We start from the raw sequence: 72,089 nt of genomic DNA, 5'->3' as shown, positions 1-72,089 counted from the left end.
TAATAATCCATAAATAAGGAATTCACCACATAGTAGGTGTACTTATTTGTTTTGAAGTTCTGAAGACCATTGTTCTTCAGAACTATATACAATAACTATAAACAGTAGTCAAATATCAAGATGTCAGTTTCACTTGTGTGTATTGCATTTTGTACTCTAAATATTATTGGAAATCAGAGGAAAATAGATGATTTTTGTTTTTTGAGTCTGGCTTATTTCAATAAGCATAATCATCTCCAATTGCACCTATTTTTTGTGTGTGGAAAACAGCGTTCCTTTTTTATAGCTGAGTAGTATTCCGTCTTGTAAATATGTTGCTGAGGATTCGTTGCTGACAATTCTTGCCCAAAAAATTATTCAGGTTTGAGATAGTATAGTTCAGCATTATAGCAAAGCTTAATAATGAGAGATAATAAACAGAGAGCAGCTAACAGACATGGTGGGTATCTAACCAAAGAGCTGAGGCCCAGTCTGCATTCAGACTGGACTTCTTGTGTTGGGTGTAGGTCCTTCATGTGTCCTGGATATTGCTAGGTGCGAGGCTGTCTGGGTGTAGAATCTCTCTGAGAACTTCATAATTACTACTTTGTTGCAGGGCATAACAGAGTCCCCAAACTGACCCTAGGGAGAGGGGTGGGATCCACCCAAACAGGAAACTGAACAATGACAAGATTTTTGATATGTAAATATTGGTTTGGTGCAAAGTTCATCCTTCATTCAAGTGCACTGCAATTCCTCATTTTTCTTTTTTTTTTTTAAAGATTTATTTATTATTTTTTTTAAAGATTTATTTTTATTATTTTGTTATTGGAAAGGTGGATGTACAGAGAGGAGGAGAGACAGAGAGGAAGATCTTCCATCCGATGATTCACTCCCCAAGTGAGCGCAACGGGTCGATACTACGCCGATCCGAAGCCAGGAGCCTCTTCCAGGTCTCCCACGCGGGTGCAGGGTCCCAAAGCTTTGGGTCGTCCTCGACTGCTTTCCCGGGCCACAGGCAGGGAGCTGGAAGGGAAGCGGGGCTGCCGGGATTAGAACTGGCGCCCATATGGGATCCCGGGCGTGCAAAGCGAGGATCTTTAACCACTTGTGCCACCGCACCGGGCCCCAATTCCTCATTTTTCTTTAGGTACACACACACATGGTCATAGTTACTTAACCATCTTAATATTTCCTCCGTATGAGAAAGAGCCCATGATCTTATGGGAATAGCATGGACATCTGTAGTTTCTGCAGAGCTGACATGTGAGTGCAGAGCTTGTTATGTGTAGCCTTCTCCTGCCATTTGCCTTATGGTGTTCCAAGGTAGCCTGGGAAAGGACTGTCCTGCAGAGTTTACAGGACTGGTCATCGGCATTGCTGTTCATTCCTACCACACAGAAACTATCTTTTTACTTCAACTCCTCAATTACACAGAGGCTTATGTCTACCAAGCTTACCTTGACATACATATACATTTTCATTATCCAGTTGGTGGACCTCAGACTGATTGCATGTTATAACTTTTTTGAATTGAGCTGCTATAAACCTGGGTGTACAGATAACTCTATTGTATGTGCTGATTTCCTTCCCTGTGGGTAAATTCTAAGTAGTGGAATGGCTGGATCATGTGGTAGATCTATTCGTATATTCCTGAGGAACCTGTAATTGTCTTCCATAACAGTTGTACTAGCTTACAGTCCCACTAACAATGTATTTGAATACCTTTTCCTCCACATCCTCATGAGCATTTGTTAGTTTTAAATTTTTGGAAATAGCCACTCTAGCTGGGATGAGATCAGTCCTTACTGTGGATTTATTTACATTTTCCTGATGACTAGTGAACTAGTGATCCTGAGCATCTTTTTTTTTTTAAATATTTATCTTTATTGCAAAGTTAGATATACAGAGAGGAGGAGAGACAGAGAAAGATCTTCTGATGATTCACTCCCCAAGCGGCTGCAACAGCTGGAGCTACGCCAATCTCAAGCCAGGAGCCAGGAGCTTCTTCCAGGTTTCCCACACATGTGCAGGGTCCCAAGACTTTGGGCCATCCTTGACTACTTTCTTGAGTCAAAGGGAAGGAGCTGAATGGGAAGCGGGGCTGTCAGGATTAAAACGAGCATCCATATGGGATCCTGGTGTGTGCAAGGTGAGAAATGTAGCTGCTAGGCTACTGCACCGGGTCCTCCTGAGCATGTTTTCATGTCATTATTTCAATCATATCATCTTTCAGCTCTAGTTGTATTGAATACATATATTGTTTGATTGTGCAGAGATGAGGAATTATTTTATTGAGTTTTAAATTTTTAGCATGCAAATCTCGTACATGTTTATGAATTGTAATGTTTTGATAGATACCTGTGTACAAAATGCAACGTCCAATCAAGGTAAACATATTGATCTCCTCAAACACTTATTATTTATGGCTAAGACATTCTACATCCTCCTTTCTACATTTTGATAAATATACAATATCATTATCTGTAGTTATTTTACCATGCAATATGCAAGAGCTTCTTACCTTTGTGTAACAAAATCAAGTTATCTTTATACCAATTGCCCCATATTCTCCCAAGCCTCCAGGAACCCCCATTTCACTCTCATTTGCCTTTCTATGCTTGACTTATTTAACTTCATCTAATGCCCTCTAATTCCATCCATACTGTTGTGAATGCCATGATTTTATTCATTTTTTTAGTTGAATAGTATTCCAGTGTGTGTATGTATCACTTCTTTTTTTTTACCAATTTGCTGATTGATTTTATAATTTTTTCTATTATGAAAAGAGGTACAATAAACAAGGGAGTGCAGATGTCTCTTTGACAGCTTTAAATGCCTTTAGATATATGGCCAGCAGAGGGATTTCTGGGTCCTATGCTGGCTCTACTTCCGGTTGTTGCAGAATCTCCACACTGTTTTCCATACTTGTTGTGCTCCCTTGCATTCTTGCTAAGGGCATCCAAGGCTCCTGTTCTCCCCACAGTTCTACTCTGCACCAGTTAATATATCTCTCTTTCCTACTGTTGTCCCTTCCTTTGTTTCCTTACTGTTTCCAGTTGCCCAGCTGCTTGTTTTCATCTTGTTCAAGTTTTAATACTGCTATCCCTTTTCTTTTTAAATAAGTTATTTTTATTTAAAAGGTGTATTTACAGAGAAGGAGAGACAGAGAGTGAAAAAGATCTTGATCCACTACTTCACTCCTCCAGTGGCCACAATGGCTAGAGCTTAGCTGATTGGAAGCCAGGAGCCAACGATTCTTCCACGTCTCCCACAGGGGTGCAGGGTCCCAAGGTCTTGGCCTTTCCTTTACTGCTTTCCCAGGCCACAAGCAGGGAACTGGATGGGAAGCGGAGCAGCTGGGACAAAAACCAGTGCCCATATGGGATGCTGGTGCTTGCACATGGGGGATAAGACCATTGAGCCATCACGCTGGCCCTACTTCTATTCCTTTCCTTCTGAAGTTATGCAGAAGATTTTTCTAGCCCTACCAGACACATGCTTGTTTCATCCTGAGCTACAGTTTGAACACAAATTATAGACACCCTTCTCTTTCTGCTGCACTCCTATATGCCCTGGCCTGCTTCCATAGCTTAAAATCGTGAAACAGAAGAACGAGGTGTGTTCAGACAGTAATTTGACTTAATTAAAATTCCTCAGCTCATTATTCTGAGATTTTGTTAAATGTCTGTTAGCATGTGCCCCACCTATTTAGAAATAGTATGTGGCATTGCCTTAGCGGAACAAACCCGCCAAAGATAAATGAAATTGGACATTGATAAAGCAGTATTTGATTCAGTAACTGTTGACAGTATGGGAAAGAGATGAGCTGCTCGCTGATTTCTACTGGAATGACGAATATAACGATGGGGATCATGAGGTAGAGGTGCTCAAGTGGAGTCAGGGATGTGAAAGCTTACAAAGGATTGGTCAGCATGAACACAATTGGGTGGCTATGTGTGCAAATTGAGCAGTTATGGAAGATAGCATTCTATTTTCCTGCAGACCCTGAGAGACAGAAGCCCCATCCCTCATGATAGTTTCAAAGACATGGCTAACAGATCCTTGGAATGGATGCTCCTACATCCTATACAACTGAAATACATCTCATGGGAGTAATGATGCTCACAATGGTAAGCAAGCGTTTCTCATAAGTGCTTTAAGGAGTTCAAGGGCCAAGCTGCAAGTGTTTGCTAGAGCAAACAGCAAGTTGTTTTCATAACCTCAGCTTTTCCAGACAGGCACTTAAGAGAGGGATGGGACAACTCAGGGATTTGACCTTGGGCTCCTAGAAGCCCTGGCAGGGTTGATAAAGTCTCTTAGAGCAGGGGTTTTGATGAAATGTTCCTGCAGAGAGCTTTTATGGTACTCAAACCTCAGGATTCTAATTGTCCTAAATTTGGTTGCATCTAGAATCATCATTCCCATTAAAATGGATCAGCCTGTGTTACCCTTTCTCTCCCCAGGGGGCGGGCGGGGAGGGGCTTTTCTTTCTGAATCCACATTCAGAAGAGTGAAAATATAAGAAACCAGTTTCCTTATTTGCAAATTTGAGAATTGAGTGAGAATTTCCAGAGTAGTTTTCCGTGAATCCAGGAACAAGATCTGGAAAGGTGCAGTCAAATTGTGCCCCTCTGAGTATATTGAGAAACCTTTCCGCCTCTTTACACCTCCACTTTGAAAAACATTGATTAAGGAACTCCCAATCAGTGTGTGTTGCTCAAAATGACCACCTCAAATGGACAACCTACCTTGCATATTCCAAAAGAAGGTTTACCTCCACAACTCCTCTGTTTTATAAAACAAGGTTTTCTCCACATTTTTGAGAATTTTTTGCCTAATGTTCTCTCTGTTGCCATCACCGGAATAAATGGGTTTCTTCATGCCTTTTGTGCTTTACAGTCATGAACTTACATGTGGTCCTATGCAGGACTTTTTTTTTGTCTCTTAAAAAACATGTATTTTATTGCCAAGAGTTACATAGAGAGAAGGAGTGTTACAAAGAGAGGGATCTTCCATTTGCTGGATCATTCCCCTGAATGACTACCATAGCCAGGGTTAGTCCATGCAGAAACCAGGAATCCAGGAATTTCATATGGATCTCCCATGTGGGTACAGGAGCCGAAAGATTTGAGCCATCCTCTGATGCTTTCCCAGGAGTATTAGCAAGGAGTTGGATTCAAAGTGGGGGAGCCAAGACTCAAACTGGCACTCATATGGGATCTGGCACTGCATATCAAGGCTTTTATCACTACGTAATGTGCTGCACTGGCCTGTTTAATTTTCTGTTGTCATTGTTATTACTATTATGGCTTACTTGCTTGGGTATTGGGATACAACATATAAAATAAGGTGTTCTAGCTGCTTAAATTAAAAGCCCAACTTAAGCTTTTAAACCTTTATGATCTACTTTGGTAAAACAAAATTTAAAAATGAAATACAAATAGCTAGGTGTTAGGGATTGAACAGAACTCATGCAAACATTCGAATTCTGAAGTCTTAATGTTAAGAATTGAGAAATTAATGATAGGCACTTGATCTCATTATAGCCTCTGAGCCATTAGATTCCTCTGCTGGGGAATCTTTGGATTGCTGGAGACTTGTCCTCAGAAGGTGGTTTTTGCAAAAGAGTTGGTTATTCCAGCATAGTTTGTCTTTGCCTTTTCTCTCTGCTTCCTGTTTCATTGACCTGTTGCACCTGATACATCATGGTCAGCCTCCACCTGATGGCACCTGCCTGATCCTGAACTTCAGACCTCTAGTCTGTAAGTTGAAGTAAACCTTTCCCTTTCTAAGAATATCCTCCCAGTAATGGAAGTGTGACTAATATACCTAAATATTGGCAGGATGACTAAAACACTAAGGAAGACAAACTGTGAACCTGAAATATACTAATCTTAAGCCACATAAATGATGAGCCACCCTGACATTCAGTTGTTATGAGACAAAAATGTTATGGTTTACTCCAAGGAATCTCAAAGATGAAGTGAGAGGAAGACTTGGAGGGAGAGTAACAAATATTACTATAGAATTTATTTTCACATGTTAGGGAAAACATGATTTCCACTCATCTACTCAGGTCTTCTCCCAGTTTATATTGCCCTTAACTATAATCCCACATAAAAGACTTGGAATTTTCTGTTCCCACTCATAAGATATTCTTATTCTTCCCCAGGATATCTAGATAGCTTCCTCTCTCCTAATTTTGTAGTTAGAAATTACCACTTTCAAAATGTGTTTCTTCCCAATGAAATATAAATTAGTGATATTGTTCACCATTGGAATCTCCATCTCATTTACCTTGCCTACAGGCAGGTGCATTACATGAACGTTTATTGAATGAATAAATACATCTTCTGGGGTGACCCTGTGTCCTTTCATCTCTAACAATCTTTTGTGAGTCCAAGATACCAATTGGACATTTAAATTGTAGTAGAATTTCTCTATCCCAAGAGCATAAACAATTGATATTTTATTGGGATTCATTAACAAACTCTCTTTTATAAGACTAATTAAGATACACACATATACTTCTAAAAGTAAATTTTTAGAATGTAAAATTATGTGTACTAAAGATCCATCTTCAATTATGATTTGTACCATACAGTCCAAGTTAATTTTAATCATACACAAATGTTATAAACAATGGGAAATCTGGACCAAAAAAAATGATAGATAATTCTATTTAGTTTGGCTTTCTCTATTCAATGTGTTCATTTTTCCCTCTGGAAATTATTGCTATTTTAAGAAGAGAATTTTTCCTAAAACTTGAGAAAAGAAAAACTAGGCTGCATATTTTTCTTTAAGATGAAAGATACGGTCACACATACTAAGCTTAATGCATCTGTAATTACAAGTTTTCTGGAAGTACAACACTTTTCCTCTTTATTTTTAAAGTCTATTTTTCACTTTGTAGTAAATTTTGCACATTTTATGGACAGAACAAACGCATCATTAAAGATTTACTAATATAATTTACTAAGCTAGAATTACCAGGCAGTTGCTTGTAATTTTCATGTTGAAATCAGAATTACTCCAAGTCCTGAATTATAAAAAAAAAAACAGATTTTGAAATAACTGTGTGTCTGTTTTTAAGAACACACTTTTATATTTCTCTGAACAAGGCTGTTGTAGGAATTAATGAAGACATTTGTAATGCAATTTGTTCTGTCTTGGAGAAGGTATTATCTCTTAAAGCAGCAAGAATGCGATGTAACTCTATTCATTAGATCCAATTCTCACAAAAGTTGTGATAACTCTCCAGACAAGGACTTACAGCAAGAACATTAACTGGATAAAGAATTTTGTATCTCAAGTGATTGAGGATATAATACAGACTATCATTATTGTCCCTTAATAGGACTTGTCATTCAGAGACATAAATTCTGTACAAATAAGAACTAACTAAAACCTTCAAACTACTTTATGAAATCCTAAAGTGCTTGGGCCTAAAGCTATGACTTTAGTGATCTTAAGGTAACAAAAAAGAAATCCGTGGCCACTTAATATATGGTTGCATAAATGTTCTTCACCATTTTAAATAGCTTTTTTTTTGAGCTACAGATTACATACTATAAAGTTCACCCATTTTATGTGCACAATGTCATAATTTTAGTGTATTAACAGTATCGCACACCTATCATCATAGTCTAATAGAACATTTCCGTAACTCCAAAAAGTCCCCTCCTTTGCAATTAATGCCTAGTTTTACCTGATTCCTTGTGTAGCCACTAACACGCTTGTTCTCTAAATCTGCCTTTAAAAAATTCTTTGATTTATACAGAGTGAACAAATTTCATGTATTTAATATATACAAATTTAGGAGCATAATGAAACTTCCAACCCTATGCTCTCTCCCAACTGTACTCCTACCCTTCCTCCTCCTCCCTTATTTTCTTCAGTTTAACAGTGACTTACACTTTGTTTTATACTCACACTTAACTCCCATTAAGTAAAGAATTCAACGTAAATATAAGTAGGAAAAAAAAAACACTGTTTCTCAAGACTATAGACAAGGGCTATATAAAATACTATGCAAAAATCATATCTCAGATGTCAATTTTCCTGATATAGATTACATTGTGCATCAGTTACCACAAATGAGGAAACACATGTGATATTTGTCTATTTGTGGCTGGCTTATTTCACTAAGCATAATGTTTTCCATTTTCAACCAGTTTGTAACAAAGGAAAAGATTTCTTTCTTTTCATGGTTGAGTAATATCCCATGATATATATATCACACTTCTATATCCAGTTATTTCTTTCCCAACTTTTGTACATCTGGGTTGATGTCATACCTTAGCTATTGTGTGAATTCAGTTGCTATAAACATGGGTGTATAGATAATGCTTTCATGTGTTTACTTCATTTCATTTGAGTAAATTCTCAGGAGTGAGATGGCTGAGTCGTGTGGTAGATCTATGCTCATGATTTTGAGGAACTACCATACTGTCTTCCATAATGATTGTGCTAATTTACTTTCCCTTCTGTATCTGTGGTATCACACAACACATAGTCTCTTATATTTGTTTTCTTTAATTTCAGTACATGTGGTTGAGGTTTGTTTATGTTGTGTAAGTATGAAATGTTTCTTTGAAATATTGAATAGTATTATATTACATGAATATACCACATTTTGTGTATCCATTCTCCAGTCAGTGGACATTTGAAATATTTCAAGTTTTTTCATATTTTTTTATTTTTATTGGAAAGGCAGAAATACAGAGAGGAGGAGAGACAGACAAGAAGATCTTCTGTGCAATAGTTCACTCCCCAAGTGGCCACATCAGCTGCAGCTGAGCCTATCCGAAGTCAGGAGCCAGGACTCTTCCAGGTCTCCCACATGGGTTCAGAATCCCAAGGCTTTGGGCCATCCTTGACTGGTTTCCCAGGCCACAAGCAGGGAGCTGTATAGGAAGTGGGGCTGCTGGGATTAGAACCAGTACCCATATGGAATCCTGGAGTGTTCAAGGCGAGGACTTTAACCACTATGCTATCATGCCAAGCCCTGAACTATTTCAAGTTCTTGAGTACAACTAATACTGCTATGATCAAGTGCTTATATATGTATGTATTGATGTATGTTTTCATTTTTCATTAATAGTCTTAAGAGTGTAATTCTCATAATATCTGATAAATATATGCTTAACTTTTGAGGACATTGTTGAACTTATTTCTATAAACTATAAATCAGTAATGAATGCGTGTTCTAGTCCCATTTTGGTTTTTTAAACATGAGAAATATTTTTGTCATTTTCAGTGTAGTCATCCTATACTTGATCTTAGCCAAAAGGCCAAGAAGTGATAGTGCAGTCATTCTAATATATGTGCAGTGAAGTGGTTTCTTATAGTTTTAATTTTTATTTTCCTGATGAGTAATGGTAGTAAAATCTTTGCCTTTGCCTCAAAGCTATTCATATATCTTCTTTAGTTAAATGCTCAAATTATCTACCCATTCTTAAAGTGGGTTGTCTTATTATTTGTTCTTTGCAGCATAAAATTTTAAATTTTATGAAGTCCAACTTACCAAGTTTGTCTTTTATGGATTATGTTTTCAAAGTTGTATCTGCCAAATGAAGGTTTCAACAATTTTTATGCCATATTTTCCCATTTTTGTGAGTTGTTTATTTGAAAGTCACAATTACATTGTATCTACATACATATCTATATATCTATAGATATATTGATATATCTTGTTTTGTCATCACCATCTATTGAACTATTCATCCCTACTCCACTTTGTGATTTGAGCACTCTTGTCAAAACTTGGTTGTTTCTATATGGATTAATTTCTGGACTCTATTCTATTCCATTGGTCTATGTGTCAATTTTTACGCCAGTACCATATTGTTTTAAAGCTTTGTAGTATGCTTTAAAGTCTGGTATTGTGATGTTTCCAGCTTGATTTTTCTTAGTATCAGTTTGATTATTCTGGTGTCTTTTGTGATTTCACATAAATTTTAGCATTGCTTTTCAAATTCTCTAAAGAATTTCATTGAATTTTTTTAAAGATTTTTTTTGAAAGATATACAGAGAGAAGGAGAGACAGACAAGAAGATCTTCTGTCCAATGGTTCACTCCCCACGTGACCGCAATGGCCAGAGCTGCACCAATCTGAAGCCGGGGGCCAGGAAACTGCTCCAGGCCTCCTATGCAGGTGCAGGGTCCCAAGGCTTTGAGCCGTCCTTGGCTGCTTTCCCAGGCCACAAGCAGGGAGCTGGATGGGAATGGGGCCCCTGGGATTAGACCAGCGTCCATTTGGGATTCTGGAGCATTCAAGGTGAGGACTTTAGCCACTAGGCCACCGCGCCTGGCCCTCATTGGTATTTTTATAGGGATTATATTGAATCTGTAGATTACTTAAGGTAGTATGAACAATTTAATAATGTTGATTCTTCTGATCCATGAAACAAGGACTATCTGTCAATTCTTTGTGTCCTTGAAAAAGTCTTCCATCAATGCATGATAATTTCAACTGTAAATATTTTAAAGAAATTTATTCCTAAATATTACATAGCATAATCTGTGAACATGGGTAATTTGACTTCCTCTTTTTCCAATTTTAGTGCTCTTCATTTATTTCTCCTGCTTAATTGCTGTCACAAAAGTTTGCAGTACTATGTTAAATAAGAGTGGCAAAAATGAACATTCCTGTCATATTCTAGATTGGGGGGAAATGCATTGAGCTTTTCCCTTTTATTCAGTATGATATTGACTGTCGTTGGTTTGCGATATATACATATATATGTATATAATTTTAATATATATAATATATATAATTTTAAGGAATGTCCCTTCTATATATAATCTGTAGAGGGTTTTATCAAATGAATTTTATCAAATGGTTTTTCTACATCTATTGAGATGAGCATATGGTATTTGTTCTAGATTCTGTTTATGTGTTTTTGATGATTATTGATTTGTGACTATTAAGCCACTCTTCATTTCTAGGACAAATCTGATTTAATCATGATGTATGATCATTCTAATGTATTTTTGGATTCAACTTGCTAGTTTTTTATTGAGAATCTTTGCATCTATATTCCTAGCTATAGGGATATAGGCTTATAGTTTTCACATCATGTATTTGGTTTTGGTTTTGCTATCAACATAATACTGCCTTAGAAGAAGAGTTTTTGCAGAGTTGCATTCTGTAGATCCATGAATCTTACCTCCACAAATCAATTCAAGATCTATCGAAGACCTAACCTTGTAAAACCTGTGCCTGTGAAGTTGTTTGGAGGAAAACATAAGGGCAGTATTCCAAGACATTGGTATAAATGTTGACTTCTTGGATAAGAACCCCAAAAGCACAGGTAACAAAAGTCAAAAAATTTTGAGTATATCAAATTCAGAAGCTTTTAACCATGAAAGCAAGTTATCAATAGAGTGGACAGCTATCCAACAGAACGGGGAAAAGGTGTTTTCATACCAGCTATTTGACAAGTGATTACTATCTTGATTTTGTCAGCAACTTAAAAGGCTCAACAATAAAAATATCAGTCCAGTTGAGAAAAGGGCAAAGTACTTCATCAAGCAGTTCTCAAAAGAATAAATACAAGTAGTCAACAGATACTTGGGGGAAAAAATGGCCATCATCACTAGCCATCAGGAAAATGTGAATCAAAACCACAATCACAGGGGTGATACCACCACCCCCTTCATCAGACAGGCTGAAATTCAAAAACACAAAGAGCACAAATACTGATGAGTATGTGAATGAAGAGGAACACCTACATAATGGTGTTGGGAATGAAAACTGGTGCATCCACTGTGAAGAACAGTGTTTTCTTAAGAAAAAAAATAGAAATACAATTGTCATATGATCTAGCAACCACACTACTGGATACATATCCAGAAAACCTGAACACAGTGCATCAAAGAGATAACTGCAAGCAGGGCGGAGAGGGCGAAATAACTCAGTTTCATAGGTAAGTACGTTGTGTCTTTCTCGCCCATTCATTGATCTGTATTTTTGGTAAAATAAGTGAACTCCTGACTTGATCAAGACATCATAGGCAGCTTTTGTTGCATGTTGTTAAACTTTGTCTTACAATAAGACATCAGATGTCCCTCAGTGGCTGTCTCCCTCCCCAGGGTTGACTGCAACTCTCAGCTATTGTACACTTCCAAAGAAATTTTATGAATTTGATTTCATTTTGTGCAAGTGGTATTTACATGAGGACTTCATCAGTTTCTTCAAGCGCTTGATGTGTTTTGAAGACACTGCAGTTCCTCTCAACAATGATTATTTGTTATTTATTTTCTATACATAACTTAAGAGGGGAAAATATTTAAGAAAGTCAATATTGATTTGGAATGTAAGCAATAAGGTTTTTCAATATGTTTTAATTTGAAACCAAATCCTAATGCAAAATTATTAAATTAGTTGAAAGCCTAGAAAGCTCCTTTCAAGATCACAATCATTGCAAGGCAGGGAAATTTCAATACTGACTCAATATTTTAAGAAAAATAAACTTTGGGGTCCCTGCGTGGTAGCCTAGTGGCTAAAGTCCTTGCCTTGAACGCACCAGGATCCCATGTGGGCGTTGGTTCTAGTCCTGGCAGCCCCACTTCCCATCCAGTCCCTGCTTGTGGCCTGGGAAAGTGGTCAAGGATGGCCCAAAGCCTTGGGATTCTGCACCCGTGTGGGAAACCTGGAAAAAGTTCCTGGCTCCTGACTTTGGATTGGTACAGCTCTGGCCACTGCGGTCACTTGGGGAGTGAATCAATGAATGAAAGTTCTTCCTCTCTGTCTCTCCTCCTCTCTGTATATCTGACTTTCCAATAAAAAAATAAGTCTAAAAAATTTTAAAAATAGATTTAAAAATATTATAATAACAAAGATTTCCATGAAAAGTATAGCTTGCCTCTAACTAAGCCTCCTACAGAGACCAACTACACAGGTTAAATACATAGGATAACGCAGGTAGCCATTTTAACATCACAGTTTAAGATACTGGCTGGGTTGTCCACATCCCGTGTTAAACTCCCTGGGCTCAAGTCCCAGGTATGCTCTCAGTTCCAGCTTCCTGCTGATGCATTTCCTGAGCTGCAGCAAGTGTATGCTCATGTCTTTAGGTTTTGGCCTGGCTCACCACAGTCCATTGCAGTATTCGGGGAGTGAAGCACTAAATAGGAGCTAGGAGCGTGCTCTCTTTGTCTCACTCACATTCTTACTTTTGTACTCAGTCACTATAAAGAAATAAATATTTAAAATACATGGAAAATAATTTTATGAGGATGCGGAAAGAAAAACAATCTAGGAAAGAAGAACCCTGAAGTGAGATGGGGTTTGCTGATTTTTTTCCTCTAGAGACATTTGCTCATCTTGACTGGATCTGAAGGTCCTATCCAAAGTGGAAGCCCAGAACTGGCAACAATCTCACTGGGATGGAGAGACACACACTGACATTCAGACATTCAGAGCTCTGAAGACAGCCAGCACTTTTGGTGCCAAGATCACGGATTTTGAGAGTATCACAGAACCCAGGCTTCTACATTCAGTTTTCCCTTTAGAAATGAGTTAAGTTGAAAAAAAGAAGAAAAAAGTTTTAAAAAAGCAACTTTTAAAAAGCTGTAATGCTAAACACATGTTTGTGCAGTCCTCTGCTCTAAAGAGTATTAAAGTTAGAGCCTGCCAAGGTAGACATCCTGAATGGCTGTGTCCCAAGCAAAACACAAACAAATATAAATCAATATAGCTTAGAACATAGCTTTGAATAATGTCAGCATATGATGAGACTGAGGTGCACATCCTTAACTCATGTAGTGAACACAATTATTTTCACCCATGCCTGGCATTACAATCGAGGTTGTAACTAATGTCAAGTAGTAAGGCAGGAGCTGGCACAGTTGCTCAACAGACTAATCCTCTGCCTTCCAGTGCTAGCATCCCAGATAGGCTTCAGGCTCCGGGCTTCTGATCGACTCCACTCTGGCCATTGCGGCCAGTTGGTGTGTGTTCCAGCAGATAGAGAATCTTTTCCTCTGTCACTCCTCTCTGTAAAATCTGATCTGCCTTTTAGATAAAAATAAATAAATAAACCTTTAAATAAAACCCTCTGCCAATACCCATGCCACCTGTTGGGGGAGTCAAAAGTCAAAGAAACAACATGATATGAATAATGCCGTGGAGGAGACAGTTTATTGAAATCCAAAGAGTATCACTCAATTGGAATTGAAGTCATGCTGCATTATTCCAAATACTCCAAAAATATTTTTGATGTCTATTTACTTACTTGAAAAACAGAATAGCAGAAATAATAGAGATGAAGATACCTTCCATCCTGTGTTTCACTCCCCAAATGCCTATAACAGCCAGGTGTGGGCCAGGCTGAAGACAGAATTCAGGAACCCTGAATGTTGAGCTGAGATTAATCGCAGACACTCCATTAAACAGGCCTCCACAATTCCAGCTTAACCCCTGTGCTGCAACCCCTATCCCTCAAAGTATTTTTAAAACACAAAAGGAGAGCATGTGTGGAAACCATGTCACATATTTTCTACAAGTTGTCCATGGGTTTTCCAGCTATGAGTTCATGCAAGTACTTAGTATATTTATAATCTGAATTGTACAGGAATGCTTAATTCTTCTTTCCCAATCTATCATGCTAAAAGGCATTTGAAGGTGAATGACTTGCATCATGAATAAGCTCAATTGTTCAGCAGACAGCTCTTTAATTATAAATCTTTAAATGTTTGGGAGGACTGCATTTTACTTGAATTCTTTTCATACAGTGACGAATTGTGCAAATATAACTTTTGTGTTCTATAATTAGGAGATGATATTACTAAAGAGGGTCAAATGACAAATTCTTTCTTGTAAGCTGTGCATAACGGTACATGTTTACATGTTGTCTTTTCCATAGCATTTGAAATCACACTTATGCAGTGAAGATGGCAAAGTGTCTGGCTATTAGCAAATATGTTCCTTCTGCAGTTCAGAACATTTTAACAAAGTAATGCTGGATATGTTTCAAGTCAGTAACTCTAATGGCATTCTTCAATTTCTCATATTACCAAACCCTCAGAACAAAGTGCTGCTAGCAATAGGTTGCAGATTTTCTCACTAACTCATTTTGATTTCCATTGAAACCTTTTTTCCATACTTACAGACTCAAAAAAAAAAAACCTCTTTAAGCTTTTTTTTTAAATATTGGATGTGAAGACTAAACCTAGAAGCTATTTATTTGGGAAATGAATTATCCTAATCTCTTGCAACCATTTCCACACTATAAAAATATAGGAATGAAATGTGGAATAACAACAAGAGGGATAAATGAATAGTGGCAAAACTGAAGCCTGCTATGAAGGAGATAGTTTTAGATGTCAAAATGAGGATTTAATGGTAACATTCAGGAGTATTCAAAACTAAGTATCTAGTGTGTAGTTCTTAAAATATAACAGACTTACCTTGGCAAATTGGCTTAGGAATTCATCATATTAAAGTCTTCACATTTTAGACATATATAGGAACATACTTTGGGGAATAAATGGATCAAGTGCATTCATAAAAACTTTAAATATACCCTAATGTACACAGTAATGAGTTAAGTCAATATTTCTCAAACTGCTACTTGCATCGGAATCCCCTGGTAGACTGGTTACAATACAGATCTTTAATCTTCGACTCTAGAGCTTCAGATTGAGTAGGTCTGACTTGAGACAAATTCCAGCGTGTATTGATCTGCTCAGACTGCCATAACAAAATGGTACATGACAATACAAGTGTAATGTGTATGAGCAAAATTGACTGCTGGAGTCATTTGGAGAGTAAGCCAGTGAATGGAAGATCTTTCATTATCCCTGCTTTGCTGCCCTGCTTTTCAAAGAAAGAAACTATTTTCAAGAAAAAATATTAAGTATATGAAAAACTTGCCTGTTAGACTCTAAAGAACACATCACAGAGTGGGTAAGGTATTAGCACTATCAGAATTGGTAAGATTTTGAAAGTTAATTTAAAAAATTGTGAGTATCAGACTTTTCAAAACTGATGATACAGAGTTTGGAGTAAGTACAGGATAATTAAGTGGTTAAAACAGGGCATTTTTGCCTCAAGGGAAAAAAAATTGGGGGAATATGATAGGATATAAGATTGGTAAAATTTCCCAGACTATACAGAGGCTGAATCATAGGCTCTGTAAATTCCCAAGAGAAGGGGAAAAAATGAAAACAGGAAATAAATGAACACTGAACAGTGAGTTCTAGATGACACAAGGAAGTATAAAATCTTCCATATTATTTACCTACTTTTCTTTGCTAGTCAACAGAATTTTGGAGCCAGGAATTGAACAATGATCCATGAGAGGTAGACATCTTAGCCACTAATCAAATGCCCTCTCACAGGATTTTTTAAATTGTAAAATGCTGATTACTATTAGCATAAATTATTCCTTTGAACTGTACTACATGAAAATCTAACTCTTGGTTTACAAAAATGAATTTTTAATCATATTCCATATTATCAATTATATAGTGCCAAGTAGCAAAGCTCAAACTAATTATGAACAGGATTTTGTCTGTATCATGTATGCCATATGTTTATTCAGTAGCATCAAGAAATTGTCAAGATTTTGGCAGGCACTTTGGAAATATACATAACTTAATTTGTATAACGTAACTTAAGTATTACTTGTGTATATAAATATGATTTTGTGATACATGATGTTCCCTTTGGTATTCGTTCTTAGTAGAAATAATATCTATTACTTTATGTTTTTATTCTTTTTATGATTGATTGATTGATTTGAAAAGCAGTTATAGAGAAAAAAGGAAAGCTAGAGATACAGGGATCTTCCATTTCTTGGTTCACTTCTGAAATAGCTGCAGTGACTAGAAGTGAACCAGGCCAAAGTCCATAGCCAGGGACTTTATCCAAGTCTCCTTTATTTATGTCATGTATTTGGAGTTGGTGTTTCCTAGAGCAGTTGGAGAGTAAAAATAAACATAAATACCTGAGTATACTAATATCCCACAAGGATTATATCACTAAATTATATTTTGTATCCCTTTCTTGTTTGAATTAATTGAAAGTATAGATGCCTTAGTTATTCTAATTTGCAATTTTAGAAAAATCTAGCCCCAGAAATGGAACTCAAGACGTTCATGGAGGGAAGGAAAAGACAATTATATCGTTAATTTATGTACCTAGGCAAAGGAAATAAACTCACTTTAAGGGAGACAAATCTGCCAAAAAAAAAAAAAGCAATAAAGTCTAAGAATTCAACTTAAAACACATTCCCAAGGGCAATTATCCTCTACAAAATGAAGTTTTTAGTGCAGATGATATCAGAAACAGTCTTGGAAAGGGAATGATGATGGCATTACAGTTCATAGATTTTTTTCCAATATGAGAACATATAATTGATGCAATTATTGGCAGGAGAAATCATACGAGCTAACATGTTTGCCATCATGATGATAAGTGTTCGGAGAAGCCACATCGTGGTCTACTGTTGGGTGGGTGAAGTGAATTGGGAAGTGTCTGCAGCTGCTTTGTGTGAGGCACCACTAGAACTGTCTGTGGCTTCAAGGCTGTAGTTTACTCTCCAATGGATTCTTTTCAGTCACTTTCTGATGGCATAAATCTTCAACATTTCACTCAAGTTCTTTTATAGATACTATGTTATTCTGGGTTCTGAACTCTTTTTCATTCAGCTTCCTTAAGTTTGTATTTTCCTAGAAGAACTTCAATACTGGGATGAAAAGTTCACATTTTTTGTCACACAATTTTGCTCTTTAGATTTTCTTATGATTTTAAATGTATCTGTACACAGTATATTGTTTGGATGTATGTACCCTTGGAATGTCATATATCAGACTTAGATTATAGGTTGTTGGTATTTAGTGATGGGGCCTTTGGCAGGTGATTAGAATATGGGGGCATTGTCTACATAGATGGAATTTGTGCCCTTACCAAAGGGTTTGAGGGAATAAGTTTACCCTTTTTGTCTTTCAACTTAGCAACGTGCTAGGATGCAGCAGCAAGGCATTGCTGTTAAAGCAGAAAGCTAGCCATTAACGGCTACTGAATTGGCTAATATCTTGATCTTGGAATTCTTAGCTGCCAAAACTATGAAAATAAATATATATTGTTTAAAAATTGTCCAGTCTGAAGTACTTTGTCATAGCAGCTCAAAAGGACAGAGACCATTGGTTTTATATTCTTTCTTACTTATAACTTTATACACTTCATCCTTTTTATTTTACTAATAGACCAATGTTGAGTTTTTATCTTTATAATTCCATTAATTTTTTTCCAAATCATGCAAACTGTGTTATCTTCTACTACAAAGATTTTATTAGATTTTTGGTAATTTGTGTTTGCCCTGTTTTTCAAATTTTGTAATGAATATTTTCTTCATAAACCCTAAGTTATATATTGAAAACGTATTCACAATCTTTCTCCCTTACAACTTTTAGTAGTTAGTGTATATATTCTGAAGTTTTAAAATGAAAGGCATGTTATCCTTCCTTTTCTAACAAAATAAACTTATTACACTGTCTTTCAGTCTGCTTTTTTCTTATTCGGTTTTGGAGATTTTTTTATATCAATATATAAGAAGTTCCGATCCTTTCCTTTTTACTTTACTGTGATTAAACAGTATTATTCTGCAGGTGGAGTTTTTTTTATTTTAGCATTTATTATGAAAATGAATGAATAGTGTCTATATCATTTTTCTACAAAGTATGTATATTTCTAAGAGAAATTCCAGAGGTGAAATTGTTGTATAAAGAGTATAACTTTGGGATCATTGCCATACAACCTCCAAGTGCCAACATTCCATTTGGGCACTAGTTCATGTCCTGGCTACTCCACTTCCCTCTATCCTCCCTACTTATTGCCTGGGAAAACAGTGGAGAATGACTCAAGTCCTTAGGACCCTATACCCACATAGGAGACCCGGAAGAAACTCCTGGCTCTTGCCTTGGGATTGCTCTGCTCCAGCACTTGTAGTCTTTTGTGCAGTGAGCCAGCAGATGGGAGATCAGTTTCTCTCTGTCTCTCCTTCTGTCTGCAAATGCACTTTTCTAATAAAATAAATTTTTGATAAAGGTATAATTTTGATGTATATTGCCAGATTGTCCTCTAGAGGGTTGTATAAATTACAATTCCCAACAGAAATGAATGTTTCTCAATAGCCATAACAATCATGTATATGCTCAAACTTTAAATATTTTTTTCCAAACCATCAAGTTAAAAAATGATCTCACTTTAATTTTTCATTTTCATCTATTTTAATAGTAAAATGGAGTGTGTTCCTTTATGATTAACAGCCATTTGCATTTCTTCTTCTGTGAGCCATCTCTAATCTCTAGTGGGGGATGGCTGCGGTTCAGAGATCACAGCACCTCTTTTATTTGTAATATGAGTTTCAAATATTTTTCCACAGTCTATTTTTATTTGTTAACTTTGCTTATGATATGTTTTTTTTTTTTTTAAGATTTATTCATTTGAAAGTGTGACTTTCCGTGAGAACCAGAGATCCTGATTCCAATGGTTCACAAAAGGCTGCTGGAGCCAGGGCTGAACCAGGCTGAAGTCAAGAACTTCATCTGGGTCTCTCACATGAATGACAGGGGCCCAAGTATGTGGACCTTCCTCCTCTGCTTTTCCTAGACCATTGACAGGGAGGTGGATCTGAAGTGGAGCAGCAGGGACACAGACTGGCACACCTATGCGTTGCCAACATCACAGGCTACAGCTCTGCATGCTCTCCAGGACTCGGGCCCCAGGCTTATTGTATCTTTGTTACACAAAAAAATTGTAATGGTATGTAGTTGAATTATAAATCCCTTCTATATGACTTCTGAATTCTGTAGAAAGAAATTTCCCAGTTCGTGGTTACAAATGAATTCTCTGGAATGTTTGTTAAGTTAGTTTTCAGTTTCAGTTTATGTTTTTCAATATTTTGCCTTTGGAATTTGGTGTGTAGTATAAGATATAGAGCGTGAATTTTTCCTCCACAAAGTCACTAAGTTATTCAAAATATTTGTTCAATTTTTATGGTACATAAACTAACATCTCCCTTTGCATTTTTGCTCTCCTATAAAATTTCCAGGCTGCATCTGGTTTCTCTGGTAATAAAGGGAGTGTAGGTGTGGGAAGGTGTCTAGAAAAGATTTCACCTGTTCGTTACTGATGCGCTTGTTTCCTCCAGCTATGGCAAACATTTAAGACTAGCGCTTTGTCCAGGAGATACCTCTTTTTAAGTTTACTACTAGGCAGTTACTTATTAACATTTCTTTTTGAAGTTGGTGAGTGGTTCACCACACTTGTTAATTGAATATTTTTCCATCCTCCTATAACATATTTCTACTGAGGTTTTCTGTCCAGAAATTTCCTTAGTGTAAGTAAAAAAAAAAGGATCTCTCCCTCTTGTATTGCCCATATGTTTTGCTATGATAAGACACAGTAGGGTAAATACAGAAAACTCACAAATTGTCTTTAAAAATCCTCTCTTTAGTATTCATTTCCTATTACTTATGTGGAGGTGAGAGCCTACAAGGACTATCATTAATTATTTTAAATTATCTTCTGGTTAAATTCTGCATGGTCATGTGAGAACTCAACTTGGGCAACATTATCACTGAGATTGATTAAATGTAGCTCCAATTAATAGGTTGTATAAGCTCCTTATCATGCCATTTATTCCCTATATATTCTTATCACTTGATCTTATTGATGCTTTAAATACTCTACCATGATCATCATTTTCTCAAATCTATCTTCTGTTTGCATAGTAGCTTCCTAGTAGTAGTAACAAATTGGCTTTAAAAATTTTGTTTTAGCAATGACCCACTGCCATGCTCCTGGTGTGCTGGGAGAAGGAGGTGAGGGGGCTGAGGATACAGGATGTAGGGGGAAGGCTAGTGGCATAACACCAGTGGGCATATGAGGACCTGGGAGCTCACCTCTAGACAGATGGAGCGAACCCAGAGATTTCCTCATGGGTCTGGTCCTGGATGAGGTGAGAAGAGAGAAGGGGAGAGCCCCAGGTCAGCATGCTGCCCTGGTGTGCTGGTGGACCAGGCCTGGAGACTTGAGTGGGCCTGGATTTTGGGTGTGTAGAAGAGTTGGACACAGGCCAGCACATATGACAGGAGCTTGGGACTCCAGTAGGAGGCAGAGCTCTGGACCAGCACACCACCCACTGAGCTTCTGAAGGCTGGGCTAGGCACAAGTACTGTGGATTGATTAGGGAAAGGAGCAAGGGTATATGGGGTAGGGAGGACCGCCATGGGAGTATCTTGCAAGTATGGAATGACTCCTGAGGGACTCTCAATGACAAGGCCACTGTACTTAGCAGGTAAGTGAGGGGACTGAGACCTGGTGGTTCGGAGGGGAGGACCAGAAAAACTTAGTGGGTCTGAACCAATGCCCCAGTCCACATGGGAGACCTGTGCTGGGCTTGTTAGCATGGAATATTGCTGACCACCACATGGCAGCACACATACAAACTAGGGCTGGGGGACTGTCTGGCAGGACTAGATCCCAGTACCTGGCAGAGAGTGTTAAATCAGGGGACAGATCAGATTAGGCTGAACCATGACACCAACCAGCACAGAAGAGAAACAGGTCCGGGATGGGTTCTGTAGGGGATATGTGGGCCCAACCCTATGGAATTACAATTCTTGCTTGTTAGCTTACGGGTTGGGATGGTGATGGACAGAGCTAGGTGTGTCCATGGAACTCACCGACACTCATGTATACTGGGGATGAGAACAAGTGAGGCAGGCCCAGGCTGCAGCACCTACATGAGCACCCTCAGAGTGTTGAGTGGGCCAGGCCACAGCATCCACCAGCTCATAGGAAGACTTTGATGGATGGGGCAGGCTGTGCGGGTAAAGGTATAGTATCCACTGGCATGCATGAGATCTGAGTCTGGGAATGGCCTGAGTGAGGGAACTTGGGAAGCTCTGCTAGTGGGTCATAACTCCTGCTCATGAGCACATGGTTCAGGCCTGGGTGTTGGGCAGGCTGGTCAGGATAACTCCATTTGTTGGCAAGTGTGTGAGTTGGTTTTGGAAGGTGGCTGACTAGGCAGGACTGAGCTAACTATAGCCCACTGGCAATTGCAAAAACTAGGATGGAGTGTGGGTCATGCAGGGTTAGCCTGTTACACCTACCAGTTTGCATGAGCTAATGATGGGAGTTGACTGAACAGGGCCCGGTTGGAGCACCCACCAGCAAGAGTTAAGACTGGGGACCAGCCAGGCCAGGCCAGGCTGCAGCGTCCCAAGCAAAGGCCAAGACAGATGAGGGGCCATGCCAATCTGGGTCAGAGCAACCACTGACAAAGTGGCTGGGAATAGGACTGGTTGGGCAGCAAAGGGGATGCTCTGGCTGGGTTGTGATTCCCACTGGTGAGTGCAGGGGCAGAGTTGGGGCTGCAGTCTGATCTGGACATGGCTGCAGTGTCCCTTGCCATGGATGTGGACTGGGTCTGGGGTGTGCAAGACTGGGCTAGACTCCAGCACCCATTGGTGTTCATGAGAACCAGCATAGGTGTAGGATGGGCTGGGCTGGGCTGGGCTGGGTTGGGCTAGGTCTCTGCCCCTGCTGAGCCATGTATGAGCTGTGTCTAGGTGTGGACTGGGCTTGGTTGGGCTATAACACCCAAAGTAAAAACTGGAACAGGTGAAGGTTGGTCAGGAAAGACCTCTGTTCCTGCTAGGATGGGAGGTGGACTAAATAAGGCTGGCCCATGGACCCACCCGTGTGCACGATATCTGGCATTGGGAGAGACTCTGATGGAGGAGCTTGGGAAACTCCTTTGTTAGAACACAGTCCCTGCAGGTGAGGTCAAGAACCAAGAAAGGGAGCAGCCCAGACCAGGCCAGCTAACAGTACCCACAGGCTGATCTTTGGTTCAGGTCTGTGGCAAGCCAGGCTGGGCCAGTTCATATCACCCACTGGTAAATCCAAGAGCCAGAATGGTGTGTGGGTCATGCTGGGTCAGGCTGCATCACCAGCCAGTTCACATTAGGGCCAGAACTGGGGGCTGACTAGGCTGGCTAGGCTGTAATCTCCACCAGCATAAGCTGGAACTGGGGGTGGAATGGGCTGGGCCAGGCTATAGCACCCACTGGCAAATGCTGAGGTGAGGTGGGCCATGCCAGACTGGGCCATAGTGTTCAACCAGGACACGTGAGACCCAGGGGAGAGCTGGAGAACCTGGTATGGGAGCTACGGTGGCTCCCTTGCTAGGCCACTATTCCTGCTGGTGAGCATGAGAGCTGGATTGGGGACAGACCAGGCCAGGCAGGGCTACAACACATGTTGACCCACATGTATGCTGGAGCAGGAACAAGCCAGGCTGGAAAGACTGTACCTCCTGGTACATGTATAAGTCAGAGTAGGTGTGGGTTGACTGAGCTTTGCAACAGCATCAGCTAGCAGATGGTAGCTTGGGAGGCAAACTGTTGAGCTAAACTGCAGAGCCATCTGGAGACTGCAAGATCCAGGAGTGGGAGTGGGCCAATTAGGGAAATAGTGGGCAACTCTCTGATGGGCTGTAGCTCTCACTGGTGAGCATGGAATCCAGGATGAGGAGCAGGCATGGCTGGTCAGAGAGTGGCACCCGCTGGCACCAGTGTGGACTGGAAAGTGAGGCTGGTTGAGTGGAACTAGGCTTTGATGCCCATTGACATGTACGAGAGCAGAATGAGATGCGTGACAGACTGGACCAGTCAGCTGTTCATGCTGGCAAGTCCAGAAACCAGGGCAGGGGCAGACCAGGTGGAGTTATTGGGGGTCACTCCAACTAGCCTGCAACTCCTACTGATTTGCGTGAGGGCCAAGTGTGCAGTGGGCAGATTCAGGCTGGGCTGCAACACCCATTGGTTTGCATAGAAGACAGGGCTGGAGACAGAACTAACCCAGCAATTTCAACCACCAGTGTGCTCATAGGCTGATTTGGGCAAAGGACCGTGCCGGATCCTGTATTGGCATGCACACACAAGAACCAGTTCTGGGATCAACTCAGATTAGGTTTCTTTGGGAATCCCCCCAACTGAACTGCCAGACTCAGAACTCCAACCATGGAGAAAATAGCAGATTCTGTGATCTGACCAAGGATTGCACCTGTCAGAGCTAGGCCTCCTCGGTGCCCCCCATTGGGGACCCTAGGATGGTTGGGAGCCCGGGTGTGGCTTCTCCCTTATCTCTCCCCTCCCCCCCAGATACAGGAAGAAAAAGAATATGAAGACAGTGGTCTCACCCACTTTCCTCTAGCCCTTTACCCTTCCCAACATAATCAAATATGTAAAAGTTATCAAAAATAAAATTTAAAAAGAATTTTATTAAGTCAGAGCTCAATAACTATAGCTGCTATTTTTTTATTTTGCTTTTTTTAATTTTACTTATTGCTGCTATTATTATTAATATTATTTTTCCTACTTACATTCTTTGTATCTGATATTCAGTTTTTTTCTGATGCTTATAAAACTTTCCGTTTCCTTTGATTTTCTATATTCTCTCTTTATGGGGTTCTTATTATATATATTGAATTCCCTGCATTATCGTCTAGATCTCTTTTCTTTTTACTTAACAGCTTTACTTCATTAACCTTTCCTCTGACTTCTGAGAAAACATCTCAGTTCAATCTTTTAAATTACTTATATGGATCCCTGTAGCATTCAATTTGTTCTTTACTGTCTTATCAATTTTTAAAATTTGATCAGCTTGTCTATTTATTTTGTAAAGGCTGAAACATCTCTCCCTGTGATTATGGTTTTTCTAATTACTTGAAAATGATAATTTTGGATTACTGGTTCACTTCATTAAGTAGAACAATAATGACGTTCAATTTCAGGCTGAAAAACTGTGATTCAAAAAGGCTTTCTTTTTTTTTTTTTTTTTTTTTTTTGGTTTGCTCTTAATAGGAGGTTTATTTAGGTTCACCAACATGGTGAAACTTTACACATTACATGTATCTTTTCCTTTTGGCTTCATTCTTCAAGTCAGACAATAAATTTTACAAGGTATTTTAAGATTCAAAGTTTAATATTAGACAAAGGAAAAAGAAGAAAGTTCTCTTAAAAATTTGCTAATGTCTGATTTAGTCTCATGCAGATTATTTCATTGTTTTGATGTGAAGCTGATTTTCAGCATTGCATGTGTAAATGCCACTGGATAAAATGCTTAAGCTGGAGATTTTCTCTTTGCTAACTAGTCCTACTTGAAAATTCCCCTCTTAGCTCAACAAGTATGAACTTTGGGAGCCTTGTATTTGGTTAGAGATCTGAAGTTATTTAAAGACATGGAAATAGTTAGCAGAAAGGAAAGGTACGTGTGTGTGCTGGGGGAGGGTGTTTAGGTGTTTGTGAAGGTCTGGTAGTGATATTGTCTCAGTTGCTACAAGATCACCTACTTAGGAAAGGAAATAAACAAGAACAACAAAGGCGGTGGCAGCCTCTACTCATCTTGTCTGTGTAGATGGTGCTTCCGAGCCCAGCTCCAACCATGTACATGCGGGAGTCACTGGCGGTACACTGCCGGCAGCTGTGTGTCCTCCCTTTTAAGTGCTACAAGGAGTGTCTGTTCTGTTCTGTCCATCCTCCCCTAAAAGTCTCTTCCCATCAGTCTCCTGGCAGCACGGTCCTTCCTTTACTTTTTGGTATTTGTCTGTGGCTGAGTGCCTTCTCCCCATGCAGCCATCATAAACATCTATCTGGAATGTATATTTTCCAAGCAATAATTGAATCTATTACATAATTTCTCTCCAAGGTAACTCCCCAAAACTAAATATCCTGCTAAATTTTCAGGTGAGGGGCCCAGCATGGTAGCCTAGTGGATAAAGTCCTCACCTTGCACACACTGGGATCCCATATGGGCTTTAGTTCATGTCCTGGGAAAGCAGTTGAGGACAGCCCAAGGATTTGGGACCTTGCACCCACGTTGGAGACCCAAAGGAGGCTCCTGGCGCCTGGGTTCAGATTGGCTCAGCTCTAGCCATTGCGGCCACTTGGGGAGTGAAACAGCAAATGAAAGATCTTCCTCTCTGTCTCTCCTCCTCTGTGTATATCTGGCTTTCCAATAAAAATAAATAAATCTTTTAAAAGAAATTTTTAGGTGATGGCAGGAAATCACACATAATGGCAGTAAAAAATTGAAGTGATAAATTTTAACAAAGAAAAATGAAAAGAGGATTTTAGAAATCATGTGAATTTGATGTGGTTATGAAATATTAAAAGTTTAAGTGATTAATTTAGCTGTAAATTACTGGCACCTCATCTTAGTCTGATATCTTCATTTATCATATCAATTGAATGTTTATTTTCTTCAGCATACATTAGTAGTATACTGTAAGATGTCCTAACAAACAAATAAACAATCCAGCAAATGTCCTAATGAATACCTTGGTTACAATATTTTTAAACTTGAAGTTTAAATAAAAATAAGTGTTATATGATCAGCACTTTATCATGCTTTTGCTCAGAGTGATAAAATTAACATTGGGATTCACTTTAAAAAGTGATATCCTTGTTGCAAGCATCTTTCTCAGAAATATGTCAGTTGATAGAGCATGCACAGAAAGCTGAATTTTAGGATGCTGTTTATTGCCATTTTTATTTTTCCCTGCTTTAATTAAAGCTTTCATTGATGGTGAAATTATTGGTCCTAGAATGATCCTTGACAGTGTCTGAAAAGAACACTTAAGCCCATTGTTACAGGGCGCTTTTGAACTAGCTAGCAAGAAAAGAATAGCTATTACATTGCATATGACAACTAAATTTTTATTTTGTAACTGCCTCAAAGAATTCAGAAGATTGTAAAGTGTTTGTGGAGTCCTAGTTGGATGACAATTTATCTTTGGCTTTTAGAAAAACATGGATTACTACATTTAGCAATTTGTCTCTTTTACATTTATAGGAAAGAATATTGCTCATTTCTCTATTTTATTATTGAGCAAAATTTTAAAATTGTTATTTTAAGCAAAGTTATTATATCATACTTTTGTTATCAAATAGTGTGTCACTTTTCAGCGATAGCTGTTTTTGTTTTTTGGTTTCCTAGGTTGTTGTTTTCAGATGTCATGGCTGTTCCAATATCAGGGTACTAATTTCTCTTTTGATCAACTCAAAAGCTATCTCCTGGCTCAGATTTAAATTCAATACTGTATCCATCCTCCAATTCCAAGTGTATCACTATTAAATAATTTAGTAGAACTCTATATATTATCTCTTGAGAATGGAACACTCAAAACAAAGTCTGCTATTGAATTTGTAGTGAGGCAAGACAGAATGATTGTGTTTTTAAAAGACACATGAAATGCGACCAAATTAAAACTGCGAAGCTGCCAGCCTGCTGTTCTCCGCTGCAGAGGCACGTGCAGCAGCACGAGATGAGCCGCCATCACCTGAGATGGGCAGGCTCCTCTAATTAGGGAGCAAACCCCACAAGGATGCAGCTGGCCATTTTGCTTAAGAAAACAGAAACAAACAAAAAGAAAACCTCCACCATTTTCTCAGGACACTGTATGCCTTGCGTTCTCCTAATTTGATTTGCAAACCCTAGTCCTAGAGTTCAGCATGGCCAGTTAGCTTGCCTGACAAACCCACCACTAACTCACACTGTTTTCCCAAACATATCTTTATCCAAAAAGAAATGCTAGAATGTAACATATCAAGTGAAGGATTTGGGCTGAGAACCTGACATTTCTTTTATATATCCTTTTTAGCAAACAAGTTGGGGCATGGCTCACAGCTGCAGATTCCAAATGTCTGCTTTGAGCGGCTGTTCAATATATGGAGTGCAAAAAGCGTATTTTTTCACTTACAGCATTTGTGGGTTTTTTTACCAAGTGCATTAGGAGTGTTCACTAGCCATGTATAGCTGAATACCATATTGGAAAGCACACAAGTGGAAAATGGATATGATAAGTGGGAGTTAGGTAGGAAATTAGGTCAGAGCCTGGACAGTGGTATTTATGCAGCTTTTATAACCGTATACTTTATTTGCAAGCTGAATATTAGAGACTCAAGTTCATTTTCCTTTTTTATTTTTTTAATTCCTATAAAGAGAACAGAGCTTATATGTTCTATAGGCACAGTTCTAAGAAATCACACTTCTCTCCCTCCCTTGCTTCCCACCGTATCCCGTGTTCCCTTCTCTCACTTCAACAGTTTTTGTAGTCATAATTTTAATTCACTCTGTAGTCACAGGCTTAATTTGCCACTGATTTTAATATTCAATAACTAAAAAAAAAAAGATGCTAAAAACGACAATGTGATCCCAAAGTTCCCAATTCATGACCATTCTTCTTGTGTGCTCTACATAAGCTTCCACACAACAGAGAAAATGCATATTTGTCTTCTCCAGATTGCATTATTTTACTAAGCACGGTGTTTTGCAGTTGCATCCGTTTCGTTGCAAAAAGATAATAATTGTCAAGGCTTCCATAAGCCACATTAACCAAAGGTGCAGGTTTACCAACAAGAAATGAGCGTTTTACCAACACATTGGTCTTCAGTAGTTTTGAAGATGTTTTTTCTGTTTCATACTTATTAGAATTGTAATAGGTATAATGATTCTAAACTACTCACGTTTACCGTGAAGTTTCAAATCAGAAGAGAATTCCCTCAACATCCCTTATTATAACTCCATTGTGTTCTCTTGTATCCTTATCCTAGCATTCTATTCCGAATCTCCCTGAGGAGGGCTCTGGACCTGAGATTATGGATAGTACTGTGCGTACGGGACTAGTGATCAGTCTTGTCTTTGTCTCGGAAGAGTTGTATATTGTTGTGCTAATACTTCTTAGGTAACCATTTCATTAAATCAGAATTTTAACATTATGTTGCATAAATAGCATGAAACTCAGTGCCCATAAATCACAGGACTAAATTGGAAGTTTAAAGTTAAGATTTATAAACTAACATACTAAATCACAACTTTAAAATTTAGGATTCGTTAATAAGAACTATTATATGCATGATGTATAAATCACAGCACTGTACCTGATTCTTAGAACTTAATGCATGTAAATCAGAATTCTGAAAGTTAATATTAATAAATCAAGAAAATGCATTATACTTGGTAAATTTCTTTTTTAATGGAAGAGTTCCTGTATTACATAATGGACATTCTCTTCTGAAAAAATGTGAATCTCAAAACTTCCTTTGATAACCATTTCCAGAACACCTTTTTTATTTCATTTAAGCCGTTTTCTTATGTGAGTATGGAAATATATGCTTCTTTTTCCTTCGAACTCTAATATCTCATAAAAATAGTAATTAAGTCACACCACAGATTTTCCATTTCTAATCTAAAAATATATGCAAAGTTTGATTTTCTTCCAAATGAGTATTTCTCTCTTCTAATATTTTTTAACATGCATCTACAGTCTTTTTGAAGGTGATGTGAGCAAATATGAACCAAAGGCTTTTATATTGGGTCTTATTAAAACAAAATTAAGGAGGATGAGTTATTCCTAGGCACTCACTGGTCATACCTGTTTTTAACAGCCTATTTATATCTCATCCATATCATTGCGAGCAGCTTGAGTCTTCCACTATAATGTTCTATTGTGAGTTCAGAGGCGAGAATTGCTTCATTTTCTTTATACTTAGATCCTCTGGGATCAGAGCAGTCTACAACAAATCATATTCTGCCTCTCTGCTCCATTAAATCTTCTCCTGACTACAGTGTTCAAATATTTCCATGGCACTAGAGGTCCAAAACCATGTTTTTCTTTCTCTATGTGAATATGCACCAACAATACAATTGTTCTCTTTATCATCGGTGTCTCTTGATCTTTCTTCTACCTTCCATACTGTCTTCCATAACAGTTGTATTAGTTCACATTCCGACCAATGATGTATTTCAGTATTTCTGTCAACTTCCTCATGAACATTTGCTAGTTTTTGAGTTTTGAATGATAGCCATTCATTCTGGATGGCAAAACCTTATTATGATTTTTATTTGTATTTCTGTGGTGGCTAGTAATCTCGAATGTCTTTTCATGTGTCTATTAGACACTTGTAAATCATTCCTTGAAAAATACCCGTCCATATCCTTAGTCCATTGATTAACTGGATTGCTTGTTTTATTACTGAGTTTTCTGAGCTCCTTATATATTCTGAATATCAATACTTTATCAGATGTATAGTTCGTAAATATTTTCTCCCATTCTGTTGGTTGCATCTCTGGTTGGTTGGTGGAATCCATTTGTCTATTTTTGCTTTTGTAACATATTCTTCTGAGATCTTATTCAGAAAGTCTTTGCTCGGCTCTTCTTTGTAGATGTTGAGGTTTTCTTGGTTGGTAGTATCTTTTCACTGATTCAATCCCTGTCTTGATTAGTGGTCCATTTAGTTTTTCACTCTCCTCATACCTTAAATTTGGTAGATTCCAAGTCTTGGGCAATCTATCCATTTATTTTAGATTTTCCAACTTGTCATATAACTGCTTGTAGTAATTCTTGATAATTTTTTATTTCTATGGCATACATTGTAACATTATATCAACGTGATTTTTAAATATCCAACTTTATTGAGTCTTTTCCTCCCACTTTTTTTGGTCAGGGAAGGGGTAGTTTGGCCCATCTTTAATCAGTTTTGGGGACTGGGGATGCCACATGGCAGATTAAGTCATATTTTGCAGTACCAGAATCCGATTTGGTTGCTCATTCGAGTCCCAGCTGATCCACTTGTTTTTTTCTGACCCAGCTCCCTGGTAATGCATCTAGGAAAGCAGTAGAGTATGGCCATTCCTTGGACCCCTGCACCCATATGGGAAATCCAGATGAGGCTCCTGGATCCAAGCTCCTGACTTAGGCTGAGCCAAGTGCAAGCCATTGTGGGCATTTGTAGATTGAACCAATTGATGTGCCTCATAAGTTTTGGTGTTATATTGTCATCTTCATTCATTTGTGTGAATTTTGTTTCCCTTTTGATTTCCTCTGTCACTGTTCATAAGGAAGCATATTGCTCAGTATCCATATATTTAACCAGCAAGCAATGAGAGTGCAGGAAACTGCTGTCTACTTTATTGCAGTAAAAATACTGTAATTGCAACTGATGTATGAAATAAAGAATAGCAGGCCTGGTGTTGTAGCCTAGTAGCTAAAGTCTTCACTTTGCATCCACGGGATACCACTGGGTGACGGTTCATGTCCAGGCAGCCTCACTTCCCATCCAGCTCTCTGCCTGTGGCCTGGGAAGCAGTTAAGGATGGCCCAAAGCCTTGAGATCCTGTACCCATGTGGGAGACTTGGAAGAAGCCCCTGCTTCCTAGCTTCAGATCAGCTCAGCACTGGCCATTGTGGCCACTTGGGGAGTGAACCAGCGGTTCAAAGGACTTTCTCTATGGCTCTCCCTCTATGTAAATCTGACTTTCCAATAAAAATACATAACAGCTTTTTTAAAAATTTTAAAATAAAATAAACAATAATGTAGCCTTTGTTGTATGTAGCTGTATGCATCCATGTACATATGTATTTCTATTTTTTTCTCTCCAACAGATTTTTTTTCCTTTTATTATTTTTATAGAAAAATCAGATTATAGAGAGGAGGAGAGACAGAGAGAAAGATTTTTCCATCCGATGATTCACTCCCCAAGTGGCCACGATGGCAAGAGCTGAGCCAATCCAAAGCTAGTATACAGGAGCTTCTTCCAGTCTCCCACGTGGGCACAGGGTTCCAAGGCTTTGGGCCATCCTTGACTGCTTTCCAAGGCCATAACAGGGAGCTGGATGGGAAGTGGAGCAGCCAGGATATGAACCGGCGCCCATATGGGGTCCCAGTTGATACAAGGTGAGGACTTTAGCCACTAGGATACCGTGCTGGGCCCAACAGGTTTTTGTTTTATTTTGTTTTTTATTTTTTGTCTTTATTTTTGTCAATTAGCCATTTTGTAGCGTGGAAGATTCAATATGGGCATTCTAGCGCATTCTTATTTACTATGGTTACAAATAAAAGTTGATCAAAATGATGCATAAGTGTAAGAAAGTCATCTAAGTGTATTTGAAATAATTCGCATTAATGCAATCATAATTCAGTATTCCACTGAAGTGTTCACAGCAAATGTTCCTGGAGAATTTTTCAAAAGTTTTATTTTGCAATTTGTGATGAATTCAGCATTACAGTAAGCAAAGCCATCCTGACTGAAGTAATGTGCTTGAATCATCTAAGCTATTCCCAGAGGAAATGATTGGTAAAAGAAAACTAAGTCAAAAAAGAACCTTTATCAGTTCTACTGTAAAAAGCTTTTCTGAAATCAAGGGCATATTCAGATTTCTTTGATAACCTGACTGCAAGTGATTTTGCTTAGTCATTTTCTTATTTCCCATCATTTGTTTTCTCTAAGTAATTTAACATCTGAATATATACTTCCATGCCCCAAATTACACATATTTTGATGAAATACAACATTGATACCATTTTGAACATATCCCAAAGCATGCCGGTTAGGGAGTTTGATAACATATCTTTATGATTTGAAAGAATCATTTTACATAATTTGAAGCAGAGATAGTTTTTCACATTTTTGCTACATTTTTATTTTATTACTAATGTTGGTAATAAAACATTGAAATATTTATAAAATTATTAGGTGAAGCTATATGAAGTTATCAGATTTTAACTTTAAATATCATTTCTTATTACCAAATGAGAAAAGTATTAAATATTCTTTCCCTTTGAGATTTAATGTAATATTACAGTCTAGAAAGATTCTGTAAACATGAGATAAAATGTTCCACTAAAATTCTGAAAGGAAACTTGTGTGTCATAAACAATATTTTTAAATGAAAGGTGAGTTATAAACCAGAAGAATTTCTATAAAGCATTAAAAAATAAAAGTTTTTAGCTTAATCTGTAATAGTTCTTAAAAATGAAAATAGGTATAATGGTATCAGAAATATTATAAGGAGATAAGAAGATGAAACCCAGAAAGTATCAGAATGCAGATGGTCAGTAATGTAGGAATAGGCTTCAATTTACCAGTTGCTGAATAAACAGCAATTGAAGTAATCAGATTATTTATTTCCCTGCCAAACTGTTCATTTTTTAATTCTGTGGTACTATCCGACATTAATGGTCACAGAGAAAAAATAGTATTTTCATATACATCTACTTAGCATATACACAAATACAACTCTATAGGGAAATTTTGACTTTAAAAAGTAATATTCTGACACAGGAAGTTCTTTGTATATTGTCTTGAGAAAATAATCATAGGCATCGGATATTCATTCTAGCATGATTTGGTATCCAAGAAAATCGGAAACGATCTCAATATATAAGAAAAGGGAGTAATGTGAATAAAGTATAATTGTAGAAAGAACATAGATTCAAGAAATATATATTCTAAAAATATGTTTACTGATATAAGATGTTCATAATTCACAGTTATCAACAAACACAGCTTTAAAGAAATCCACATCCCATTTTTATTTTTAGAATATTTTGGTTACAGAAATGGCTTAAGTTTACATAGAAAGTAAAATATTATTATAATGTGTGTCTAGGAAAGCGAGGTGCTACTGTGAATCCTTCTCAACACATTCCTCTTAAGTGCTTTTGTATAGTGAAGGGAAAACAACTTTGAAGAATCATTTGTTGTGTATCATTGCCCCAGAAGAAGACCACTGGATTTTCTTAAATGTATTAGAGCATTTATACACACACACACATATATATGTTACTGGAAATAAAGAGTGATAGGGAAGGGGGAGAGGAGAAAAGGGAGGGAAGGAAGAGGCAGTGGGAAGCGGGAAGCAGTTGATGGGGGGTGGGGGTTGAAGGAAGAGAGAGAGAGAGAATCTTCTATCTGTTGTTTCATTCCTCAGATGGCTGCAATAGTGAGGGCTGGCCCAGGAAAAATCAGGAACTATAATAGAATCGGATTGCTCTCTGATAATTCTGAATTTCGCATGTTCCTTTTGTTTCTTGTTTGTTATATATTTGTACTTTTCTGCTTTCTACTTCTAATGTTGTTTTGCTTGTGTTTCTTTGTGTGTGCCTAGTTGTGTTTCTTCGTGTCTCCAAAAATATCTGAAAGGCAAAGGCAAATATCAGAGGCAAAGACAGGGAGAGATTTCTTTTCCACTCCTCAAATTTTAACTGCCAGGGCTGAGTAGACCAAATCTAGAAACCCAACACTCAATCTGGATCTGCCATGTGAATGTCTGTCCCTGGTTTTCATTTTCAAATAACTTCTTCTAGTGTCCTCTCTAAAGAATATCTTCTTCCTACTGATGATTAAATATCCAGCTCATGAATCATTTCATCAGCTGCTCTCACTCTCCTTTCCTTGTTGACTCCTATAAGGACATTATAATCGATACTTAGTAATGACAGTGGCTTCTAAATCCTAAAACTCTTGTATTGTCCATTCACATCATATTTTACTTTAGCCTCCCCTAGAACAAATTTAGATGTTACTGCTTAAAAATTGCTCAAATTGCATGAAGAATACTGTGACATGAAGTTTTGAAGTCATCTGAAACAAGAGTACTTTGCCATTTCAAAATCTGGTAGAAGTTTCATATCTTAAATTTTGTATCTTAAATGTTTCTTCTTTGTCACAACCTCAGTTTTTTGCCCTTACTTTTTATTTAACTTCAGAAATAAATCCCTAAAAAGTCTCTGACCTGTACGGACATTATTAAATCACTTCCTTAATGTCACATTAGTCTGTCGATTCTCATTTCTTAAAGCCTGCTACGATAGTCTATTTTCTTCCTGCCCTAATACCTAGTGAGTTTTTCCCTTTATTTGCCCTTATTCTGTCATTAATCTGATCTGTTCTTTGTAGATTTTCCCCTTATTCAAGGCTTGTTTATTAGTATCCACTCTATGCAAAATGCTATTTTGGATATGCTGGGGCTAGTACCTGACTTTTCCTGGAGGAAAAGAATGAATATAGGTAATTATAATATGAAAGATGGGGAAAAGAAGAAACTAAATAGCTAAAGACAATTTTAGAAATGTTATGACAAAGTAAAGGAATTAGTGAAGAACAGGGAAAGAGAAATTAGAGGAGCACAAAAAAGATTATAAGGAGTATGATGATTTTTCTTAATATTTCACATACACACACACACACACACACACACACACACACATATATATATATATGACAGTTTGAATAAATCACTTTGAGTTGAAATTCGTTGAACCAGGAAAGTGTAGTGGCATATCAATGTGGTAAGGGATCTAGAAAATCATTCAACAGGGAATGAGATGTGGTCAAATGCAGCAGAACAAGAATTGAAGAAGGAAAGCTCTTTAGAGAATCCACTAACAAGCACCTTCAGAAATTCCCATTGAGTAAGATATAGATACACCTGCCATGTTGCAAGTAGAATGAGGCAAGAATCATTACCCATCAATCTGTAAGAAATCATAGAAGAGAAAGTAAATAAAGGCATAAAAAACTGCCTGTGAATAAATATTAAGAATTGAATGAATTACAGTACCTCTAAGAACAGGTTTTTTTGTAGCTCAAAATATGAACTGGGACTTTAAAATAATATTTATAAACAGAAAAATTGTAAGTAATATTGAAGACATGTCTCTTCATCAAATGGTCTTTGGAAAATTGAATCTATGTGTACAGAAAAATGAAATGAGACCCCTACCTTCCACCTTATACAAAAATCAACTCAAAATGGATCAAGAATCTAAATCTACCACCTGACACCATCAAATCACTAGAGGAAAATATCAAGGTAACTGTGTAAGGCATTGGCATAGGCAAAAACACAGGCAATTTAGGTAAAAATAGACAAATGGGATTATATTGTGCTAAGAAGCTGCTGCACTGCAAAAGAAACAACAAAGTGAAGAGGCAATTGATAAAGGATAAGTGTTCAGAGTCTATAAAAATCTCAAGAAAATAGGGCCTTGCGCAGTTGCCTAGTGGCTAAATTCTTCACCTTGAACACACCGGGATCCCATATGGTCACTGGTTTTAGTCCCGGCAGCCCCGCTTCCCATCCAGCTCCCTGCTTGTGGCCTGGGAAAGCAATCAAGGATGACTCAAAGCCTTGGGACCCTGCACCCTCGTGGGAGACCCAGAAGAAGATTCTGGCTTCTGACTTTGGATTAGATCAGCTCCAGCCAATGAGGCCAATTGAGGAGTAAACCAGCAGAAGCAAGATCTTTCTGTCTCTCCTTCTCTCTGTATCTTTCCAATGCAAATGTGATAAATATTTTTTTTAAAAATCTCAAGAAAATCAACAAGAAGGAAACAAATCAGTTAAGAAATGGGCAAAGGACATGAACAGCCAATTTTCACAGGATGAAATACAACTAGACCATTGAAATTGTTAACTATATCTTGACAATAGGGTACTAGACTCTCAGCCATTCTATAGCTATAATGTTAGGATACACTTAAATTGTAGTCATGGACTGGTTGTGAGGGACTATACTATTATAATAATATAGGGGAAGTTAGTGGGGAGAGGGTTTTGGGGACCCAATGGAATTGTATCACAAATAAATTACTTTTTTCACATTCTTTTTATTGTTATTAATATTATCATTACATGATACAGTTCAATAGGCCCTGGGATTTGCCTTACCTCCTCCCAGAGTGTCTTCCCCCCGCCACTGAGTTCCCCTATATTATTACTATAGTATAGTTTTTCATACACAGTCATATGTCCTTCATTGCGGGCACGGACAATGGCAGAGTGTCCAGCATTCTATTGTTAAGATATAGTAAACAGTTTCATTGAGAGCCCATCTTTGATCCTGAAGCAGAGATGCATATTGCACTGCATCCTCACATCTGGACATGATAATCTCCATTACACAGTTACTGTACATCCCCTTAAATGAAGAGCCACAATATACAATCAAAAACAATGTAGTGGTTTCCAACTTCCTACTTATTCATGCCCTGATGAGCAACTGTTATGGTTGAAGAAATTAATTTCTTGAAACCTGTGTGGAAAACCTGGATTGAATTTCTGACTCTTGACCTCAGCCTGACCTAACCCTGGCTATTGTGTGAATTTGGAATGTAAATCAAAGAATGGGAGACATCTCTCTTGTTGTCTACTCTTCCTCTCTCTCTCTTTTTCTTGCTCACCTTCCTCTCCATCCTCTGTCTTTCAAATAATTCATTAAAACTTGAAAAAATAATGTATATATATGTAGTTATATAATTTAATATCACATTGAATATAAATATGTAATATGTAAATAATTATTATGACTCAACCACATACAACCTGATTTTAAAATAGGAGGGAAATACCCAGGCATTTCTTCAACAAAAGATGTATGCATGTCCAGCAAGCATATGAAAATACATTCAGTATCACTGATCACTAAGGAAATGGAAATCAAAACCACAGTGATATAACATTTTGTATCTCTCAGATGGGTGATATTTTTAAGAGCAAATGTCAGTAAGGATGTGGAGAAACTGGAACCTTTGTGCAGTGTTTACTAGTAGCATAAAATTATGTACTTATGGAAAACAGTGTGTAAATTCCTTCAAAATTGAGATAATAGAATGAACATTTACTCTAACAATTTCACTTCTGCATATATCCTGAAAGAATTGAAAATAGGATCTTACAGAGATATTTTGATACTCATGTTCACAGTAGCACAATTTATAGTAGTTAAAAAGTGAAAACTCGTTCCATCAAGTAATCAGCAGATAAAAATGAAATATTATATAAATACACAATAGAATATTATTCTTTTAAAAGCAAGACAATTATGACATATGCTACCACATGGTTGAATTTTTAGGGCATTCTGCTAAGGGAAATAGCCATTCTGAAAAAGACAAATACTGTGATTCCAATTAAGAAATAACTGGGATAGGATAGATTCATGGAGACATATATGATGTTCACTGCTAGGTGATAGGGAAAGACAGGTTCTCAGGAGGTATTTAACAGATACAGAGTTTCAGTTTTATAAAGTGAAAAATCTTTCTGGAGATGGGATACACAATATGAATGCACTTAAGATTACTGAACCAGACATTTTAAAGTCTTTCAAGGATAAGTTTGGGGTATACGTGTGTTTTATTCCAGTTTTTAAAGATTTTAAAGAAATATAATAATAATGTACAATTTTTGCCTTTTATGTTTGTCGCAGTTGAACAACTCATCATTTGTAAAAAAAAGCCTTTCTACCATTACTTAATCACTAAGATTTTTAAATTCCATAAAGGTTCCATAATCATTTTTGTGTCTATTCTTTGGTCTTTCTGTTAGCCAGCCCTCATGCCCTCAGTTTCTCAAGATTTCCCCTTTATGTTACTTCCAGGGGGGAAAAAATATTTTCCTGATCACCTACATCAGTTATGCTCTCATGTTTTGATGTCTTATCTCGAGTGCTACCTTTCCCTATAAAATATGTGTTTGTGAGTTATTTCCCATAGTCTGTCTTTTATGCTAAGCTGTACATTCCTTGAAGACAATTACCCTGGTCATCCCTCTATACAGCTATGTCCTCAACAGCTGGGAGCTTGCCTGGTGCAGGATTTGTATTTAGTCATCATATGCTTGATGTGAAAGTAAATCTAGTTGATAATGAAACCAATTTAGATTTTAGGTTAAATACAATCAAGCTGGTTGACTCCGAGTTCTGGAGGAGTGTTGGTAATTTTGAGGAATGGTATCAGTAGAGTTAACTGATTGTTGTCATTTGTTCCAGTTACCTTCTGATACCATAAATGGAACTATAGAAAACTTAACACTACATGTTCAGATTCCCTTCGAGCTATTATCTGAAGGATAATTAGATTGCACCAGGGTTTCCCACTCTGAGTATCAAATAGCTTGGGGGCAATTTCTCTGCTTTGTCTGCTGTCCCTGTTAGCAAAGGATTTATAAAGATGTATCTGTTTGTGGCCTGACTGAGGGTTCTGGTGGCATTCATTAACTCCTGGGTCTGAGAGGCAGATGCAACCCAGAAGGTATGACATTAATGTCATCCTTGTATCTCAGTTGTAGTGAGTCCAGTGGAAGAATACTACCTTTCAGTTCTCCATCTTTCAACACCGAAGTCCTCTTATGTAAAATCCTTTCCTGCTTAAAATTCTTGGACTTGTAAGTTCATTGCATTGAACTTAGGAAGATATGCATAAAATATTTTTAAAAATACAAGATCTGAAAAGATAGTAAGTTTACATATTGTAGCCAATAGCTTTAAACTCCCACCCATGGCAAATTTCTGGAACAAGAGAAAACTTTCTGATTACTTTAAATGGAACAAAACTAATTACACAATGCTATCATAGACTAACTAAAATAATATTATGGCAAATTACCATTAATTAGATTTTGATAGAATTTATTCTAGAAAGTCAGTAGAATCCTGTCATTGTGCCATAATTGGGTTTCCTCAAGTATTTCTCAAAAAAAAATCCCTCATACACCATCTTTCAGAAACTGATCTTGGATCATTCAAATGTCCTTAACAGTCCTCTATCTTTCTACACCATTGTGTTTATCTTTATATGAAATCATCATCACATTAATTTGCAATTACTTTTTTTAGAAGATTTTTACTTATTGTTATTACAAAGTCAGATATACAGAGAGAAGGAGAGACAGAAAGATCTTGCTTCTGCTGGTTTACTCCCCAAGTGACCTCATTGGCTGGAGCTGATCTAATCCAAAGTCAGAAGCCAGAATCTTCTTCTGGGTCTCCCACGAGGGTGCAGGGTCCCAAGGCTTTGAGTCATCCTTGATTGCTTTCCCAGGCCACAAGCAGGGAGCTGGATGGGAAGCAGGGCTGCTGGTACTAGAACCAGCGACCATATGGGATCCCGGTGTGTTCAAGGTGAAGAATTTAGCCATTAGGCCACCGAACCAGGCCCTACAATTATAGTTTTACTTGACTCTCCATCATCACCCTATGTTTGGATCTTCTGAATGTGAAGAAATGTATTAATTTTCATATAACCCTAAGACCTAGTACAATATTTGTAACTCTTTAGGTATGTTCAGTAAAATTAAATGCTTAATATTAAATTACTGCATAAGTAGGTAAATTGATAAATGATTGAAAAATATTAACCTTGATGATAACTGACTAATGGGTCTATCCTAACTGGAAAGAAATCTTAATTAGAATCATCCTAGGCATTTTTCGGTCGTAGTAATTGTTTCATCCTAGAAAGAACAGTTGCCTGATCTTGCATTTCTATGGCATAATATATTAAATTGTTATGGTATCACTTTTTTATTCTGCTTTTAAATTGAGCTGATCATTTAGTCAGGATAACATTCATCCTCATCAACTTGATTTACAAATTTCTGAAGGTTTCAGGCTATATCTGCCTCTTTCCTCTGTCTACCTCGGTGCTGTTCCCACAGTGGATGTGCAGTGGGCCCTTTCCATGTGACCTTTTCTTGTAGTTGTTCCCCTCTCATTTGACCAATTCCTTTGCTGGTTCCCAAGCCTCCATGACACATCTTTTTCAATTTGAGAATTAGCAGGGGCCCAGCAGAAGCTATTGTGCATTGCCTCTCATTTCATCATTTAGAATAAACTGACGTTTTTCTTTTGGACATCACCCATATACTTAAGACACCCACATATTTGCAGTAAATCACTGTAAATAGGCAATCAGCAGAAAACAACAGCCTGTAGAACACATTAGCAAGGAGCAGCAGGCAGCCAAGTTTTTCATAACTGGGCTACTAGCCACCAATTTGAAGGTTTAATCTGAACACACTTGCTCCACACAGAAGTCTGTTTTTCTGCACAACATAAATGGAAGGGGACAAAACACTGCTGCTCTAAGTTACACTAGATTGCTATTTTTAAACTGTTTGGGCATTGGGTTGGTAAACATTCTTTGAAACAAATGCATGTTCAAAAAAAGTAACAAATGACAAAAATAAAAGAATGGGTATAAACACCCATGTACATGGTTCCTTTGAAAAATCACCCACATGATCACCATCACCGTCCTGCTTCTTTGATTACCTTGCAGCTAACTGGCTCTTGCAGTATTAAACTTGGTTATTATATAATGCCATCAAAATGTTTTTTTCTGTTTTAGTTACATCACCTGCCATAGGGAAAGCAAGTGGCTAAGTTCTACTTCATTTAAATGCTAGGGAGACTTTTAACGTTTTCATATTTTCAGTTTCTAGCCTAAAATAAGCATTTTCCGAGGCCAAAACTATTCTAAAGGTGAGTTCTTGAGAGTATTCTGTTTCACGAATGATATTCCACAAGCAAGTAATGAATGTGTGCTTATAATCATAAAAAGGCTTGATGTCTTTTTATTCAAATATCCCAGAGCATTAAAAGAAATAAAAGTTCCATTCATATTTGTGTACTACTTTTGACAGAAAATAAAATAAATAAGGAGGCATGGAATTGAATTTCTGTGTAGCATATGTTATCAAAATCATTAAAAGGAGTGTTTTTGATTTCTCGCCGCCACGTCTAAGTGAAGATGTCATTTTCCTTGGAAACCTCACATGTGACATAGAGCTGTGTTCCAACTTTAGTCACCATCTCATTTTTAAAATTATGTTTTGCTACTTAAAAATCTTGTGTGTGTACTACTCCCTTCTTACTGCCTTTTTCCCATCCCTCTACTATAAGGATTGCAAAACCTTCTCCCAATATGTACCTTTGCTGGGCAAAGCAAAGGCTCCTAGGGTTTCAAAAACATGTATCCCATACTCTTCCCATGCATGCACAAACATAATGGGTTCTAAATTAAAGACGTTTTTGTAGGACAGAGGATGGACCAACTAAATGACACCATCCCTGAAGCAGAGGACAGTCAACACTACCATCCTCGAAGGCAGGCAGTCCTGGCCATAGGCCCAGGATTTACATTTTATTTTGTTTCTAGCCTCAGTCTCTCAATCTATAGGAGTAGTTTTTTTTTTTAAGCCTTATTTTTTTTTAAGATTTATTTTATTTTTATTGGAAAGGCAGATATACAGAGAGGAGAGACAGAGAGGAAGATCTTCCGTCCGATGATTCACTCCCCAAGTGAGAGCAATGGCCGATGCTATGCCAATCCAAAGCCAGGAGCCTCTTCCGGGTCTCCCACGCGGGTGCAGGGTCAAGGCTTTGGGCCATCCTCGACTGCTTTCCCGGGCCACAGGCAGGGAGCTGGAAGGGAAGCGGGGCTGCTGGGATAGAACCAGTGCCCATATGGGATCCCGGGCGTGCAAGGCGAGGACCTTAACCACTTGCGTCACCGTTCGGTTCTGTTGTTCTATTTACATGTGGTGTCTGTATCTGACTCAGAACAGAAAGTCCTGTATTTAATCATGAAGCTTAGTCAACCTCCTTATTGCCACCTGTGTTCCCTCAGCTCTAGTACATGACCTACCTTGCTACTTAAAGTGTAGTTCAGTAGCTCTGGCATCATGTGGGGATGTATTAAAAATAACTGTCGCTCTGACCTCTTTGTTAGAGTGCTTTTGATCAAGATGTACAGGTGGTCAAAATGCATGTTAAGTGAGAGCAGCATGCTTCTCAAAGTGTGTTCAGCTTCAGACCATACAATTCAACAAAATGGTCCTCAGACTTGAAGATGATATTCAAGGAACTTATAGCTCTGCAGGATATTGTTTCTATATATTCAAGCTTGGAATTTTGGAGAGTTCAACAATGCTTAAAATATCTATAGACCTAAAGTTTTAATTGTTTCTTTTCCTGTTTACATTCTTTTGGACAAAATAATGCTTTTATGACTGATGAAATGTTTGTCCCATGAAAATGAAGTGTGAGGGCTAAGTGGACTTAGGATCTCTAAATCTGCATCTAAATCTGTCACCTCCAATCCAGACTTCTGAATAATACTTATTACGAAAAATTTCACAGAATATTTTAAGAAACACAGCTTCATAAGAGAGAAGGGAAAGGGATGGAATGCTCAGGGCTTTAACAAGCCTATTCAATTACTTTAACCAATTTAAAAACATGGAATTTTAGCACCAAACTTAACCAGTGACAGTACATGGGTCTGGGGCATAAGGCTGCCAGCATTATACTTGGAAAGCTTTGTCAAGTGACCTGCCTAGTATCTTTTAGAATAACTTCCTTATTTTTTAAATCATTTGTCAATCTTCATTTCACAATGTACAAATTTTTAATGTCTGTCAGAAAACACTAAGTATTACACATGCTATTTTTACTTAGGAATATGTTAGGAACTGCTATGCATTGAGTTTATGCTCCAAGGGTTCATGTATAAGAAGTGTATTCTTCAGTGTGGTGATATTAAAGAACTGCAGCCTAGTGGGAGGTGTTTAGGTCATACGCTGCCCTCAAAAAGGATTAGTTCTCAAGTGGGTTGTTGATACAAAAGCCAGTATAGTACCTCTCCTTTACTCTGACTTCTTGGTTTGCAGTGTGAGTTTTCTGTGTCACAACTGCCATTGCCGGGAGTGCCATCTACCGTTAGGTACTCAGGAGAGCTTGAACCAATAGGGTCACTCCATCTTGCACTTTGAGATTCCAAAACTGAGATACATAAATCTCTAAGTGCACAGAATCAGGTGTTTAATTATAGTAACACAAAACAAACATGTTAGCACATACACCCATACAGAAACACAAACTCACATACCACACACACACACACACACACAACCATGTTTCACAGAGGTTAAAACATCCTACTGAGGACACAAGATCTAATTTTTGGATTAAGTAGATAATTATACATATTTCATAAAAGTAATAAAACTGTCATTTGAATGATGTTTGGATACTCTTCAGTGTTTTAAGACGGAGTTTTTGCATTGTGTTGGGCTGACTACAGGCATGGATTTAGTTACTAAGAATCATTATGATTTCGGTGCTAAATGGGCCTTTATTTTTATAATCAAAAGTGACGAATTGGAAATACACATATTTCGTATCTGTTCCCAGTTTTGTTGCTTACTGAGTCTGATTTCACTATGCTGTCTTCTTCCCATCTCTACCTGGAAAAAAGATGGATTTGTTTAGGAGATATCCCAGACTGCTTCTCCTACCAGCCACTGTTTCCAAAGGCTCAGAAGCCGTGAAAACCTCATCTTTTTCTGAAGATAATAATCATTATGCTCATTTTTTTCTACCAAGATAGGTTTAAGGTATTTGTTTATAAGGTTTAAAAAATGGCCTTTGGTCCCAATACGATGCTGTTCATTCTCCGGTTACTGATTTACTAATAATAAATTGAAAAATAGTTTTCTTTACTTTTTGGGTAGTCCACCTAGAAAACACAGATTCTGTGTTTTAGCAGACTATTTTCCCATGCCTTACCTTGCCATTATTGTTTGTTGTTTATCAAAAAAATTATGATTTTTCAGTTTTGAAAGAAATGGAAGATTTTTGTTTTGCTTTTCACAATTATGTTATCTCTTATATTTTCTTTTGAAATTGGATACTTTTCCATTAGTCTCAGAAGTAATCTCCTTTGCTTGAAGATGAAGCTTATCATGAGTGTTTTAAGGAACTTAACAGAGTAACTTAAAAAAAAATTGTGAATGATAAGAGTCCCTAAAGTTCTGACAAGAGTTTATTTCAAAAGAACATAATTGATAAATAAATTTACATTTTAGTATTTCATGTTTTGAAGATATTTGGTATTTTGTAGTTTTTTAATTAGTGGAATTTGATGCTGTTACACTGTAGTTTAATATGCAAAAGAGCCCTATATCATGTGGACCATAAGAATACTGACAAATTTTAGAGACTTCAAATAATTTTTGAGAAATCCATAATGCTTTCTTCATACAGGTGTAACTCAGAAAGTGTTAAGCATCTCTTCTGGTCTGATGATTTTTCTCATGCAGCTCACCATATCAAAGAAACCTAATTATATTTGCACCTTTTTAAAAAAAGATTTATTTATTTATTTATTGGAAAGTCAGATATACAGAGAGGAGGAGAGACAGAGAGGAAGATCTTCCGTCTGATGATTCACTCCCCAAGTGAGCGCAACGGCAGATGCTATGCCGATCTGAAGCCAGGATCCAGGAACTTCTTCCGGGTATCCCACACGGGTTACACCTGTCTTTTTACAAGGTGAAAGATTCCTTGTGATTTTCAGGGGAACTCAAAGTTGATTTAGGACCAATAAGATTTCATTCAGGATTTGCTTAGGTGATAAGAAAAATATCAGACATCAGCAGTGATGTGAACCTTTAAAAAGAGAAAGATCACATAACTGGGGTAAAATACCTGGCTAACTAATCAAAGTGATAATAACAGATTTTATTTTCTTTTAGTTGTTTATTTTTACTTTTAGAGAATTTCTAATGATTGTTGCAAAGTTAGTATTATAGAAGGATTTGTGTGTTTCCCTTGCCTTATTAAAAATTCTAAGTGTTAACTCTAAATATCTCAAGAAATATTTCTTGTAATGGAAATGGTACATGTTAACAAATTGATTACACTGTCAAATAAGTTTAGAAATACTGGGCAAAACAAGTGGAAATGTGCCATCATTACGCAATGCTAATTAGGACATTAGGATATTTGTGAAAATTGAAAAAATACAAAAAAAAAAGTATGAAGGGGTAGTAGAGATGTCCACATTTACCAGGCCCTGCTCGATGGCTCAGCGGATAAATCTTCACCTTGCAAATGCCAGGATCCCATATGACCATTGGTTTATATCCTGGCTGCTGCACTTCCATTATAGCTCCTGCTTATAGCTTGGGAAAGCTATAGAGGATGGCCCAGGTCCTTGGGACCCTGCAGCCATGTAGAGGACCAGGAGGAAGCTCCTTGCTCCTGGCTATGGATCATCTCAGCTCTAGCTGTTTCAGCCATTAGGAGAGTGAACCAGTGAATGGAAGAGCTTTCTCTCTGTCTTTCCTTTTCTCCATAAGTCGGATCTGCCTTTCCAATAAAAATAAACAAATTTAAATAGATAAATAAATAAAATTTTGAAAGAGGTCTGCATTTGTTTTTGCACATAGAATACATTTGGGGTGAAATAAGTTAAGGAATTGCTGTTGGAAATACTGAGTTCAATGTGAAAGTCATATCATTCCCTGTACAGTATTTTGGAGGTGGGGGTACCTAGCAAAACAGCGAGGAAAAAAACTGTATAACTTAAATTCGTTTACTCTACAAGACTTCTTGCCCAAGTCAAAAAATCTGAGCTTTGCCAATATAAAGAAAATCATGAGGAATTTCTTGCCTAAATAAAGGGTCATAATGTGGAGGATTTATCCCTGCTGGCTTTAAACAAGGTTCTTATGTGTCTATATACACACAGAGAGAAGAAAGAAAAGAGAGAAGAGAAGAAAGAAGAGGAGCAGTGAGGAAAGGAGAGGCGAGGAAAGGAGAGAAGAGGGGATGGAGTAGAGGAAGGAGAGGGGGCGAGAGAGGAGAGAGAGAAGAGAGACTGACTGTGATTTGGGACCGTAACTGCAGAGATATTTTTAGATATAACTCAATATTGGAATTCAACACAAAACATAGCTGACTACATGGAAGTGTTGAAAGCTCAGCATTTGTACTGAAGTAAGCAAATTACAGTATTCTGCACCAGCATCAAATTCAGAGCACTTTTCACCTAGATATCCTTCTGCAATTCAATCTAAATGGTTAAAGGAAAAATTAAATGTTACAGCTTGCTAAATAAAGGTGGACACATAAGAGAGTGAGAATGTCAAAGAGATTATTGGAAATCCATAATGGCCCACAGGCTAAATTATATTAGATTTTTTATTTCTCAATAGACATATCTTTAGGTAAACAGATATTTATGTCATGCTAAACTTTTATGCTCTCTTTTTGAAAGCAGAGTTTGTTTACAAGAAAGATATTCTAAAATGGAATTATGTGTTTTGATTTTGCTGGGTAAAATAAATTTTTAAAATGTTGCCTGAAGGCCCTAAAGACAGCCATATGCTTTTGCATACATATTCACAGCTCAGCAGCTGCTCACTGAACCTCTTCCACTTCAAGTTTTGCTGTTGACCACTCTCTTCTGCAAGGCTTCTGTGACTGCCGGATGGCAATATTTATGAAAACACTGGGGCAGCTAGGATCGTCCAAGTGTTTTCAAAATGTTTGCTTGGCAAAGAGTTGCTGGCAGGCCAAATGTGCTCCTACAAGAGTTTTACTAAGTGTTTATGCCTCCTTGTTGTATTGCCTTTGTAAAGACGGGCAAATCGCTCAATTCTGATCTCTAGAAGCCTCAAATGAAGAGACCGAAATTCACTTTGCCTTAGAGAGGCTTTGCATCTTCCAGTTCTGCCTCTCCCAGACCATTTTAATGGATTCATAGATAGAATTGTTTTTTTAGCTACCTCTGAGTTCACAGGTGTAAACTGGAGAACTTGAGGCTGTTATTTCCGTTAAAAAAAATCAGGGAAGTTTTTTGTTTTGTTTTGTTTTGCTTTGTTTTCAGAAAAAAGTGTGCTTTAACAAATACTGAGAGAAAATGAGTTGAGTGGACAAATTGGGGCCAGGGGAGGTTCTGGAAAGAGGAAAAAGCATGAACTAATTGGAGAGCATTCCAAGAACCACAGTAATGTTGTGATGTTATTAGAGCATTTGTCATTGGGTGGATGAGGCTTGGGGATTAGGCTGGAGATGTAGGCAAGACTTCTAAAGAACTTTTGGAATCACATGCAGGAACTTGCAGTACCACTGAGTGATTTAAGAAACTCCGTGTTGAGCTGAATTTTTATTTTCAAAAGGTTACTGGTGATGATAAGAAGCTTTAGTGGAACTGGAGTAACTATGTATGTGAACCAAGTAAGAGGGGGTAAAATGTTCATGTATAAAGTTACAAAGTTATATAAATGAAATCACACAACATACAACCTGTAGAGTGTAACATTTTACTCTATTTACCTATTCTTCCATGTAGTTTCTCTTATCATTAAGTCCATAAAACTTATGTTTTTATACTTTTTAATACAAGGTGGTATTTCATTATATGGGCATACCATGATTTATCTGTATATTCGGTGATTGACAAGAATTGAATTGCTTCCAGTTTGGTGGAGATTATGAATAGAGGTATTTGATGTTCATGTGAAGTTGAATCTGTTTATATCCTACCTGTAATAGTAGTGGTGTGCATCCCTGTTTTATGCTAAAATTTGGACTTTAGTCTAAAAATTTTAATTTTACTGTATATAAACATAAAAATTTCAGAAGTGAAAAATGAATTTAAGAACTTGACAGTGAAGCTTGAGAAGAAAAATTTGAGAAATTTGAAAAGTTAATTCAACAGGTTCTCTTTAAGTTTTCCTAGGAGACACAGGAATTTTAAAGGAGTAGATTTCATAAATTGCAGGAATAATAGTGAGCTTGATTCAGTTACTCATCATTAATTTTTCTGGACTTGAAGTGTTTTTAAAAGAACAGTAACAAAAAGCAAAAAAATAAAATGAGGCCAGATGGCTCTTGGGGAATTGGTTTCTTCTAATGGTGTTGTGGTTGTCAAGGCATCCTGGGAGAAACACCTTCACAGTTGATCGAAACACAGCTGCCACACCAGCCCATCTGGACTCTGGAAATTGCATGAAATGGGCCCAATAACTTCTTTTACACTAATAGCTTTCCACATATGTGCCTGTATCATCATTTTTTCTCTTTTATGTAACACCTGGGTAAAGAAATCAAAAAGAATGATCTTATATAGAAAAAGCAACATACAGTCTATGGTCTTCTTTGTCCTTAGCTAAACTAAGAAAAAGTTCAAAAGAGTCTTGAGATCACATCTCATTACTACATGGGGATGCTGGGGAGCCAGGCATCATATACTGAAAAGCAGTTTTGCCTAAAAAAAAAAAAGTTTTTATATTTTTCCTCTAAAACATCAATATAGTAGAGGGAATTTAGTACAATGATTAAGAAATCACGTGGTACACCTGCTCCTAACTCTGCTTCCAACCCAGGGGCACAACAGTGAAAAACTTGAAAGACAGTATTGATGGCTCAGCATTTTGGTCTCCATATCCATGTGACAGACAGTGAGTTCCTGGCCTCTGACTTATTCATGTATTCAGAGAATAAACCAGATGATGAGATTGTGTTTTTTTCTCTCTCTCTCCCTCTTCTTCCCTCCCTTTCTCCTCTTCCCTGTCTCCTTCCCTCCCTCCCACTCAGCCTTCCCAATATAATTAAAATAAATTTAAGAAGTTTTAAAGATAAAAGGTAAATACAAATGTGTGTAGGAGGCTTACTCACTATTAGTGCTATCAAGTAAATTATTTCATAAGAGTTTTGCAAAACTCGTAGTCTAAGCAGCTTTATCAGGGGGATGTCAGAATATGGATATTATACAGGAGGGGAAATTATAAGATGGTAGGTGGGATTGCCAAGTGTAAGTAAAATATTAAGATACCTTTTTTCCAAGAGTGATAGTATAGCATACTGATACCAAAAATATCTCAAATTCTTCTCTCTTCCTGTACCCTTTGTTGTATGACTTTGAAGTATCTCCCACTAGAAAACAAAATCTGTTTCACCAACCACTAAAACTTGGACAAGCTTTGTGACGTACCTTATCCGAAAGAGTGCAGTGCACATGACACTGTGCAGATGCTTCAAAAGGCTTTCTCCCTAGTTCTCTCTTGGAAATCTGTATAGTTACCATGTAAGTGAGTCTGACCTACTGCTTCTGAATAGGCTACGGGATAGACCTATGTGCTCCCTCCTCAGAGAAGGCCTCCCTAGACCAGCCAGCATGTAGTTCTGGTGAAGTGACCTGAGTTGCATGAGTAAGTCTAGCTGAAGGTAGCAAGATCAAATTAGGAGAGTCCTAATGTAGTCCTCAAAGATGTGCATGCTAAGAATGAGTGAATACTTGACAGTTTAAAAGTTTGTGTCCTAGAGTGGTTTTCCTCCATAAAATTAATAGACAGATTTCAGATGACACATCCCAATAAGGGCTCCACCCAGTTGGTATTCTTATGTTAAGACAAGGAGACAGGAGGGACATGCCCCTCCAAAGGGGCAAAATGGAAGAGAAGCAAGATGCTATATTTTCAATGGAAAATTTCAATAGGGTCCAGAGACCCTAACGATCCTTACACTATAGCTTAAGCAGAAGTCAGACATTTAAGCCATTTTTTTATTTTCCTAGAACGTTTTTCTCTATTTGAAAGGCACACACCATGAAAAAGGGAGAACTTCATTTTTCAAATACCTGCAATGACTGGGCTAGGCCAAAGCAGGGAGCTAAAAGCCCTGAATCTCTGAACTTAGTGGCAGATCCTCAATTATATGGGCTTTTAGCATTGCCTTCCAGAATGTGCAATAGCAGGAAGCTGGAATTGGGAATGGAGCCATGGCTTAAAGCCTGATACTCCAATATGCGATACAAGCAGGCATCTCAAGAGTTATACTCAGCATTTTACCACATGTCCACCCCCTAAGTGAACTGTTGAAACTGCTGTAAATGAAAGGCCCTTGGATAATTTTGAATAAACTCTAAATTTTTGATCCATGGTAAAATTTTCTTTAATTGTCCTATGAATAATATTTATGATTATCGAATTGTGCCCAGGTTAATTTATCTTCAGTTTGACCTAATTTTTAATCAGGGAGCAAACTTCTTACTTTGGATTACTTTGCAATTTCCCTGGAATCTTTACTTTCACAAGTAAATTCGAAGAGTCCTTTTGTTAATGAGGAAAAACTGCTGCTTCACTGAAAAACATTTCATTTGTAACTGAAATGTTAAAAGCTTTTCTGACTTGGTATGTGTCAGTGGCAAGGAACACCCAGTGCAAATGCATGGTTAAGTAAAAACAATTTAAATATGTGCATATTAAATGCACCCTTATTTGAAATATTTGTTCATAAAATATTCAGCACAATGGTTACCAAATACCTGATTTCAGTGCATCTGAAGGCTTTAGCTCTTTTGGAAATTTACAAGTTCAGTAGAAGGGAAGAGGGTAAGCTTCAAATTAAATCCATTGATTTGTTTGTGAATTTTTAAAAAAATTTTTAAACATCTCTTGGTGTACTGGTTTGCTAGTTCCACCATTACAAAGCACCACAAAGTAGGTAAGTTAAATATGAGAAGTATATTTTCTCACAGCTTGGGAAGTTAAAATTCAGATATCATTGCTTAGGCAGTTTTGATTCCTTGTGAGGGCTGTGGCATAAGATTTTCCTGTTTCTCCCTTACTTCAGTTAGGTTTCCTGCCATTTTGAGGATTCTAGGTTTGCAGAAATCAGCCAAATCTCTGTCTTCTTGTCCACATGATATTTTTCATGCATGTAAGTCTGTATAAAACTGCCTTATTGTAGGTAGGCTACCATATTGATAAAGCAACCTACCCTACTCCCATATGACCACATCTCAACAAACTGTTTTGGCAATTACTCTATTTCCATAAAAGGTCAGGTTCTGATGAACAGAATCACATATATTTTTCTGATCTGTGTCGCGAGGAAAAATTCTACCTATAACACTTAGTGATAAGTGAATTTCAAGGGCAGCTTTAGTTTAGCTTTAAAATATCAACCAGAAATAAACATAGATATACCATAATGAAGGGATAAACCATGCTATAGTTGAACAGGGGAAAGTTATTTCAGGAAAAAAAAAGTTTTAATATGTGCACAGAAGAGACCAAGAAGTTTGCAGCTGGAATTCTAAAGCTGTTAATATATGAAAAGTATATAAATTCATGTTTGTAGTCTTCAGTTTCATGTGGGATGAACTGTAAATGTACCCAACTAAACCAAGGTTAGAATTAGTGACAGGTATAGCGTGGCAGCTGAAAAAGTAATATTAATATGATTGGCTCATCTATATTCTCTAAGCTTCATTTTCTATTCTCTGAAAAATTTATAGCTACCTGTCTATTTTAGTTATAAATACATTTCTAACCGTTTCACCATACTAAACACAGTAATCTAAATTCAGGATGTGGCAACTTCATAGAAGAAAATAAACTTTGATTTGAAAGAACCATGAAAATAAACTTTGATTTGAAAGAAGCTATCTAGTTCAAATTTTCTTTACTTGTCAAAGTCTCCTTAGAATACCAAAGTTCTTCCAATACTGACTACTGCCAAAACAATTTTTATTTGTTGTTTAGCAAAACTCTACTTCTTTGTAAATGTGCCCATTGGAATTTATCCTTTGCTCCTAAACAAGTTAGAGTAAATTAATTCATATTCCATACAGCAACTCAGGGAACATTTGAATGCAAAGATCATGTTTATCTATGTTTCTCTTCTGGGATTAAGTATCCCCACTCCCATCTGAATTAGATGAGTTTCTGCTTAACAATGTTCTGCTTTTCTTTGTGGCCAAATGGGCCCAACCGGAATCCATTATGCTAAGAGAAATGAACCAATCCCAAAAGGTTAAATACCACATGTTTGCCTTAATTTGAGATGAAAAGCTGTTAATCTGGAAAATAATACCTACATATTGTAATATAATTGCAATCTCTGACAGCTTGTATCCAATGCAATAAGATAATGTGTTGTAATCTATAAAACAACAATTAATGTGAGTCAGAATGCTTATGATCTATATCAAAAAGCTGTAAAATCTAAAACACTCTTAATACCCTATGTTACTCCGTAATGGGGAGAGAATGCAGAGAAATCTTCCATCTCCCTAAAAAGTGAGAGGAAGATGTGAAATATAGCCTATCAGGATCAAATCTGATAACTCATAGACAACAGACTCGAGTTGGCACTAGACAATAGTAAAGCCACACAGGCATAAGGGGGGAATCAGGAGCGACCCTGAAAGCCTCTTTACAGGAGGTCGTGTGTATGGAGCAGGTGGGAGACCCCAGAGTGGAGAGGGAGGTCAGAAGGAGGCTCGTATCCCAACCTTGAAGACTCCCAGATCCTCACCAAGGACTATCAGTACGGACACCAAGGACTACATCCCAACCGCTAAGGAGACCACAGGGAATAGGAGTGCCTTTGGAGGCCGAGAACTCTGAGGTCACCCACCCCCATCTGGAACTTCCACAGGGGGTGGAAGAAGTCCAAACTCTGCCATGCAGAAACCAGCGCCATCGGAACAACGGCCAGGAGCCCTGAGCGGTCTGCAGAAACAGAAGACTAATAAACTTCCTTCGGGACCAGGGAGGCGAGCTGTCTCTGGTCCTTGCCTGGCTCCGGCTCTGGGTCCCCACCCTCCCTCGCGGTGACCATTAGGATCGCTCCAGAAACCCCTCAAAACAAACGAACAAACATACAAACAAACAAAAAAAATCTAGAATGGACAGATAACAACAAGGAAAGCTTAGAATCAGAGAGGAAATGGCCAGCGTGGAGACAATCATGCTTCACTAGGTGGGACACAGAGATTAGTTATGCCTCACTGGGGTATTGGGGATTTCTCTGCACACCCATTCTAAAAAAAAAAAAAATGTTCTGTACCTGAACTGATAACACATGTCTTGCTAGAGTTATAAGCCAGTTCAGACCATCCGAAAAACATATTCCCAGAAGAATATTAATGATATAGATTTCAGTGGGACTCTCACTACTATTGCTTTGATACTCTTCAATTCATACCAGGGATGAAAGAGTTATTGCATGCATTAGATCCTATACTTGTTTTGGAAATATATGTATTAGAGATAAGTTATACTAAGGATAGTGATAGTTAAGCTGTGTGTTCTTAAAATTGGAGCATTGACATTAGGGTCCTGATATTTGCCTTGTAAAATTTCCTTACTAAGTCTTGGAGAAGAGTAATTTGGACAATCAGAAATGTAACATAAGCACAACCAAATTTCTGTGTCCAATCAAGTCACAGGAATTTAAAGCTACTCCTCTGGCAATCTAAGAAGGAGATCTTTAATCCCACTGTGGAAAGATAACAGACCAAGATTATGCAAAAGCAGAAGTAAGAATAAGCTCTAAAATCATCCGGGAATACTGATAACAGGAACAAAAAGCATTAATATATAACTTCTCTCATGAGAAAGAAAAAGCAATTCTCCATTCTAGTTGCCAGAAATGAAGAAAAATGAAAGGTAGCACATGTTTTTAGAAACTGCTGCTGATATTCTGAGAAAGGGTTATTAGGTACCAAAAAAAACAGCATTGTTATTATGACCCATAGGGATTAGAAAGGAAGATGGATTAGAAAGGAAGATGGAAATGAGTTTCCAGGGATAAAATCTGTGTTTTAACTGAAAGTGAATAATAGAAAAGCAGTTATATCCCATCTAGGAAGCTTGGCCTGTCTGCTGAGAGCTATGACAACAACAAACACTCTAAGAAGTTTATACACGTACCTGTTAATACAAATTTAGAAAAATACAAAATGTCAGTGAAAAATGCCTGTAATTCAAAAATGTGATCAGCTAAAATGCAGTTTTGCATTCTAAAGCATATTAGAGCCGGTGAAGAGAGTTGCTAACAATGGTGTATGTATAGAGAAAGAAAGAAAGAAAAGTTGAACAGCAATTGGGAAAAAATCTCTAATTTTTGAGTGTATTCCTGAAGCAGAGATAATATTTTGGCAACATTAAAAAGAAAATAGTTGAGAATTTCTAGAATGGATTAAAGATATTCATATTTTTCTAAAAAATCATAAATACAGTTAAGAATAAATAAAAACTGATCCACAGCCATGTAAAATTATGTTTCAGATTACCAGTGAAAAGTTTGTGCATATGTACTTTGGGGATAAACTTATAAAGACTTGAAGGAAAATTTTACATTTTAAACTGTTAATTTAGAAAAGAAGCAATATTAGCTCCAGCACAGTGACATAGTCCGTTGTCACTGCCTGCAGTGCCAGCATCCCATATGGGCATTTGTTCACTTTCCTGTGCCCATGTTGGAGACCTAGATGTATCTCCTGGCTTCACCCTGGCCTGCTCCTGGCTGTTGCAGCCATTTGAAACAAAGGATGGAAGACTTCTCTCTTTCTGCTTCTGTCTGTTCTTCTCTGTAACTCTTCCATATAAATAAATGAATCCTTAAAAATAAAAAAATAAAAAAAAGTTAACTCCTTTGTTAGGATACAGCCCCTGCTGGTGAGCACAAGAACCAAGGCTGGGAGCAGCCCACACCAGGCCAGGTTACAGTACCTGCTGGTGTATGTGTGGCTCGGGTATAGGGCAAGCCAGTCTGGGCCAGTTCATAACACCCACTGGGAGAACTGAGAACCAGGACAGGGTGTAGAATGGGAAGGGGCAGGCCACATCACCAGCCAGTTCACATTAACACTGGGACTGGGGGCTGGCTGGCCTGGGCTAGGCTGCAGCACCCAGCAGTATGAGCTGGAACTAGGGACAGACCAGGCTGGGCCAGGATATAGCACGCACCAGAAAATGCCTAGGTGAGGCAGGCCATACCAGACTGGGCTGCAGCACCCACCAGCTCATGCAAAACCTGGTGGCGGTGGAGGTGATTATTGTGGTGAGGAGGTTCCCTGCTGGGCCACTGCTCCCACTGCTGAGTGTGAGAGCTGGGACCTGGGGCAGACGACAACAGGTTTGGCCACAATACCTGTTGTACTGCCATGTGAACAGGGTTAGGGGAATAACCAGGCTAGGCTAACTGACAGTTCCAGCTGGTGAATGCATAAGCCAGAGTAAGTGTAGGTTGGTTGGGCTATGCTGCAGCAACAGCTGGCAAGTGCTGGAACTGGGGCAAATCCTGTCAAGGTAGACAGTAGAACCACCTAGAAAGTGCAAGATCTGGGACTGGGAATGGGGCCAGTAGGAAAACAGTGGGCACCTTTCTGATGGGCTGCAACTCCCACTAGTGAGCATGAGAAGCAGGCAGTGAGTGGGCCTGGCTACACTGGTAGTGGCACCCATCAGCATGAGTATGGGCTGGTCACTGTAACTGCTATGGAAAGCAATACAGTGATGCTTTAAAAAATAAAAATAGAATTACCATATGATTCAACAATTCTATTTCTGGGTAGGTATCCCAAAGAAATTAAAGCAAGATCTTGGTGAACTATTTGCACATTCATATTTGAAGCAGCACATCCATAATAGCCAAGAGCTAAAAGCCTCTCGTGTATCCTTCAGTGGAGAAACAGACTGTGGTGTACACACATGGACAAACACACACAGTGGAATATTATTCAGTCTGGATAGTCTAGTACTTGCTGTGCAATGGATAATAAACCTTGCAGAAAAAATGTTAAGTGAAATAAGACTAACGTAGAAACAAATACTTTATGTTCTACTTAAGTGAACTATTTTGAGCAGTCAAGGACAGAAATAAATAGTTAAATGGTGGTGGGCAGAGGAGATAGTTGAGAGATAATTGGAAGATGTTGTTTAATCAGTACAGTTCCAGTTTTACAAGATGAAAGACTTCTAGAGTTTGCACAGTAATGTGAATATATTTAACACGGCTGAACTGTTTGCTTAGAAACTTATAAGATTATTCATTTTATGCTACACTACTTACCACAAAAAAAAAATTAAAAGGGAATACACTTGTACATCTTTCTATCAATATAACAAAAATGGAAAGATTTACAGTTTCTTTGGAAAACAGTAGTGCTCTAGAATCAGTTTGGTAATAGTTTTTGCCCCAGGGAAATTTAAATTCTCTTTTCCTAAATGTTACTTATTTATATAAGTTGGACAAATTTCACATATTTCACAATCCAAATTAAGAATTTCTAAGATTTAAGTAAGCTTGTAATTCTTACATTGAATCACCAGTTTACCCAGTGTATTCGGTGGGGAACCGAAACTGTTCCCATGACAGTCTGTTAAGTCTTTAGGTAATATAACATTCTTAAATATTCCCAGGAAATAGAAGAAAGGTAATCACTCAAATTATGTTATCAAGTGTAACCTGCACTTAAAAAGCCAGCCATGACAACATGAGTAAAAGTTACAGGTTAATTTTGATTATGAAAACGAGCATAAAAGTATTAGCAAATCAAATCCAGCTATGTTTTTGGTTAAGATTTCAATAATCTTGTATAAAAACATACAAGGATGGTTTATCATGGGAAAATTTGTCATTTACATTTCAATATCAGTATATATTACTGAATCAAAAAACATCTCACATGGATATGAACACATTGATATAGTTTCCTAAGTCATTGAAGGTAGAATATAAAAGGTATATATATGTGGTTTAAATGTTTCTTTGTGAGAGAAAGTGATGGGCAGAGAGAGGGTAGGGGAGAGAAAGATCCTAGAGAACTCCCATTTGCTGATTCACGTCCCAAATACAGGGATTGCAGCATAGGGGCGGTGGAGGCAACTAAACCAGGAGCTGGAAACTGAGTCCAGTTTTCATATTTGGGTAGTGGGAACCCAGTTACTTGTGCTGTCACTTCTGCCTGCTAAGATTCACATGTGTCCAGCATCCAGATGAGGATCAATTTCAGGTCCTCTAGTGTGGAGTTGAGGCACCTGAAGGAGCACCTTAACCATTAGGCTAAACATGCACATCACAAAAAGTATAATTGTGTGGAAACTGGTGATAAAAATTTTTTGCAGTTCTTATCAACTTTAGATAACTGAGATACAGGGCTCAAGTAAAGCTCAACATTGTCATGTTCAATCTCTACAACCTATTAAACTGTCCTCTCTGATAGAAATTTGATTGACTACTTCTTCCATACCCAAAAATAAAATCACACTTCTGTCTTCATTTGCAATTCACTTCAACATTACTTTACTCCATATACATCTGTGCTAATTTGACTTGCCCTTTGAACCAGTTGTAACATCTGCCTGATTTCCTCATAGCATATGCATAAAATAAATTTTTAACATATGTTCACTTTTATATCTGTATGAGACTCACGAGTTTATCTTTTCTGTCAGTTGTGTTTTAACACAATTTTTATGAGTTTATAATAATTCACAGCTTAGAAATTTTAACTGATGGATGTTCGGGAGAACCTATTTCTGGGAACACAAGCATGAAAGACCAGAGTTAGTACCGTGCAAGTCCCCTGTGGTACAGCAGAAAGCACAGGGCAGGAGAAGCGCACCCAATGAGGGGCTTTCAAGAGTAGAGCTCACAGAGAAACTTTGGAGTCATGATTTTTAATATTCTTTTTATTCATTCATTTATTTGGTGGGGAAGAGGAAAAGAGAGTGTGGGAGAGAGGGAGAGAATGACTATCTTGCATCTGCTGGTTTACTCCCCCAAATCCTTGCAACAGCAGGAATGGACCAGGTCAAACCTAGGAGCAAAGAACACCGTTCAGGTCTCCCACATCAGCGACAGAAACCTAGGTACTTAGGCCATTCTTTCAGCCTCCCTGGTACATTAGTAGGAAGCTGAGGCATAAGCACAGACTAGCTGAAACTCAAGCCAGGCACTCTGAAATGGGATCTTGGCTTCCCAAGAGGATGCATAACCCACTGCACCACAACACCCACACCTTAATATTCATTTTAAAGTTTACTTCTGTGTTCTGTTTTATTTTCTCTAACCATCTTCTCTAAACCTTTAGCAAAATAGTTTACTCAAAAACTCTTGGACTAGTGCTTTTGAGAACAAATGAAGACGAAAAAGATCTTAACGTGCTGCAAGCACTACAAAAGCCCATTGGTTATTTCCATATAGTGAATTTCAAATTTTCAGCTATTTTTAAAATTGTCAGTTCCTTCTTGTGCATGGGGAAAGTTAGAGGAAGGCTACAGTGTTTTAGCCAAAGCCCATTTAGCTTTCTTTTAATGAATGATTTTACAATAGTTGTTAGGGTCTTAGAGAGTTATATTGATTTTTTTATGTAAATGTCATGGCTGATGTTAATAAAGGTGGTATTTCCCACCTATGAAACCTTGAAGTTGCCTGTGGAAAACGATAAGTGACACTTTATTGGCTCTTGACATTTATGAAAGAGTGCTCAGCACAACTGAGCTTTTGTATTTAGGCTATTACAATAGGAATCATGCTCATTAATGAAGAGCATGTCAAGGAAAATGAGGAGGGCCTGGAATTTTGTTAAGCAAACAAGGGAGGCTTCGGTGAATCTTACAAAAGTTGTTTGGTGGACTAGGGAATCCCTCAGCCTATGAAACCACATCATGAAAAATTATTTACAAACTCAGTCAGAAGGATGGGATTTTGACTCATTATGGATGAAGGTACATCATGTGAGAAATCAGGAAATTCCTCTATGATCAGGAGGCACGCCCAATCTCAAAAATTATGGAATTTTCAGCTCTCACTGCTTTCCAGGAACATATGGCACAATCACATTTTCACAATGTCAGGTTTCTCTCTCTCTCTCTTTTTAAATGATGAATGAAATTGTTGCAGCTCTAAGATGAACATAAAGCTTCTGAGTGGGACAAAACAGTGCCTGAGTTCCTCAATGATTCTTCATGGTGTTGTTCTTGTGAAACCAGTTGAAAGATCTCTTGCGAATTAGTGGCAAAAGTCAGTTGCTCTGGGATTCTGGAGATCAGACAGTTTGTGTAAAAGGAAGAAAAAGAAATGTATAGGGCCCGGCACGGTGGCGCAAGTGGTTAAGGTCCTCGCCTTGCACGCCCGGGATCCCATATGGGCACTGGTTCTATCCCAGCAGCCCCGCTTCCCTTCCAGCTCCCTGCCTGTGGCCCGGGAAAACAATCGGGGACAGCCCAAAGCTTTGGGACCCTGCACCCGCGTGGGAGACCCAGAAGAGGCTCCTGGCTTCGGATCGGGATAGCATCGGCCCGTTGCGCTCACTTGGGGAGTGAATCATTGGACGGAAGATCTTCCTCTCTGTCTCTCCTCTCTGTATATCCACCTTTCCAATAAAATAATAATAATAATAATAAATCTTTTTTAAAAAGAAATGTATAGAAGTTTGCATGTAAGGCCCAGAAATTAGATTCTGAGAGGGATTAGTCTAGTGAGTTTCAAGAGATTGGAGAAGGAAAATTATTTGAATAGTACCACTCCATTTCTTATAATTCTCAGCTGTTTCTTGGTGAATGTCCAAAGTCAGGGTTACCTTTCACATAAGATCTCACATGACCCAAACATTTTGAGGTATTCTGTAGTAACAAGACATCAGCTTGTCTGAAGAAAAATTAGGCCATGCATAGTCTTCAGTGGCAATGAGTCCTTCTGAGTTTTTGGCAAATCATTAGGCTTTAGCTGACATGGTTCCTGCAGATACTGGAAGAAAGAGCAAGCTGCAAGGCAGCGTAGAGTCATCATATCTGATCTCTGGGTCTCAGTGTCAGCAGAAAATCTGGAAATATTGATTTGGAGAATTGCCTTCTGATAATGAAAGAAACATAAAGAGTTAAAGTAAATGCTCTGATGTTTGACAGTTTGGACAATATAAGAGAATACATTCCAACTTTCAAATGCATATGCAAACTTGTTTTTCACACTAAAAGAAAAATTCAATGAAATTTTTCACCATAGGAAGCTGTTTGAATATTCACCAGTCATAGGCAATTTACAAAGAGATGATAAATGGCTCATAGGTAAAGAATAGGACCAGAATATGATTACCCAAAAGGATATCCTACAGATAACGCATAGTTTCCCATTAAAGCATAAATTTTCTCTTTATAATCTCCACCTTTTTGATAAAAATAATCTCAAAGATTATTTTTGATCACAAAATGAGACATGTCTTTTTAAATATTTTTTTTTTAAAGATTTACGGAGAGAAGGAAAAAGAGGGATTTTCCATCACTGATATATTCCACAAATGCCCCCAATGGTCAGACCTGAGCCGATTTGAAGCCAGGGGACATGAGCTTCCTCCAGGTCTCCCACGTGGGTTCTGGGGCCCAGGGACTTGATCTATCCTTGACTGCTTTCCCCGGCCACAAGCAGGGAGCTGGAAGGGAAATGGAGCAGCCAGGATGCGTGAGTCATTATGCTGGACTCAACATTCATTTTTGTTTGTTTCTTTTATTTTCCCTGTGAGTCTTCATTTAGTTTCAGATTGGAGTTTCAGGAAAAACAAAGTATCTTGATACAAAGAAGTCAAACCCAGAATCCAACAGAAAAATACAATAATAATTGAGTTGGGTAAGTTGTCTTCTTGAGTTCTGCCCAGTATCTGCAATTTTTTGTGGCCTGTCAGCTATTCTACTTATCTGTAAACCTGAAAAACAGGTAACTCAGAATATCAGACAAGACTTCCCAAAAAGATTTGGTAAATAGCAGCATAGCATCATCCAAAGCATCTGACTGAATATTTGAGTTTCATTTTCAGATATGACATTCCAGGCAAATCCTTGGTAGCAGGACCCACATTTGCAATCGTTTCTTATTGTCTAATAACCAAGACTGAAAAACAATCATATTCAATAGAGTAAGGGTCTTGATCATCGTTCGGAACCTTCCCACACTGCACATGTTTCTGATATATTCATGTTAATACTTTCAGCTCAAAATTTAATGTGACTTAAGGAAGGCTGAGCATTTCTTCTGATGTAACAATGCTTCCAGTGTAACTCATCAATAATAATAAATAAGCCTAATGATTTTGAGCACTTTTGTTTCACAAGATGTAAGAACAATTTCTTTGTTATTTTTCAGAGCACCATACAAAGGCAATTATAGCTGGAAAAATTACAATAGGAACTCGATTTGGGAAGACAAAATATCAAAGGATGTCTGGATAGTTGAGACCTAGGATAAGAAAGGGTCACGGATTGCTGAGGAAAAAAAAATACTTTGTTTCCTAGTTGCTCAATGATAATAAAGATATTTAAAAGTAAATATGAAGAGTCCACTGTAATGGCACAGCATATTAAACCACTGCTTAGGATACTAACATTCCGTATCAGAGGGACAATTCTAGCCTCAGTTCCTCCACTTTCAATCATGTTTCCTGTTAATCTACCTAGAAATGCAGTACAAAACGGCCCAAGGTCTTGATCCTTTGTCATGTATCTGAGAGTCCTAGATGAAATTCCTGGCTCCTGGCCTATGCCTGCTCCGTATCTCACTGGTGCAGTCCCTTGGGAAATAAAGCACCAGGGAAAGTGGCTTGCATCCCTCTGTCCTTCCCCTCTCCCTTGGTCTCCTTTCCTCCAGTCAGCTTCTCCTGGTCACTGTGCCTTTCAAATAATAAGTCTTAAAAAATAAACATGGACTGTGAAGACCTTAGATCTTTACAAAATGAGAAATCTTTGTTTTCTTAAATAATCAAGGATGTAATGAAATCAACACAGCCTGGTAAAGCACAAAATCTTTCTTCTCTATGCAAATTGCATAGAAGTATGCATATGCATATATATACATATATATACACACATATAGATATATACACATATATAGACATTTTAAGAAGATCAATAATCCAATAAAAGCATGTCATTTTAACAAAAACAAATTTCTAGCTGTGTACAAGTACAATATATAATAAAGTTATTTTATTTATGTTATGTAAAAATCATGAACTTTTTGCCAGGTTTGGCCAGCATAGATAAAATTTCATTTTCAAAATCTCTGTAAGTTTCCTATACCCATCATATAGCTTCTTAAAATAACAGAAATGAATATCTTCATTAGCAATCTATTACCTCTCTGTAATGTATAGAAATAAGAAGCAAAAATATGTAAACTCAAAGTGCTTATTAATCAAAGTTTCAATATTTTATAAATGATCTGGATATTTAATGAATACACATTAATTAATTCACTACCATTTAAGAATTTTTAATTACCTAACAATCAAGAAAATTGTACTCAAATTGGCATACTAGAAAACATAATTGCTGTTGAAATAAAGTTTGTTAAAGTAACAATTGGGCTTGGCTAAACATTTATATATTTTATAATCCTAAGTATTCAGTAGAAGTAACTAGCTTGATTAATAAACTTGTATAATTTTAGGAAAAGCATCCCCTAGAATAAAAATTTATTATTCTTAAAACTGATAGAAATGATAAGATTTTTTATTAAATTAAAAATGTCAAGCTAAATGTTTTTGGCAAAGATTTAGCTAAATTTTATAAATTTCAAATCATCACACACTTCTGAATTTGTTTCTATGAAATGTTATTAAAATTAAACACATTGGAATCTTGGAGAAATATTTATGTTTTGTTTATGAACGTGTTTTATCTCTGTAAGACTGTAAGTATAGAGCCATTTCATTTTTTTTAAGAATTAAGTTATAGAAAGATGCAGTTACTGTGGCCAGTGTTGGGATGCAGTGTGTTAAGCCGCTGCAGCTGACATCACATTCCCATTTTGAGGCACAGTTTTGTGTCCCAACTTCTGTGCTTCCCATCCAGCTCCCTGCTAATGATCCAGAGAAAGCAGCAAATAGAATCAAATAACTGAAGTACTTTGGGCCCCTGTAATGTACATGGGAGCCCCAGATGAAATTTTGGGATCCTGGCTTTAACTTGGCCCAGCCCTAGCCAGTATAATCATCTGGGGGAGGAACTAGTAGATGAAAGAATGGAAGATCTAGCTCTCTTTCTCTTACTCTCTCTAATTCTACCTTTGAAACAAATAAATCTCAATTTTAAAGAAAAAGCAAACGAGAGACAGTGAAACAGAGAACTTGAAACAGAGAGACCAGCCAAGACCACAATAACAAGCTTCCATCTGTTGACTCATTCTCCACATGACTGCAATGGCAGTACTGGGCTAGGCTAAAATCAGGAGCCACGAACTCCATTTGGGTCTGCCACGTGGTTAGCTCTTGAGCTATCTTTTGTTGCTTTCCCAGGTGTATTACCAGGAAGCTGGATCAAAAGCATAGCAACTAGAACTTGAATCTACACTTAATGTGAAATGCTGATGTGTCAGGCAGGAGCTTTACCTATTGTGCCACAGTGCCACAACTGAGTCCTATTTTTAGAGACAAAAAATCTGGGGATTATGGAAACAGGAATAACAGAGTAATCAGTGAACGTTATAGTTCTTATAATGAAAGATGGAAATGGGCCTTGTTTGAGCACTGTTGGTTGATTATTTTTCTGTCTTAACTCGTGTGACAGTTTAGTACTTAAATCTAACGTGAAAGAGACTGAGAAGCTAAAAACTTAAGCAACCATGGTCTTCAAAGCTGGAGTTTTAGGGAAGTGAGTAGATTGACTAGATTGAATTAGATTATCCCAGTGACACTCCCGTGATTGGATCCTGATGGTTTTATAAACAAATAGAAAAAAGAAACAGATACACACAAGCATGCCTATTTCTTTCTCTTGCTATTTCATGTTTTTCCCCACCATGAAACCCTGTCAGTAGTAATGCCACCACGAGATGAGACCACTTGACTTTGCATGCCAAGTACTGAAGAGGAGGATGGTCCTTGGAAGTCAACACTTTCTTAGGACACGAAAGTACTGTGGGATTTCTCATCTGTCACTTCTTTTTGGAATTACAGGCTTAATTTCAAGATTGTCATAATCTTGGAAACTTTGTACAATGAAATAATTTAGATAAAGATCACTTTTGACTAATAATCTCAGTTGTGATTCTCACTGATGGTACAGGTACTACCCTATTAGACTTAGAAGGTGTTATCAATGTACTAAGTTTTTCAACTTATCTGCATTTCCTCACTCACAAGCTGGATCAAAAATGGAGCATCCTGGATGGGAACAAGTGGACATGTGAGATGCCAGAGCCCTAGGTAGTGCCTTAACCCTTTATGCCACAGTCCAGCCCAAAATTTGTTTTAATTTCATTTTTCCTGAACTTTTCAAAAATTTTTCATAACCTAGACATAAAACTAGAAGAGTCCTATTTGAATCTTATTTCAAAGAAACAAAGTTATTGTTTCATAGTGGAAGTCCTCTATAAAAGCTTAAACTTGAGTTTCCATTTTAAAGATGGATATATATATATTGTCCTCCAACCATGGTAGACATTATTAACGCTGTTTTAAACAGATAGAAAATTTCTTTGTTGGCACAACTATTAATAATCTGTATACTAACTCAGAAGAGCATTTTGGCCCATGCCATAGAGCTTAGAGAATCATCATATTAGGTGAAATGCCTCTACTACAAGCATCTAAGTCTCAGTTTTTTTTTTGTTTTGTTTTGCTTTGCTTTGTTTTGTTTTGTTTTTTTTTTTTTTGAAACTTTGTAACTTACTTTGGTTTGAAATTGTAGGAAAGTATTTGGCCTTGAGAAATAAAAAAAATTCTGGAGCGTTCATATGTGTTATATCTATCTGTATATAATAGCAATTTTATTTCAAAGCAGCTTATTTGACAAATAGTCTATCCATGGAGGAATAAGTGAGAATGATAGAAAATAAACACCATAAAATTAAAAACTAAAAAAAGAAAATAAACAAGTCATAGATCGAGAAATTTTAAGTTCAATCATAAGACTTTGAATAAGTAACAATAAACAGAGGGAAAACCTTTATATTATTGTTCTATTCAAATAGTAATTAGATTTATAAAAAGTAATTGACTTAATAAAAATTGTTTTCCTGCTGTGATTTTTCTGATTCTGCTAATTAGTAAACTCAATCGATTAGACAGAATTCAGTTGATTTTTGTTTTTAGGTTACCAGTGATTTTTACCTATATAGGTAAAGTATGAATTTTTAACACTTCATTATCTTCAACATAAACATTTTGTATGTTTCAGATCATTAAAAAAGATTCATAATACAGTTACATAGTTTTGTGTCATTCTTGTTAAACTTTTTTCGGGGGCCTAGCAGCTAAAATCTTTGTCTTGCATGTGATGGGATCCCATATGGACGCCAGCTCATGTCTAGGCTGCTCCACTTCCTATCCAGCTCCCTGCTTGTGGCCTGGGAAAGCAGTCAAGGACAGCCCAAAGCCTTGACACCCTGAACCCACTTGGGAGACCTGGAAGAGGCTCCTGGCTTCAGATTGACTCAGCTTTGGCTGTTCTGACAACCTGGGGAGTGAATCATCCAGCTGGAAAATCTTCTGCTCTGTCTCTGCTCTTCTCAGTATATCTAACTTTCCAATAAAAATAAATAAGTCTTAAAAAAAACTTTTTGGGTATTTCTAACAATGAATAAAGTACATCAGTGTATGGATTTTAAATATACATGTGTACTACTTATTTATGCTTACGTTAAAATTTACTTTATAGGAATAGAAAAGAAAATATCCTGACACTGGAGTATTCCTCTGAGAATATTGTCATTGTCCCTAGGGAAATGATCTCAACGGAGTCTAGATAGCCTAAATACATGGTTTCAGAACACACTGAACATAATACCCAGAACTTCCTTTTTCATAGCTGTTATTTCTTGGCAAAAGGAAGCTTTGCTTTTGAAATTTCTCAGTGAATGGTGAGTTTTACTCTTCCCCAACCAGTCTAATGAGTAAATTTAAAATTTTCTCACCTCTTTCGCATAGTGGCCAGGATCCATAAATTTTGTGGTGATGTGATTTAATCCAATTAAAAGGCTCCTTTTTCCTGCTGTGAGGTAAGCTGCACCTCTTTTTTGTTCCAATTTTCTGGTCTCCTTCCCAAAGGGTGCCAGCCCTAGATTAATTAACAACTTTTGTAAAGCCTTCTTTAAATAAAGTCAGTTAAGGATACCACGCTGTGTCTTTCTGAGGTCAGCAGAGTATTAATCCCAATCCTTTTCTTTTTGTCATGTGTAAATGTTAACGGGGGCGTATGTGTGTGTGTGTGAGAGAGAGAGACAGAGACAGAGAGTGAGAACAAGAGAGCCAGTTTGTGTGTATTTTCCTTGTCATTGGATGGCACAGGTCTGCAAATGAAGACTATAAAAATGCGTCATGGAATACCTTTCATAATATGCCACTAGAGCTGGTAAATAATATTGTGAGCCTCTTCTGTATGTGATGACTACAAAGAATCATTTTTGGTGAATAACAACGGCAGTATTTTATCTATGCTGGTGGGTTGAATTGTAACTTTGGTAGAAAAGTCTACATCTAGTATTCAGTAATTCAAAATACCAATAGTGTTTTGTTCTTTCCATCTGAATGGAGATATAACTCCACAAAGTATGATACTTGAACACTTCCTACATCTGTACTCCTTAGAAATTAATGATATGCTTTATAGTAGTAGCCCTGTTTATAGACAGGGACACTTTCTCAAATCTTGTCATAAGTAGGTCAGAAAAAAAAGTCTGAAACCACAAATTTTTATAGACTAGACAAATTGAATAGCAAAAGGAAAAAAATTTTTTTTGTAAGAGTAGGCAATTAGGGCATATGTGTGGAGGAGTGGTAATTAAATCTCCACGCAAAATTACAGAATTTACATATGTAACAAATATGTATGTCTTAAAAGATTAGAAAGCAGGCTGATATTGTGGCACTAAGGTTAAGCTGCTGCTAGTGATGGCGAATTATTGGTTCACATCCAGCCACTCTACTTTCCATCTGGCTCTGTGCTAATGTGCCTAGTAAGGCAGTACAAGAAGGCCCAATTACTTGGGTCCCTGTCAACCCTGTGGGAGATCAAGATGGAGTTTCTGGCTACTGATTTCAACCTGGTATAGATATGGCTATTATGCCCATATTGGGGACTGAACCAGCATTTGGAAGATCTACGTGTCCCTCTGCTTTTAATAAATAAATAAATAATGTTTTAAAGATTGGAAAATACCTTATACATTGCTATTAAAACTAAAATTAAGTTACCTAGAAAATAGGCTGCAAAAAAATTTTGCAGATTTCTATTGAAACAGGATTTTAGCCACAGTACTTTCCTGATTGTTTTTGTTTTTTGACACGCTTTATTAGACTTAGTCTGTTTTTTAAATTTCTTATTTATTTATTTATTTATTTTGGAATGGCACACGTTTTACAGAGAGAAGGAGAGACAGAGAGGAAGATCTTATATTCACCGATTCACTCCCCAATTGGCTGCAATGGCCAAAGCTAAGCCAATCCAAGGCCAGGGGTCCACTCTGTGTCTTCCACGTGGGTGCAGAGTCCCAAGGACTTGAGCCATCCTCTGCTACTCTCCCAGGCCATAAACAGGGAGCTAGATGGGAAATGGAACAGCCAGGACATAAACCAGCACTCATGGAAGATTGGTCAATTGTGCCATCATGCTGCCCCCCATCTTTATAATTTCATAGACATTTATAGATTAGGCTTATCTTATTAGAGTTTGAATTAAAAGCAAAATTATTTATTCAATACGGGGACCTAACCTCCTATGTTACTTATTAAATTTTTCATAAACAGAATTGTCCACAAGATTACTAAAATTCTTCATTAAATGTTTTCAAATTTATTCTGATGAACATAATATTGAGCCAAAGAAGCATGACATAAAAGATTACTTTCAATGTCACTTCATTTACTTAGTTCCAAAATCAGGTAAAACTATTTTGACTATGAGTGTATGAATATGCAATATAATTATAAAGAAAAGAGAAAACATTAAGTATCATATTATCTTTATATAAAAAAGTTCTCTTTACAAAATGATTCTGTGAATTACTGAAAAAAAACTGTAAACAGTGCATCTAGCTAGAGTGTCATGATCAATGCATATCTCAGTACTCCTGTATACAGTCATTTACCATGATATCTTTTAATGATCTTATAATGCTTCAGATGCTCTGTATGATGTTCCAGTCCTTTTGTGTAGGAATAGAAGGTAAGGTTTTCTTTTGTTCACACATTATGTAATTGTGTCGCCATTATAACAGAAATCTTTGTAGGGGAGAAAAAAAAATGTCCCCACTGTCTTCCTGGGTTCTCTGGATGGGGCCTGCAGATTAGACTGAAAAAAGCTTAATAAGAATAACACAAATGAGAGTATATGAGCACATGCAGTAGATAGCACATGGGAAAAACCCAGTTTGATTAACTCAGATAAATGGTTATAATTTTAGATTTTTATAGTGTTTATTTAGAAAGCAAACCTATTATGAAGTACAGAATCAAGTGAGAAATGGTGACTACGATAGTCTAAACCAACCACAATGTTTTCTGTGCTGTGAACATGCTCTGTATATGATTGTCAAGCATGGCCTTTCAATGAATTCTATCCAGAATCAACAGAAAACTATACCTTATGAAGGAGTAAGCTTTGTGTTTCAGGGATATTGTAGGAAGGGTGATGAAAATCCCATGGCTTGCCTCTCCCTAAAAGCAGATGACATCTCTCATGGGAATGACTGTGATAATGAAAAGTACTTCTTCAATCAATATTCAGATCTATTAGATATAACCAAGTGTTCATCATTTTTCTTTTTACATTTTAACTTACAAATAAATGCTCTGTAGGTATCAATTAGGTACATTTGATCCATAACATAGATTAGCTCTGTTATTTCTTTGTTGATTCTTTGTCTAGTTGATTTATACATTGATAAAAGTAGGGTTGTTGAAGTTCCTCGTTACTATAGTATTGGAGTATATCTTCCTTTTAGATCCATTAACAATTGTTTTGAAAATCCAGGTGCACAGGCATTGGGTATATATTCATTTACTATAATTACTTTTTAAAAAGTATTTACTTTATTAGTTTATGATACAGTTTCACAGGCTCTGAGATTTCATTCCCCTCTCCCTAACCACCCAAATACTACAGTCATTCATACACAGACATAACTCCATCATCTTGTTATTTAAAGACATCGTGACATTGTCGGTATGGGCAATGGCAGAGAGTCCAGCATCCTACTGTCAAGATATATTTAACAGCTTCATTGGGAGGCTTTCTTTGGTTTGGAAGTAGGGATGCATATTGCATTGTATCTTCACATCTGGATATGATAGTCTCTATTACACAGCTACTATACATCCCCTTAAATGAAAAGCCACAATACAAAATCAACATCAGGAAAAAAATAGAAAATTTACAATGACATTAAGTTAAATAACATGCTACAGAATGACAAATGAATTGCTGAAGAAATGAAAAGAAGTAAAAAACTTTCTTGAAAAACAATGAATCCACTGTATGACCTATGTCACTGAAGAAATTAATAAGAAAAAAAACTCTTGAAAAAGTGAAATTAAAGCAAAATTATCAAAATCAATGGAAGGTAGAACAAATAGTAATAAAAGGGACATGTATGACATCAGGTGCTTACAAAAAATAGAAATATCTCAAATAAATGTTGCATCTCAAAGACTTAATAAAAATGAACAGGAAGCAAGAAATGATAAAAAAATCACAGCAAAAAATAAATGGAATTAAAATTACAATGCTAGAAGAAAGAGCCATCTTTTAAGAAGATGAGCACAGCAACCTTCTTGCCAGAGTAGCAAAGAAAAGCAAAAGAGAAAAAAGAGAAAAAAAAAAGAGATGAAAAAGAAAACATCATAAGACACATAAGACACTGGTGAAGTGTTGTTATCTTCTTGCTGAATAGATCCTTTGATAATTATGTGGTGACCTTCTTCATGTCTTAACTTTTTTTTTTCATTTCAAACTCAATATTATCTGATATAAGAATGATTACACCAGGTAATTTTTCTTTTCCATTAGCCTGGAATATCTTTTTCCATCCTTTCACTTTCATTTTTGTATATCGCTGTTGGTGACATGTGTCTCCTGTGGACAACAGATAGGTGGGTGTTCCTTAATTTCTGAATATTTTTCTTATCTTGACACAGTTCCACTTCCAGCTTTTTGATTTTTCCCTCATTGTTGAAGGAAATATCTTCCAATTCTGAGATTCTTTCTTTTGCCTTGCACGTTCTATTATTGAAGCTTTCCACTGAATTTTTAATTTGCTCCACTGTATCCTTCATTTGTAATATTTCAGCTTGATCTTGTTTCAGTGTTGTTAATTCCGGTGACATATTCTTTAAATTTGTTTAATTCCTGTATGTACTTATTGATAAGAAGTTTTATAGCAAGTTTTAAAAATTATTATCCCCATTTCCTCAAGTCTTCCTCAGTTGACTCTGAGATTAGCAAAGGTTTTTTGCATGTTTGCAGAGGAGGCATCAGTAACATTTATTGTATATCTGTCGCTCTTTTGTTTTTGGTCCTTGCTATTCTGGTTAGCTGATTCCCTCTCCTTAGGGCCAGTTTCCAAGCTGTGTTGCCCACTGATCTATAGGTCAATTTATTGATTGCATTCGGTACCCAGTTCTTCACTTGCAGTCACTTGTGTCATTCTCTCCAACAAGTTTCAGTCCCAGGCTCTTGTGCAAGGCTTCTGCCATGGTATCCACAGCCCCAACTCCTGGCTTACCACTTTCCACCCCCTGTGTGCCTGTGCTGCCACTGCACCATTGCCTGTACAGCTTTTCTCCCACTCCCATTTCTACATGCATTCTGTACTTGGGTGACCCTCTCTTTCTCTACATTACAGAATTCTCCTGCTATTATTTTACTGAATAGGCTTTCCAATAAATTATGTATAACATTTCAGAATGCTTCAGGTCACTTGATAGTGTCTGATAAGTCTTGAGCACCATTTTGAGTTCTTCTAATTTTTTTATTTCAAATGTACTTATTACTAAATGTTTGTTACATAAGTAAGGGGATTATAATCCCAGGGAGATCTCTGGGTGGGATGGGAAGTGATGGGATATGGTGAGGGAGAAGACCCTGCCTTTCGTCCTGTGATCACAGTGTTTTGGGTGGAGATGTTATGCTGCTCCTTGCTACCAGATTATATCAGCATCGGGGCACAGAGATGTCATCCCAGAGACCCTGACAGAAAGAAGAAGAACGTCCTGAGGGTGTTGCTCGAGTGGTCTCGATTGTTCTGAGATGGTGTTTGCTTCATGGCCTTCTAATTTTTAATTATTGTTTTTTTGTCAGAGATATTTCCAAGTATTTGTCTTGTATGTCAGGTATTCTTTCTTTTGCCTAATTTCTAATATTTCAGTTTGATTTCCCTTCAGAAATCTCAATCCCTTTGCAAAAATTTTTATGCGTATCATTTATGGATTTATTCATTACAATAATTTGTTTCTATGTGCTTTTGAATAACTGATCCTTTCTTCTGATCATTTTCATCTTTGTCTTTACGTTCTAACATTGTGCAACTGTGCTCCTTTGGGGGAGTCATAATATCTTCCTTGTTTTTGTTTTCTTATATTTCTGTATTTACATTCATATATTTCTGGAAGCACTTATTTTTTTCTTCTGATGCCTTTTGTCGTTGAACTATGCTTCTGTGCCTTGGTAGAGTGACTGCGCCAGTATCAGTGGATATCTGGAGATATGTACTGGGGAAAGCCCGTGTATTCTGGTCAGTGCTGAATGTGAGATTATAATTCAGGGTAACACCCATATGTGGATCTCCTCTTTCATCAGCATGGGAGAGGCAGTGATCATGGCTATTGGCAAAATCACAGATTCCCCTCTTCTCTTGCAAGGTGATCAACATATGGGATTAGTCCA

The sequence above is a fragment of the Ochotona curzoniae genome, unplaced genomic scaffold (genome assembly GCF_017591425.1).
Source record: "Ochotona curzoniae isolate NIBS_2020 unplaced genomic scaffold, NIBS_Ocur_1.0 contig_1274, whole genome shotgun sequence".
NCBI lineage: Eukaryota > Metazoa > Chordata > Mammalia > Lagomorpha > Ochotonidae > Ochotona > Ochotona curzoniae.
Note: the sequence above shows the minus strand (reverse complement) of the source record.